This window comes from Protomyctophum parallelum (assembly GCF_964188405.1).
Source record: "Protomyctophum parallelum genome assembly, chromosome: 16".
NCBI classification, from domain to species: domain Eukaryota; kingdom Metazoa; phylum Chordata; class Actinopteri; order Myctophiformes; family Myctophidae; genus Protomyctophum; species Protomyctophum parallelum.
This window is the reverse complement of record NC_139711.1, coordinates 39,753,104-39,807,977: the sequence shown is the minus strand read 5'-3', so window position 1 is coordinate 39,807,977 and position 54,874 is coordinate 39,753,104. Positions and strand designations below refer to the sequence as shown.

General features: G+C 42.5%; 1 protein-coding gene and 1 pseudogene across 4 annotated transcripts; one reads left to right on the top strand and one right to left on the bottom strand.

The window, feature by feature from the left end:
• Positions 1 to 6,604: 6,604 nt before the first annotated feature.
• On the top strand, positions 6,605 to 39,191 carry mctp2b (multiple C2 domains, transmembrane 2b). 3 transcript variants are annotated; one of them, XM_083786013.1, is made up of 23 exons: positions 6,605 to 6,948; positions 7,373 to 7,467; positions 8,443 to 8,680; positions 16,685 to 16,814; positions 21,547 to 21,689; positions 22,844 to 22,920; positions 23,775 to 23,889; positions 24,150 to 24,188; positions 24,861 to 25,022; positions 26,152 to 26,282; positions 26,724 to 26,913; positions 27,743 to 27,836; positions 29,061 to 29,163; positions 29,643 to 29,745; positions 30,305 to 30,406; positions 30,683 to 30,757; positions 30,917 to 31,036; positions 32,494 to 32,607; positions 33,081 to 33,122; positions 36,872 to 36,981; positions 38,055 to 38,164; positions 38,276 to 38,373; positions 38,557 to 39,191. In XM_083786013.1, the coding sequence occupies exons 1-23, from the start codon at positions 6,742 to 6,744 to the stop codon at positions 38,701 to 38,703; spliced, it is 2,745 nt and encodes a 914-aa protein (XP_083642139.1). In that variant the 5' UTR covers positions 6,605 to 6,741; the 3' UTR covers positions 38,704 to 39,191. The 3 variants fall into 3 exon arrangements, with proteins under 3 accessions (XP_083642139.1, XP_083642138.1, XP_083642140.1); XM_083786012.1 differs by having other exon boundaries at positions 8,440 to 8,680; XM_083786014.1 differs by lacking the exon at positions 24,150 to 24,188 and having other exon boundaries at positions 8,440 to 8,680; positions 38,557 to 39,190.
• Positions 34,244 to 35,858, bottom strand: LOC310873557 (E3 ubiquitin-protein ligase TRIM21-like; annotated as a pseudogene). Its single transcript has one exon. The product of its transcript is annotated as an E3 ubiquitin-protein ligase TRIM21-like (transcript).
• Positions 39,192 to 54,874: the final 15,683 nt, after the last annotated feature.

Genomic DNA, 54,874 nt, shown 5'->3' with positions numbered 1-54,874 from the left:
GCCTTGTAATGTTGTACTAGTAATGTTCTTCTTTCATGCTAATACAAGTGTGTGTTTAGTGTTTACGTACGTCTGTATAGTTACATAAAGTTAGCTTAAGTTGTGGCAAATCTGCAAACAAATGCTTAAGGTGTCTAGTACTATCACAGAAAAATGTGTTCCAACCCAACTCCCTTGGGAAACTTTGTGACAACTGCTGAAAGTTGGGGTACCATTATCAACCAATATAAGGCATTTTTTTTTTTTTTACAAATGTCAAACATGAAAATAAAATAATAAAACAGGCTGTGTTCGGACAGGAGGTTATGTCCTAGAGAAGTGGAAAAACTACATTTGATCACATTAAATAGGAGTTCATGATGAACTCAAGACTAGACACTGCAAGGATGAGGAGGCGAAACAAAACCAACATTACATTAAAGTTATTTTCTTTAGCAGAAAATGTCGAACTATAGCTTTGGCCTTTGTTATTTGGGCGAGAAGAAGTTGAAGATTAATAGTTTGAGATGAAGAAATTGCCTAATCTGGATGGCCCGTCGATCAAATATACGCAGGAAAGTCCTTCGTCAGTTGTTGTAGTATTAGCAAATACAGCAACTACTATAGTGATGGGCAAATTAAGCTTAAATTATAAACCACTGAACCACTTGAACCAATCGTTTCACAAATGGTTCAAACTTCGAAGCTTAAGTGATAGTGACATCTGCCGGCGAAATGTTAGACTGCAGTCAAATATTAGGTTGGCCTTAGAGGCTTTTAGACAGGTGTTTGTATATATACACACAGACTGAATATCTTGTTCTTTATACAAATAAAGATTTATGTACATTGTGTCATTATATAAATAAAATATACAAAGACTGAATATCAAATAAAGATTGATGTGTATTGGCAGAGTGTGCTTGGGAAACAGGATGTGGTGGGCGAAAATGTACTTTTAATTTGTGTTTTTTCTATTAATTTGGTCATTAAGGTCCACAGAATGAGAGGCCTGCTCTGCCGGAAACATTGCGAAAAAGGTTGTGGCCATTTTTGTATACCACACCATACTGTAGACAACCAATAGGCTATAAGGCAACATTTCCCAAATGTCATCTTGCTTTAAGTAGCATGTGGCAATTGTGACATGTAAACTAGGGGTTTTTCATGATTCTGAATCTATTCCAAGCATTAGTTTTGCATGAAAAGCACTCCTTGGCCTAATTTCAGCCATAGCTACTTGCCAAAATGTGCCCAAATGTGCAGACCTCATCACTTTTGTGCTGACCTCATCACATTTGTGATGACGGCTATGGCCGTTTTTAGGCCAAGGAGTGTTTTTCGTGCCAAACAAATGCTTGGAATGGATTCAGAATCATGAAAACCCCCTAGTTTGACATGTCACAATTGTCACAAAGATAGACCAAATATACACCCAAACCTAAATTCTAGCACTATAGCCTCACAGGAAGCCACAAGCTAGTCATAAAACCTGCCACTGGCTAGTTGAGGAGCCATTTTGATTGATTGATTGAAATATTTATTAACAGTTTGTAGAATTTACAGTACATTTTAAGCACAAACTCAATACAAAGACTGTCAACTGTGAGTGGACGACCCAATTAAGCATTAAGCACACTTGTTTACAACAGGGTCCACATTGTTCAATTCATCATGGGGTGAATTAACCTTAGAGTATATCTCTAAGGAATTAACCCTAAAACCCAATAAAGCTAAATAAACCAAAATCCTAAACAATATGGTAAACAGTTTATCAGGGATAAACTGGAGAAAATCTAAGAGTGGTTAGATCAGGCTTCCTTCAAATACATGCTTGGTCCTTTAAATAGCAGCATAAATATATGCTAATTAATTATTGAATAATACAAAAGATACATGGAAAGGCCTACACATTTTTCATTATGCCTAGATATTTCATTTGGTCATACGTCTATTTTATCCCATTTATAAAAATGTATTTAGTTTTGGCGTGATAGGCCTATCACCTGAAGGCGGAGTTGAAGGGGTGCGCATTCTTGTACACGCAGCCAGGAAGGGACACACACACACACACACACACACACACACACACGCATCACATCACATCACAGTGCATTCATGTGCGTTTTGTAAACATTACAATGATGCTGGCCAGCGGTGGTTCCCCGTCACGGGCACGCGCGCACGCACTGGACTCTACTTTTATTATTTTAAGCAAAGTAAAGAAGAACATGCATGGGGCCAATTATGCCGATTTTTAACGCGTATCATCACTTTTTAACAGGAGGACCCAGCTCTACAGGTTGAAACTCTACCGAAGCAGGTAAGACTTAAAAAGGCCACACAAGTTTACAGAACACCTGGAGGACGTCTGTGTCGCTAGCCGAAAAATAGTCCCTGACAACAAGTATGGAATATGGAAGTATTCCATACACAAGTGGCTCTTTTCTTGTCGGCCAGCGACGCTGTCGGCGTGTTTCGTCGGTCGATCCTCAAAGCGACAATGAATGCAAAACATGCCGCGTTGAAATCCAGGAAATCACTTTCTCTGACACTGACAAAGTAAAATCTGCAGGTCTGCAGGATTTATACTACTAAACAAACAAACCAAAAAAGGAGTACGATTTCTTTTTTACACTAGTTGTAGTCTGTAGTACATGGCAGGTGTAAGGTTTAGACATTTTCCTATCTGTCAAAATCAATAAAATACATCTACGACTCTATACATCTACGAGTCTCCTTAGGCTTCATGTTAGCCTGGCAGGTACAGACAGTGCTATACAGGTCTGTCTGCCATGGCAGGTTTGCAACTAAGACGTTTATGTCCGGGTTGAGGTATAGGCTATAGGTTTAGGTTATAGTTTAGCCATATGGTTCACACGACACTCTTATGATATGACAGTCATGTTTCAGGGCTAGCCATGGTTCACATGACGCTCGTACTGTCATGATAATCATGACAGTCATGTTTCAGGGCTATGACAGTCATGATTCAGGGCTATGACAGTCATGTTTCAGGGCTATGATAGTCATGTTTCATGGCTATGACAGTCATGTTTCAGGGCTATGATGACAGTCATGTTTCAGGGCTATGATGACAGTCATGTTTCAGGGCTATGACAGTCATGTTTCAGGGCTATGATAGTCATGTTTCAGGGCTAGATAGCATATAGGCAGGCTGTTATTTAATAATAATAACTAGTGAAAGCCATGCCTCATCAGTCATCATGATTGATGGATGGATGGAAATGGACCTGCCCCAATGAAGGGACCAGGCCAGGTCACAGTGTCATTTTGTGCGTTGCCCATAGACTGTAAGCGTTGCCCCTACATGTTGTGTAAATTAGAAGTGCATTCTGGGAGTGTTCTGTCAACACTGACCTTATCTCTCCTGCAATACACTAGAGAGGGGAAATGTGTAGGAGTAGGCCTGTTTTGATCTGTTTACCTCCCCTGATATGTAAAGTAAAGGTTCTTTTTAACTGAGTGAGAGGCTGACAGGGAGACAGTAGGACAGCTGAGTGTATTATTTGATTGATTGAGTGAGTGATTGATTGATTATTTGGTTTATTTCGAAGTGTGTGTGTGTGTGCACACACAGAAGTAGCCTAGATCTATAAGTAATTTGCTCCCTCCAACCATTCTCCATTATAATTAACAATAACAATTACTTGCTGGTCTATTTATGAACAAATGTAAAATATCCAATGTTAAGAATGCACAGGAGAGAATTCTAGGAACAGTAGGCCTATCAAGATTTCTGCCTCTGCATCTATTTTACAAGTTTACAATGCAAGAAGGGTGTGTGTACCCATAAGAATTATGTTGTGCAAGCAGTAACATTCTTCACAAAGAATGGTAGGCCCTATTTTGACAAAGAAAACCTGACATGAGAAGGCCTGTGTTACTGTGTAGTGTACTGTATCTTCTCTACACATGTAGGCTACTCTGCATTGCAGTGGGTGTACATGCACATTTCATAAGGGAATGGGATGTTTATTAGAATGGCAATTCAAAAAAAAATACAAGGAAATACAGGAAAGTTCATGCATTGATAATTACAACTGTCATGAATTTTGATGTTCTAGTAGTCTTGTTTGAGTCCAATGAACAGTAACATACAGGGGTGGAGCGTCGACCATATATGGTGGCATGACGTGTCACGAGGCGTAACAGACTGACGACCATATACGGTGGCATGACGTGTCCTGAGGTGTGAAGGACTGACAGCTATGTATGTATGGTGGTGTGACGGATGGAACGATGGACGGAACGACAGACTAATTTTGCAGGTTTTCTACGGTCGCAATAAATGAACCATTTATTTGTACATTAACTGATCAAATCAGTCAGTCTATCAACTAAAGGTCCCCAGTATGGTAGTTTATGGGTCCAGAACGTCTATTTAGCAAATCATACACTGATATTATGCACTACTATGCAACGGTGGGCTATCAGAAATTATGTTAATCTCCAGGGGTGGCTGGGTCAGCCTGGGTGTGCTGCCTGGTATCAGTAATTTGGCAACCTCACAGAGGATATGCCTTTGTTCTCTTATCTGACCATCATGCAAGGCGTGCTTGGCCTCAAATTGAAAACATCAATCGGTTTCTCTCTAATGAAAGTCTACAACAGTTGTTTCTCCATTAGTGGACTCATAGTGGGTCCGGGCACAGACCCACTCTGGGAACTCAAAGGCCTTCATTTGTAAAGGCAAAGCACATGTAGGGGCACAGCTGTGGCTCAAGAGCAGGGTTGCCAACTCTGCTTATTTACTGCGACTTTGGGCTTGTTTTCTTTTCCAGAGTATCAGGAAAAAAATATGAGTCACTGGTTGCATTTTTTGCGTGGCTTGTTTTGAAAATCTAACAAGCCAACATTTCTTTGATAGGTTTGGGGGAGTATGAATCACATTGACTGATCGTCCTGGTATCTCTACTTGGCTAAACCCTGGCTAATGTATGTGAGCAATAGTATAATCATTTAATAAATGACCAAAACATGCATTATTATAGACATACATAATATGATAAAGGCATCACATATTTCTTATTAGGATTATATGGCCCTATTATAGGGCTTGTTTTGCCTTCTTTTTCGAGGGGAGATTGGGCTTTATTTCTCTCGCAAGAGTTGGCTTGTGTTTGGCTTGCTTTTGGAGGTGGGTTGGCTTATTTCTCTCACGAGAGTTGGCAACACTGCTCAGTCAGGAGGTAGAGAGTGGCCACTTGGGAAACGTGAGGTTCCCGGGTTGATCCCCGGCTGTGAGCCGATGAGCAGGTTGGTGCCTTTGGTATGGTTACTTTCTTTGGCCGTTGGCGTGTTTTTTCCCCACGCACACTACGCCTTTATTGACATGCCCAAAGACATCATGAGTAAAAAAAATCAGACCAGTCTCAAGCGAGTGGTGCAACAGCACCCCCTATTGATACTCTAAACATAGTGACAGTCCCATAGTCCCACCGGGACAAAGCTGTTCCTTGGAGTGGTTGCACCACTCAAAAAAAGGTTGCAAAGCTTTGGATGAAATGTCAGCCTGGTTTCCAGGCTGGAAACCACCAGGCTCGAAATGTAGTCTGAAGTATAAAGTAGCATAAAATGATAAATATACTTACTTTCCACTACTGCATCAATGGTACAGAAGTACTACATTCTATTAGTTTACATTTACAAGCACTGGTAAAGATGCAGATGATGCAATATAAAAAGAAATGCCTAAAGTTATAATTGAAAACCAAACAAGCAAGCACAAGTCTGGCTTTGGTGCTTTTCAGAATGAGTTTAAGGTGTGCGTGCGTTATGAGAAGCAGGGTGTAGCTGTGAAGGAGGATGCGTGCTCTACTTCCCTGAACAAATACAATGTTTAACAAAGGCTGTAGTTCTGTATGAAGGGTGGCATTATATTGTTACAATATAAACAATATAATGCCACCATACATACATACTGTACGTACTACATACATACATACATACATACATACATACATACATACATACATACATACATACATACATACATACATACGTGTGTGTGTGTACAGTACAGTATGTATAGTATGCATGTATGTGTGTGTGTGTGTGTGTGTGTGCATGCATGTATAAAATACATACATTAACCACATCATTTTGGCCATTTGAAAATAGCCGAGTTTGTAGTTTGTAGATCTGCCATCTTCAAAAGATTTTTATACATTTGAAAACGCTTTTTTATACTTTTACTCAAGTACGCTTTGAATTCCGGACTTTTAATCGTAACAGAGTATTTCTATATTATTGTAGTATTGATACTTACTAGGGATGCATGATATAATCAGTAGCATAATCGGAATCAGCCATATCGGCCATGAAAAATAAAAATGCCATATCGGAACGGTCTAAAGAATAATAAAATTGTGTCTAGTACCTCTAGTCTAGAACAAAAGCCAATTCAAATATGATGTAAAATCTTAGGTCAAAATAAACATTACATTTTCCTATGTTTAATTTGTGTTCAGTTGTGAAAACAGACACTTGGAAAAGAATAGGCTATTTATTGATTGATTGAATACTTTATTAACATGCTTTGGGCCAAGCTACTAGGGCCTAATATAGGCTTGTTTCCATTGTGGTCCTCTGTATAATATCGGAGATCGGATATCGGTCATAATAATGTCGTAATCGTGCACCCCTAAAACTTACCAATGCCAACTTTCCACGTCTTCTCTAGCTGTTAGCGATGAGCAGGCAGTAGCAGACAGACGGAGGACCCCCCCCCCAGACACCATGGACCCCGATAAGAAGCCTGGGCGTCTGGCCCAGCTTCGCCAGCGAGCCTGGCCGCTCCTCAGCAATCTCCGCAAGGGCAAATTCAACCCCTACAAGCATGCCGTGGACCCCGCGTACGAGGTGGACCAGCGAACGCTCAGCTCCTCCGCCCCCGATGTGAGACTATATGCCAGTCCACGAAACCCGCCGGTGTCTCAGGCCAAGGTTATGATTAGTTTTTTCCACTTTTTTAAAAACTGTTCTTAGCTGTAGTTAAATGTTTTACTTTGTTTTAGTTAGTTTTACTGTTGTACTGTTTTTTTATTGCAATGTGTGGTAGTCGGGGGCGAGATTGAAAAAGAAAAGCCAGAAAAATCTTAAAATAGCCAATCAAAAATGTCAAATTAAAAAAAGCTAAAAACACATTATGCTTATATGTATGAAATATTGACGAAAACTAAAGGACAATTTCTCTATGATGTCATAGATCGTTAAGTTATAGGTAGTTTTGTAAACACACAATACAGTTTCACATACACTAGTTATTGTTTCTTTGTAAAGCCTTGTTTTTATTCAGTTATGTAAACTGTGTTTTCAACTGTAGTTTTACTGTGTGTCGTTAGTTAACAATAATAACCTTGTTTCTCAGGCACACATCTCAACCACCGCATCCCCGCTCAGCAGGCCTCATCTGGGGCACGGCAGCAGCGACAGCAACCTGGGTGCTTCTGGAGACGGACGGAGGTAGGGCCAAAACTAGACATTTAATATTTGTTTTTAGTTCAATGTTTGTTTTAAAAACGCCGAAATGACAAAATGACGTTCTTGTCCCTAACACAAACATTAAATTCCATTAACAATAAAGAGAATTTAATGTTTGTTTTGTCACCGTTTGTTTTACATCACCATTACATCACCTAATCAACATCAGTTAGACTTTAATATATAAGCGCCCCTCACTTTTTAGTATCAATCAAATAATCTTGAATATCTTCTGTTTGATAATTTGTTTAATATTTTATATAAGCTAATCAGGTTTTCTTTTATAATCAACTACTGCAAATTAAGGTTCATTGTCTGATTAGCCTGTATGATTAATACGATTATTTGATTAATAATAATTGTAGGAGCCATGAATTGGACTATTGTAATAGTTTGGTCAATGAAATGAATGGGCCGTCACTGGTGTTAATGTGATTGATTGACGGGCATAGGGGCGGACCTGGTTCACTCAAGAAGGTGGCCTAGCTGTTCACCTGTTTGACACACAGTGAGAGAGAGGGGTGTGTGTGTTTTGTTGACCGCTTTATTTTGCTTCATTTAATTTACTTTGTTTACGTTGAAGCTGTGGTCATTTTGCTTTACGTTTGAGCACCGTTATGAGTTATTTACATTGCTTTAATAAAACCCTTAAAATGCATCATTTGGATCCAGCGAATTCCTTTTGTTTGCGGCGGAGCGCGTCTGACAAAATGGCCCATCGCCTCTCAGCGACTTTAAAGTTTATTTCTCATGTAGTCGCTCTACAATAATAAAAATAATAAAACCCAAAATGTTAGAATATGGAGATAAGAGGTTTCTACCCGACTGCAGTAGTATTAGCAACAACTAAAGTGACACAGAGGCGCGTTCCCAGATGGAAAGGTGTAACAACGTAAGTATAACAGGTCTAAATGGGTTCATAACTAGACGTTAACTGTTGACTGCTCCTCCTAGAAGGAAGCCACACGGTGTGGACAGTGTAGACGGGTCCTCCTCCTACTCCCAGGAGTCAGCCATCAGCAGTGGCAGCGAGGAGGAGCAGATGGAGGAGTTTTATGCCGGGGAGGAGGAGGACGAGGACAAGTGGCACAGCTACTGCACTGGCATGGAGGCGCAGCAGCAGGAGGTCCCAGCGTCCAGCAGAGGAGACCCTCCTCCCAACATGGAGATGTCCCACTCCCACCACACGTCACAGGTGAGGAGGAGGGGGAGGCTTTGTCATGTGTTTTGATGTTTTTTTTTTTTTACATTTAAAACATCACTCAACTCACGATACGATTCGTATCACGATATGATTTTTCACAATCTAAAAAAATATATATAATTTTTTTTTTTATATAATTTATCTTCCCCCCTGAGATGTTTTATTTAACTACATTGCAAAAGAAGTAGCATTACTTTTGACAGTGCAGAAACATAATTGCCTTCCTTGATGAGCATCAACGACCATAATCACCTGGGCACAGTCACAGACACACACAGCTCCCCTCTACAGTGCTCTACTACTGAAAGTGACTATCATTTCTCTCCAAAAGCACTTGAATATGATGGAATAGGACTAAAGCTCACATTTCACATCACACACTAGCCCCCCCCTAAAAAAAAACGGGGGGTTTCTTTTGTGTTGAAAATCGATTTATTTCAATGAATCAATTCATATCGTCAAGATTAATATCGATATATATCGATATACGATATATCGGTACATGCCTAGTAGAATATAGGCATTTATTTCATTTTGTATATTCTTACCTCTCTACTCTCACCTGTACCATCTGGCTTCCCCACGGGGATCAAAATCTTAAACCTTTAGAACAAAAAACAAAACAGGGTCTTCCAGTAATACAGCTGGCAAAGGTATCCTTTTCAAGTAGACTGCTTTGCATGTGCATATAGCTGAGTTTGGGTTCGTCCGGAGGTCGGAGCTTGTGGATGGACTATTTTCCTCTGAATGCCCTCCCCCTGCCAGAATAGGCATGTTGGGTGTGAGACTACTGTAGTCTCGTGTAGCCAGAAGGAAGCTGGCATTTCCGTTCACGATTTGTTAAATAAAATATCTTTGCATTTTATTTTCTGATTTCTATTTCTTGCTAAGCAGCAAGCTATATACTGTATGCTCATATGATTTAGATTTTAGGATACATTTGCGCGACTGTAAAGACGACAGGGAAGTGGGGAGGAGGCTTCACTTACGTTTGCTCATGATCAGAGCTTCGGTGCTCCAGACTGTATGACGGAAGCATTTGAAAATTGCGAGAGGTAACAGACTGGCAACGTGAGAATAGGGTGAGACCATTCAGCCACGTACACCACCACGTTGGTAGCTCTTGCTGAATTATTAGTAGGCCTATATTTACCTAGTTTGGTGCATGTATGCTCGTTGCAATACGTGTGCACATGTCCGTTTTCTCTTTTGTTGCATCTTGTCTTTATGAAACAGACAATAGGAAAGCTGAGAAGCCCCGAGGGGAAAACAGACAGACAGCCGGACAGTAGGAGAGCACACGGGGTGTCAGTGGACAGATGAAATTTGGTCCTATAGGACAGCTGGTCCAGTTGAGCCTGCATCTAGATTCTAGAAGCTGTTTTATTCTGATGAATGTTTGGCCACGGTGTCGAATGACATGTTTCCAAACATGTGTTGGGCGTGTCGACACTTTCAGGTATCTGACAAGGCTGTTGAGGCTAGCCTTATGTCATACTTTGTTGTATGCTGGTGTCGTGCAGTGAAATGAGCAGATCTACAAGCTCACGCCGTAGGTGTCACATGCCAGTATGTTGTAATGAGCAGATCTACAAGCTCACAATGTGTCACATACGTGAGACACCAGTATGTTGTAATGAGCTGATCTACAAGCTCACATTGTCGTGTCACATGTTGTTTGCTATTTTGTAAGCTATTTGACAAATCTTTGCAATTTCTGCGAATACTGACATGCCCTTAGCACAGTGGTTCCCAAACCTTTTAGGGCGAGACCTAAAAGAGAGATTAGACGTTTGTCCGGTACACAGACTAGGGAGAATAGCAAATCTACAAGTCCACACGGTTAGTCTGTCATCGATTGATAGGACAGCTACTACCGCTACAAGCACCTACTTACACGGCATCTAGCAGTGCTCTTAAAGTATCTGACCATTCTTGTAAATGAAAGCCATACTACACGGCGTATGAGACAGCTAGGTTAATCAGTCACCATAAGGCAGAAATAATGATAATCTCCCGGCAAGCCGGAATCAGTCAGCCAGTCAAAGCGTTGGCTAATATCAAATATTTGCAGTAGCATCCTTTGTCAATAGCCAATTGTACTTGGTACAATGTGGAGAGCAGTATGTTTATTTCTCTGTATAACTTCCACCCATCTATCTCCATTAGAGCAAGGAAATGTCATTTTGATAGAGCCACTGGTGTCGTATTACTACAGTATGTACTCTATACTGTGCATTACTACTGTATGTGCAAGAGAGAACACATGTTAGTGCTGCAACTATCCATTATTATCCAAGCAATCAGTCTGGGCGGCAGTGACTCAGGGGTGCTCGGTATAACAACCCAATGTGAACCGCAAGGTTCCCAGTTCGATTCCGGGCTCCCCCGAAGTGTCCCTAGAGCAACACGCTGAACCCCTAATTGCTCCCGATGTACAGGTTGGTGCCTTCTATGGTTTCCTCCACCATCAGTGTTTGAATGTGGATGTAATGCACAATCTAAAGCGCTTTGGATAAAAGTGCTATATAAATGCACCATTTAGTCTATCAACTCCTTTTTTTGATTCAAATAACCGAGATCATCATCATCCTCATTATCATCGTCATGCATCATGCTCTTTTGTGTTTACTTTTTTCTCTGAATAAAGGTTTAGCCAAATCATGCTAGAGAGACAGAAAGAGGAAGAGTCATTAGACTTTTGACAAAAGTTCCTCATGCGGTATTTGTCACAACTGTTCACACCTTTGCACATCTTTAGCAAGATAACACCCACAAACAACACTGTGACAGCTATTTGCAGTTGTGGTGGGGATGCTGGATGTCTGTCTGTCTGTCTGTCTGTCTGTCTGTCTGTCTGTCTGTCTGTCTGTCTGTCTGTCTGTGCTAAAATGAATAATGTTTATTTAGCATCTGTAAACATTTCACTAGAAGCACAATCAAGAAGATGTAATTATTAGGCAAAATGAGGAAGAGGGCAAGCGAACGTGGAAGTGTGTGTGTGTGTGTGTGTGGGAGGGTGGGGGCAGGCTGATTATGCTGCCATGTCTCCCTCCCCTGTAAACACAAGTAGCTCTATCAAAGTTTAATGTGCTTTCATATAGGCAGCTAAATAAAAAGTCAATCAAAATGTAGTTTACTCTGTCGCTACAACATGTGACAGGACCCATCAACAGGACTGGGTGTCCGAGTAAGTTGTAATATTACTTATTACTTATCTTACTGTGTACCTACCGTATACAGTGGTGGACAGTAAATAAAGTACTGTACTTCTTTGAGGTATTTGTACTTTACTTTATTTAGTATACTTTTACATCTACTCCACTACATGTCAGAGGAAGATATTGTACTTTTACGCCACTACAATTAATTGACAACTTGAGTTACTAGTTACTTTGTAGACTTTGATTATTATTATAAAACATACATTAACCGCTTCAGGCCTATATACATTTTGGCCATTTGAAAATAGACGATCTACAAGCTCACTTTTTCCACCACTGACCGTATGTATATTAACTAAGTCATCAACCTTAAATAATATAGTTAATCTTGCTATTTTGTTTAGTCTGAAATGCGTGCACATGTATGTTAGATCAGTGCGTAATATGTTTTTAGATCACAGAGTTGTGAAGTAGGGGGTCGTCAGAATTGGCCACGTGTGTGTGTGTGTGTGTGTGTGTGTGTGTGTGTGTGTGTGTGTGTGTGTGTGTGTGTGTGTGTGTGTGTGTGTGTGTGTGTGTGTGTGTGTGTGTGTGAAGTGAAGTGAAGTGATGAACATGTTGTTCATCACTTCATTATGAACATTATTTTATTTCAAATTTCAAAAAAATGAATCAATATTTTAATTAATAATTTAATTTAATTTATTATTATTTGGGCCTTGTCAAGTTTTCAGACCCGAGTAAAGAACTAAACTAACCTACAGTATATAATACTATTAAAAAGCAGAAGTGACCCAGTAACTTGAGCCGCGAAAAGCAATGCGAGAAAATGCAGGAATACGGTTGTGGTTTTCAAATTCAAACTAACTTCTGTCTGATTATTTAAAATAGTCAAAAGTTTGTTCCACACAGAATGTGTTTACAAGATATTTTGAATACATACGTATACATACATACATGCATACATACAGTACATACATATATAAACAAAACAATGGTTTTAACACAAATGGTCTCTTATCGGGAGGCCCCTGACACAACATATTTCAGATTAGATTGATTCTAGGCTTGTGGTTTAGTTTCTTGAGGCATACATACATTGTCTCTCTGCATCCTGTGTATATGTGATCTGCATTCTGTGTATGTGATTGATGTGTGTTTCCTGTCCTACTTGCTAAAGGAAATAGCATGCCATTCAGAGTTATATGAGATCATAATTTCCCCGATATAGTCTCAGCCTGTTATCTTTGAACACCTTTTAAACGTTGTTTGCCTTAGTGTGCTTGCCTTGTGTTACTTTACTTACCTTGTGGGAGTGCTGTGTTACAGTGTTGGAATCGTGTTACCTTTGTTTGATCCATGATCCCAGTTGACTTACTAGTTCCTGGTTTGGATTGGTTCTTAACCCATTCTGAGACCTGAGATCAGATTCAAAAAATGTCTTCTATGTCAGTCGCTCTTCGATCTTTCAAAAATAGCAGACCTACAAGCTCGTAGCGATATGAGCTTGTAGATCTGCTATTTTTCAATAGCTAAAGCACGACATGATGCTAACACCAAAATGGGTTCCCGCCCAAAATGGGTTAAGTTTGAAAATGGAAAGAATTCATAACACATCATCATTTTCCGACCGCGGTTGAGATCATGTGATTTCACAATGCCACGCCAGACTTTCTGGTCCTTCATTGCCATCCCCAGTTCCTGCTTACTGATGCATGTGTCCCTAGCGATGACATCAGGGAACGACAGTTTTCTAACCTCTGGTCTGCTTTGAGGCAGGACTCCAGAGAACAAGGGAAGATATAACCTCATTGTCAACTCTGTAGCAGTGGCCGGCAAACTGTGTTCTTCTGGATCGGACTAGTGAAGAAACACGGGGAAGGTTGCCGTATAATTGATTAGTCGATGGGTGGCTCTTCCAAGATACATTTTGTGCTCTCATTAGAAGTAAGTGCCATCCAACAGTTTCTCTAAGTGTCCATGTCTCGGAGCCATAGAGTAGAATCGGCTCGACAGTCGTCTAAACTGGGATGACCAGATTTTATGCATGTCATTGCAGGCTGACCAGGCCATACCCTTCCTAGTTTGAAAGTCCTTTTGGGAAGAAGATATATCATACTATAATTCAATCTGAATGAATGAATGAATGAATGAATGATAGAATGAATGAATGTCAGAAACACCACCGTATCTCCTCATTGCCTGCACCAATCGCTCCCACTTTTCACACAGGCATTGACCATAATAATATGGAGGTCTTAACGAAGCCATTTTTTCAATAAGATTAATAATGAATTTATTAGTGAATAAAAACCCGTTTATTTGTCCGTGGTCTATCTCCGACCGAGCCACACTATTAGCACACATCTCTCCATGCCAAAAAAAAATCTGCACGCTCCCAGAATCCGGCTAGGCTACATTTTACCGACGCAACTGTCATATTTACTGTACAGATATTGTTTTTACATCACCACACGATCCCACGGGACTCATCTCCCCGCAAATCACGTGTCACCAGTGAAATGCATGTTGGGACGGACACAGATTAATACTGGGACACAGTTTCCGGCGCAACATTCCCCTTGCATTCTCCAACGCACTTCCCCTTTTTCACACCGCCCCCAGGCAGGCATCAGACCTATGCATCAGACCCACATGAGGAAAACAACTCGGTCCCATAGTACAGCTACTCTTGCGTCAGTCGACATAACTTCTTCTTTGGGGAAGCATCGCGGCCGGGTTGCGTGGCACAGGCACCTGAAAGCTCCGACAGTTGGACGGAGGCATGTTAACGTGGACACACACACACACACACACACACACACACACACACACACACACACACTGTTTCGACACCACACTGTCCGCCCCCTCCTCAACCACCTCCTTCGCCGTGCATTACACATGAGCTACATGCACGCTCAAAGCCTGGACACTGACAACCACAGCTTACAGCCCTGCGCGCACCCAGCGTGGCTGCGTGACACACTGAACAGCACGATCACAACGGAATGCTTATCTGTCGGGGTCTCGGGGTGGCCAAATGGAGACGTTTGGGGAAGACAGATCCCGTGCCGTCGGAACAACACAATGACAAAATACATACAGACAGATGCAATGACAACGACACGTTCCTAAATCACACAAAACATCAAATTCTTATCCTGATTATATAAAGAACAAACTACAACTTGCTTTGAAGCCCAAAAAGCCAACCTCCGCGTTCACCGTTTAATAGCTTATATCTCCATGGGCAGCAGACGGTGAGCGGTTAGGGACCGTCTACAAAGTGCAACACCGAACTTGAAAATATTCAATAACTTCCATTTATAGGCAGAATATCACCACCATATTTACATCACACATCAATGGTGTACTTATGATTGTACTACAGCATTTAATTAGCCTATACTTTAGTGCCCAACCCAACTTCCCAAGACCATCTGTAAACAATTCCCCCCCTATCAGTAATGTGATCTATTACATCGCACACTGAACATGATTTGCTGTTCATATATTAAGAACGGGTAAGGACTAGTATGAACAACACAATGAAGCTTAATTTCCCACCAAATGCACACAGTGTTTCACAGTAAACTATCTATCTGGGACAGCAGTGATAGCGAGCCTACCTACTGTAGGCCTACTGCATGTCAACGACATACAGAAAATTAGGTAGATGCTAGAATGCTAGATTGATTTACTTGCATATTAATTGCGTATTAATTTCTTGTGCCGTTTGTGAAACTGTGTAAATATCTGAAAACCGCTTACTTGTATTGTAAATAAGATAGGAGAGACCCTAAGTCTGTGCCGTTTGTAAATAAGCTAAGAGAGACTGAGAGACCCTACGAGTATGCTGTTTGTGAAACAAGCTTTTAATATCTGGAACCCTTTACTTTCTTCTTTCCTGCCTTGATCTCCTTACCCCCCCTCCCCCCGCCCCCTTCTTCCCTTTCTTTGTGTTCTTGGAAAAATAACACGATGGGAAGTTGGGAACTATGCACTAAAATGACTTTCACCCACTTTTATACTTGTAAAACTGTGATGTGACAATAAAGCTGATTCAGATTCTGAATTAGTACACGGCTTGGTTGAATGCTTGGTTCTGATTGGTGTGTTATTTCTTGATAACGACCACTCCGCTCTAACCAGACCGCTGTCTAATCAAAGCCTCAGAGCACCTGGCTGCACTGCTTGGATCTTTTTTAATGCTCTATCAACACACCGGGCTGTATTTTGCGTGTCTTAAGTGCCAGGTCTTATTACCTAACTTGATTAAACTAAAGACCTGGAGGCGTGATCAATGCCATTTGGCTATTCTGAGTGGCCAAAGAGCATTGATCACGCCTCCAGGTCTTTAGTTTACTCAAGTTAGGGAATAAGACCTGGTACTTAAGACACGCAAAATACAGCCCACCATGTCATAATCACCCTGTCTGTGATTATAGTTATAGTCACCAATGTACACAGTTTTTAAATGTACAAATATTTATTTACATAATAGGTAGTTAACCCATTTTGACCTGAGATCAGATTCTAAAAATGTCTTCTACATCCTGACAGTTTTCTGAAAAAGCTATGTTTCTATGTCAGTGGTTCTTCGATTTTTCAAAAATAGCAGACCTACAAGCTCATAGATCTGCTATTTTTCAATAGCTAAAGCATAGCATAATGCTAACACCAAAAGGGGTTGCCGCCCCAAAATGGGTTAAACAACTAGTCGACTAGTAAACTAGGCAACTAGTCGACTAGTAAAACAGTGAATGCCCTACCACCTAGCCATTCATCATCCCTGGCTTATAGTCCATGATGTGTTGTTTCTTTACAGTGTGAAGCGGGAGGGGAGTCGCTGACTGGGTCGCGGAAGGAGGACGTGGTCAAGGACTCTCCCAGCAGGTCCTACCTCCTCAACGTCATCCTGAAGGAAGGCAGGAATCTGGTCATCAGAGACCGCTGTGGTAAGCAACGGGTTCCCACGTCTCACTGACCGCTGTGGTAAGCAACGGGTTCCCCCCACGTCTCACTGTTGGAGATGTTGTAGAAAGAAATCAGAATCAGAATCAGAATCATTTGAAGTATTTTATTTGTCACTAAAAACTGTTCACACATCTGGAGTAAGTGAACACGCAAACAATATCGCTGGGACAGCTATTTGGTGTCACATGCATGCACGAACGCACAGACGTAGTATATACTAGTATATTCCGTAAGTACAGTATATACTGTACAAGACAAGTAAATGATTCTCTCAACAGTTATCCCGTTCTCTAGTGCAGTGGTTCTCAAAGTGGGGTCCGGACGGGTGACCCCCAGGGTTGCTTGGTGGGTTCCAGGGGTCCCCAGCTAAATTATTGATAGTTAGGAACAATATGGACCCATTTGGGCCTGACGTCGAAATAAAAAAAAACGTTCGCTCTGAAAGAATATATACCTATTCAAAGATTTGGGCCGCATTTTAAAAGTATAACAGAATGCTTGAAACACCAAAAGGGGTTCCTGCCCCAAAATGGGTTAAACGGTACAGCCACGGACCACCGTTTGATGAGATTTAGCCTCTCAGACCCAAAACTTAGAATATTTTGTTGTCGTTGATAAGAGTTTGTCCACAATTCCATCCTGTATTGATGTTGGTAGGTATCATAGGAGAGACAACATGCAGACGTTAATTAAAATAACATTTCTTCTACATTCTCTAATTAAGTAATTAAGTAAATATAGCAATGCAGATGCATTTAACTCTTGAGAGCGTAAAATGTAACCAAATGGACTCGTTTCATTTTCCAGTCTCAATGGTTAAAGATCTATAATAATTAATTGCATATTTATAATAATGAATTGCATTCTATAGCGCTTTTCCAAGTGCTCAAAGCACTTTACAATGGTTCATTCATACATACATTGGGAGGTGAAGCGGTGAACAGTCGACGCCAGCGTCCTCACTTCCCACATTCACACACACCAATGGTGGCAAGCTCACACCGACCAACTCATTGGAGGCAATGTAGGGTTCAGTGTCTTGCCCAAGGACACTTCGACATGTGGACAGGAGGAGCCGGGACTCGAACCGCCGACCCAGGGATCATTGGACGACCTGATCTACCTCCTGAGCCACAGCCACCCCTAAAAGGGTCCATTTGGTTACCAACATTTAGTTGGGGACCACCTGGAATCCCCTCAAGGACCACTGGTGGTCCCTGGACCACTATTTGAGAAACACACCAGTGGTACAGCAACGTGCTCAAAGCCTTGCTGGGCTCAAGGCTCAGCAAGACTTTTATCCCTGAAGCTGTCAGAGCTTCTGTCAAGGACAAGGACAGCAAAGCAAAACAAAACCGCATTCAGTCTTTAAATATACAGCCTTGTAGATTTGTGTTTACTTGCACTAAAGTGGATCAGTTTGGGGATTTACTACGAGCCAAGGTTTCCTCCCAATAGTGACGATAATAAGCCTAACCACACATTTAAAAAATAATAATACTAGAAGTTTTACTCTGCCTTTCTTACTTGTACTGTACCGGTCTTTCTTACCTATTGTACTGCAACTGTGAGTGAGGAGTTACATTAACACAAGAGTTGTCCCGATCCGATCACGTGATCGGAAATCTGGGCCGATCACATGATTTTCAAAAGATCGTCCGACCCGTTCCTCTGCTGAGCAGAGCCATAGAGTTAGGGCTGAACTGATTCAAGATTTATTTTGCTATGCATGGATATTTACATCCACATCCACATGCAGCTCCACTTCTAAGTCTGCCTGCAGCCTCTGTCTGTGTGTTTGTGTGTGTCCCTGGTGTGTGCACATCTAACACAGACATGTTGTTGATGTAAGATCCCTAGATCCCTTTAGAAAGTTTACAACTTCAATTCCACTGGAGTTTGGAGCTATAGCAATAGCAGTTACCAGCATGTAGAAGTAGCATGCGGTAGTTTTTTGATCGGATTGGGAAACATGTCTCAAAATCAAATGATAGGAATCGGATCGCGAGCAAAACAAGTGATCAGGACATCCCTAATTAACATTGACGATTGTACAGTGGAGTCTGGGTTTCCAGTAGGGATGTAGTGATGAGACATTTTGGCCAACATCGATATCCGATATGATTAATTGCTGGCATGGCCGATAACCGATATAACTAATGTCGATATGATCTAATTCTGTATTAAGAAAATATAAAAATGTTGTCGAGGCTTATAAACACTGCATTTGAAAAAAGCAATGCCTCTTTTTTCCAAAACTAGGGATGCAACGTTATTGAAATGTTGTCCCATGTCTCAACATAAACAGCTTGAATGTAGTATTTTTATTTTAAAAATATTCCAACTTGTTGACTCTTTTGAAAGCTTCTCCAGAAAACATTGATAGAATATTCAGCCTTCTTCATAACAAAGGGCATTTTCAGGCTTTTTTTTTTTTTTAAAGTGCACTGCACTTGCAATACGAAACACTTTATTTAGGCAACGTTTCTGTCAGACCTTCTTCAGGCTCATGCTGAATAATAGGCAGCCCTATTATTCAGCCCTGCCTACGCACCCGTCTCAGAGGGTGTGCATAAGACTTTGTTGCCTCACATAAAAATCTGATATAAACTGAGTTGAACTATTTTACCGATACGTACTGTATGACCAATATATCGGTTTAACCCATTCTGACCGCGCACCCATTTTGGTGTCGGCATCATGTTATGCTTTAGCTATTTAAAAATAGCAGATCTACAAGCTCATATCGCGCCACCGAGTGGCGCGATACGAGCTTGTAGGTCTGCTATTTTTAAAAAATCAAAGAGCGACTGACATTTTTAGAATCTGATCTCAGGTCAGAATGGGTTCATCAGACCAGTGTGTGTCCGGCGGAAACCTCGTATGAATCTGATCTCAGGTCAGAATGGGTTAAGGCCAATATCGGCCGATACCGATGTGTTTGCCGATTGATCTCCCATCACTAGTGTCCAATATATAGTTTAGTTCAGTGATGGTCAACCTTTTGAATTACCAGAACAGGGACAGGTTCTTCATGGAGTTAAAACATGCCTTGTACAGTGATTTGACGGTGAATACACACCCATACCCTGCCTCAATGTTGTGGAATGTGTCTGTGTGTAGATGGCATGGTGATTAATTATACACAAACAGACACAATCAGAGTCAGGCCCAGGGTGGATCTATAAACACCGTCACCCCTCTGTCTGAGGTGAGCGGCATTCCATGCCGTCAGCACAGCGGATCCCGACCTGTCTGAGGCACGCCCAGCATCAAACGTCCTGAGGTCCCAGACTCTCCCAGAAAGAGAGAGTCATCATTTCTTTTACTTAGGCCTTTGAATTCCTTTCGGAACATAGGCCATTGATGAGTCGTTTCCACCCTCGTCTGTCATCATTTCACCATGATGTAAACAAGTGGCTCTATCGTGTGCTTCATCGACACCCACTAATACAGGGGTTCTCAACCCGTGGGTCACGACCCCTCGGGGGTCAAATGATGTTGGGAGGTCCCCAAATTATTTCAACCTTCCCCCTTTTTGTCCCCTTTTGTTTTTGCAAGTGAATGGCTGGAAAATGGAAATGAAGAGTTTACATTATAGAGTACACATGGAGTACATGCATACACTTTCCTTAATGATTATATCTGGTTTGAGTATTTATTTATGATATAATGTCTCTCTTATCAAGGTTATTTTTGCAGTCAGTTTGTATTGGGGGTGGTCCCGATACATGGCCAAAGCATTTCCGGGGGTCCCCAGCTGAAAACGTTGAGAACCCCTGACCTAATACACAGCAGCGGTTCTCAAACATTTTCATGTTGAGGAATCCCAAATTGATATTACGTAGCTAAAATAGCCGATTCACAAGCTTGCATCGGATTCAAACCTATAGTTATTAAAGTGGATTATGTTTAGTTAATTTTTTTTTTTAAGATTCCAAATGGTCAGAACAAGTATATTACAGTAATACAGCTCTTATCATCATAGATCATACATCACCTCATTCCGGCCAATCATAATTTGCGTCCTCACTTTTGTCTTCAATGTTTGTGACACTCAAAACTATCAATTGTCAATGGCATTCAATGTTTGTGTTTACACAAACCCTCAAAGCTGGACATAGGAGGGGCTAGTGCCTTATCAAAAATAAAGGCTAACACATTTGGAAGATAGATTTCATATGCACCCAAAATACCAGGCTTCCATCTAGTGGTGAATGAGCTGAATTGCTAGACCTAGAAGTCAGTTTAGCTCATTCATATGGTATGTATCATTTAAAAAGAAACTGCACAAAAATGGGACTAGAGGAGAAGAGATCCAGTAGAACTAAAAGACAAGTAAAGTGATTTTATGTGTGTTTGCGCTCGGGTGTTGCCCTCTGAAAATAGATCTACAAGCTTAAAACGTGCCTCGCTGTGAAGCGGTGTGAGCTTGCAGATCGTCTATTTTGAGCATGCAACCAAGTGCACAATCGGGCATTATGATGCCATCAAATACCTGCCAAAATACATTTTTGGCGACAAAATCAACTGTAGATTTAATAGACTAAAATGACATGATATTTAGCCGACTAAAACTAGACTCAAACTAAAACATTTCAGATGACTAAAATATTACTAAAACTTAATGGAAAATACTAAATAAAAATGTGCTGTCAATATCAACACTGCCTCTGATTAATGTAAATATTAAAATACTGTTTCCATTCGCAGGGACCAGCGACCCTTATGTGAAGTTCAAACTGGACGGCAAGACCTTCTACAAGAGCAAAGTGGTTTATAAAAACCTCAACCCCACCTGGAGCGAGTCCTTCTGTCAGCCCGTCAGTGATCTGGACAAGACAATCCACATCAAGGTGAGCTACGGTCAGAGACTGCTCACATGGTTCTTGTCCAGTTGTTTTCAACCTTTTTCATATCAAAGTCCATTATTTATTCTGCATTTGAGCCACGGACCACCATTTGATGAGATTCAGCATCTCAGGCAAAAAACTTTAATAGGATATTTTGTTATTGTTGGATAAGATTTTGACAACAATTCCACGCTGTATTGTTGTTGGAGAGATAAAAGGCAAAGGATCAAAAATAACAATTCTTCAACATTCTCTAATTGTGTAGACTTCTTGTAAATTGAGTAATGAATCAATCACAGCTCTCCACCTACTGATTACGTGTGGTGATACTACGTAAGTTCATTGGTCGGGTTCTGAGAACAAATAGGCTGGAGTTAGGAATCATTCTTAGCTTGGTTTATAGAGCACCGAAGTCTGACGTCACTTTCAGTAGAGGGCGTCTGTCCCCAGGTTCATGTATTTGTTTAGTTGCATTGAAATCCCCATTGAGGCGATTTGAGATCGCCTCATATAACAACTGTGTTTGAAAAATGAACATGTCACCCCGGCCGCTTCACTCATATGGATATGAAGAATCAACTGACTGAGAGAAAACGCTAATGTTACTGCTACTGAATTAGTTAGATTTTCGCTAGAATCAGACTGTATCATATATGAGTGACTGACTGTTGCAAACGATACAGAGACACCTCCCTGACAATAACGCCGAGACAGCTTGTTTATTTTTGGACCACAACGCTTATAGTAGACGATATTAAGATCACCCCATGTTATTCTCCATAGAGAAATTACTTCCGTGAACCAGGGGAATGGTCGGGATGAGCGAGTTACGTCAGGACTTCGGTGCTCTATTAAAGCAAGGAAGCAAGTCTGCATGGGTTAGGACAAATGTTACTGTATGTCCAACGTTGGGCAGAGAGAGGCTTCAATCCATTTCAATTAGGCTCACACAAACACCTCCTTCCGAACAGAATACCAGATTCTCACATGCCATAGTAACTAGATTGAGCACAAGTCATACACCCATTCCGTGTACACCTCTGTGCTGCTTACGGAACTTGCCTATCGGGCACGCAGGCGTGCCATTAATGACGGTAAGGCGCGCCGCACCCTCTCGTTTAATATTGCTTAATTCATTCTGCTTGTTATCCATGCAGGTGTATGACCGTGACATAACGTCCGATGACTTCATGGGCTCCAGCAGACTCCTACTGAGTGATCTGCAGATAGACAAGTAAGTCGTTGCAATGACCTCATCGTCGCACACATTTCTGTCCAATGCACCCGTCCACACTCGCGCAGCTCGCACACGCACGTCCGCACGGCCGTCTCCATATATGAAGATCACAACACTGACCTCATCAAACCCTGGATAGCCAGACATCGAGAACACTGTATCATCACCTAGATCTGCATATATGGAGCCGGGCCAGCAACTCTACATCTGACCTCAAATCCTTAGATCTCCATATATGGAGCTGACCTGTTCTGACATTCCATATGTTGATCCTTCCCCACCCGTCCTTCCTCTTCAATGTCTCCCTTTTGACTGTTACCTGTCCATTCAAACTCTAGACGGGCCCACCCCAATGTTATTGGCGCAGCCACGCCCAGCAGCCGGCAAAAACTCAACAGAGTTCTCAACAGGCCCTCATCAAACCCTGTACACTCAAGACACTGACCCCGCTGCCACCCATAGATCTCCATACAGTATATGGACCTGTTCTAACATTCCATAAGTTGATCTGACCTCATCAAACCCTGTACACTCAAGCCACACTCCATATATGGCCATACCTCATCATCAAACCCTGTACGCTCAAGACATTTCCCCCGCTGTGACCCCTATATCTCCATATATAGAGCTGACCTGTTCTGATATTCCATATGTTGATCTGACCTCATCAAACCCTGTGCACTCAAGACACGCTCCATATATGGCCAGTATTCATTCCATATGTTGATCTGACCCCCCATGCCAAAGCACCAGCGCTCGCCCAGCAGTCTGCCGTCTCCCAGGCGGATGCGTGCACGCCCTCAGGGCGTCTTACTGGTAATAATAATAATAATAATATCTTTTTTCTCCAGGGTGACTGAGCTGTCTCTCCACCTAGAAGATGTCAACAGTCTAGAAGACGACATGGGAGTCATTCTGTTGGACGCGTGTCTGTCTATGAGAGACGGAGACGGCACGAGTGACTCGGTAATACAATCTGTGCTTGGGAACCTCCTCAAAGCATAGGTTTAAATAAATATGCTGCTCAGGCATTTAAATGCAGCCAATTATACTTGCACCAAAAGAAGTTGAGCAACAGCAAAGAATGCAACTTTCCTTGCATAAAGGCAAGGAAAGTACTTTAATATTTGTTTTATTTATCCAATCAATTGTTGCATTTTCTCCCTGTTGTCCTACAGTACTAACCAAGCTGTTGTTCTCTTTTACACCTAACCTGCATGCTACAGCCATTGAAATGGCCTCAGACACCAAAGAGAAATTTTAGGGTAAGGTATAATAACTGATATCTTTAAATCGTTAATTCAGTAAATTCATGGTGGATTAGACCAGTACAGTGGTTCCCAGGCTTTTTTGGACATCTGACAAAAGCTGCACGTTCAGATTTTGTGCTTCTGGGGATGAGAATCATTTTCAGCCAGATTTTGATACATTTTGGCCCCCAAGTGGGGCCCGGACCTCAGGTTGGGAACCACTGGATTAGACAGACTCAACGTACTGTATGTATGATGATCACGCGACATACTAAATCCTACACAGCTTGTAACCACGCCCCGTTTCTGTGGCCAATGTGGAACTGCCTCTCGCCTACAACAACTGCAAACCTTTGTTTTGGCCAATAAGGTATCGTTTTTGACCGCGACCGAAGCGTGCCGTCTCAAGCGACGCCGCGACTGCCACTCAAAGTGGCTATACTGGCCAATCACAGAGCATCCTTGCACAAGCTGGATTTAGTATGACGCGATGATGACACACATGAGTCCATTTCACTCCCAATCAGTTTCAACTCTTAGGGCCATACTGATGACAATAGGGCCCTCAAAGTTTAGATCTCTAATGAGCCTCTCCTCTCCTCTCCTCTCCTCTCCTCTCCTCTCCTCTCCTCTCCTCTCCTCTCCTCTCCTCTCCTCTCCTCTCCTCTCCTCTCCTCTCCTCTCCAGTCTGGAGTCTCTCAGAACACCAGGAGTCTGTCGGAACAGAAGAGCCAGCTGTGGAGCCGCGTGGTGCGCGTCACCCTGATCGAGGGGCGGAGCTTGCCAGTGGAGGGACAGGGAGACGTCTACGTAAGCCTGAGACTGGGAGAGCAGAGGCACAAGAGCAAGGTACGGCTCCAGGCACCAGACACCCACCCGTAATGCTTCTAATAGATATACGCTTTCTAGAGCAAGGTACACCCACCCGTAATGCTTCTAAGAGATAGTGGCTTTCTAGAGCAAGGTACACCCACCCGTAATGCTTCTAATAGATAGAGGCTTTCTAGAGCAAGGTACACCCACCCGTAATGCTTCTAATAGATAGAGGCTCTCTAGAGCAAGGTACATACACCCATAATGATTCTAATAGATAGAGGCTCTCTAGAGCAAGGTACACCCACCCCTTAATGCTTCTAATAGAGGCACTAGAGCAATGAATCTGATAGTTAGGTCAAGAGCCAGTTAAGATAGATTGATAGATTCTTTATTTTTGTGTCATGCACCCAAGGCGCCCAGCCCACATGGACTTATATGACACACCATACAAAGAAACTTTTTTTTTTTTTTTTTTACACCAACAAAACATTCTGCCTTTTTCCCCACGCTTTTCTAAAGCATTACCTTTCCTAAAGCATGAGGTTTAGTCCGACAACGTGACCAGACGTCTCCGCGTTTCCCAATCGCAACCAATTAGGCTCCAGCATTCATGCATTAGGTCGTTAAGATCGTTTTGATAAGTTAAATATTTTACTCAAAATCCCACAGTTTTACACATGTAACGGCCAAGCTACACCAGGCTTTTCTCGTGCGTTTACTCTAAACGCGGGGACCGTGCGTGCGTAAGCCAAATGCCCTGGCTACATCGATCTGTCAGACGTGCGGCAGATTTGTGCGGGACCTTCCGGGAGGATATATAGATACGCGCGCATGGGAGCATACGCACGTAAAAAAATTAGAACCGATCCTATTTTTAGAGCACGCGTAGGATGGCCCGCGGTATCCGTGCGTCTGGTGTAGCTGGTATCATTGACATATATTGGTCCTATCCAAACGCACTGTACGCGCGCAGTAAACGCATACGCACGCGCGCAAAATTCCCTGGTGTAGCTTGGCCGTAAACCTGTGATGTGACAATAAAGTTTTGATGTGAGATATGCTGTATAATCAATTCAAAGAGTGTTGCTTTTAGAAGAGTGCAATAGTGACCTACAGTACTTCTCAACATTCCATTTGAGACCCTCTCTGTCTCCCTCCGCAGAACATCGATAAAATGGCGAATCCGCAGTGGAGAGAGTGCTTTGACTTCAACCAGTTTAACGACGACACATACTTCAAACTGGAATTGGAGGTGGTTTCCAAGGAGGGTCGTAAATGCGAAAGCTACGGAATGTGAGTCGCGACACATCGCAGCGATTATTCTTAAAAAGATACATGAAACACTTCAGCTCTATAGATTTCGGCCATTTGAAAATAGCCGATCTACAAGCTCACAATGCATCACAATAGGACGCACTGTCAGTCTGCTATTTTCGAAATATTTTTAGACATTTGATAACTTGAAATGGGACATTCTGCATCGTGAGTACTTCCTACTTTTGGTACTTTAAGTACATTTTGATACTTTTGTACTTTTACTCGAAGATTATTTTTACTTCTGACTCGCAACAAAGTAATTTTTTTTGTGTGGTATTGATACTTTGAGAACTTTTTCCTATCACTGCTTATAAACCTTCAATGGCTTTATGGTCTTGCGGAACCCTTTACATGTGTATGCCTGTATTGTGTCCGTTTTCTGTGTTAATGCGTGTGTGTGTGTGTGTGTGTGTGTAGGTGTGAGGTGGACCTCTCCAAGCTCCCGGTGAATCAACCCCAGGTGTTCAAATCAAAGCTGGGTTGTTATGGCCCAGGTGAGCTGGTCTTCCTGATCACACTGAGCGAGTGCAGTGGCGTCTCCATCTCTGACCTCTGTTCCCCAACCCTGGACCAGCCACACGGGGAAGAAGCCCTGCTGGACAAATATGTAAGTGCCTGGTACCGCGGACATCACCCTATTCCATATGCATATGCAGTGGTGGGATAAGCACTAAAACATTTTACCTAACCCATTCTGGGCGGGAACCCCTTTTGGTGTTTTAACTAAGCGTTATGTTATACTTTAGCTATTGAAAAATAGCAGATCTACAAGCTCATAGCGCGCCACCGAGTGGCGCACTACGAGCTTGTAGGTCTGCTATTTTTGAAAATTTCCGACGTCAGGCCTAAATGAGTTAACTAGGTGTGCCATGCACATTTTTTGCATTTTTTTTGCCATGGCAGAAAACAATTGGGAAACACTGACTGTAGAGTAGCCCGAGTTAAGTTTTATTCGTTTTATTGGGCGATTTTGATTTTGACTTTTAAGACATACATGGTTTTCGGCGGCTACTTTGTGACAGGTCTCACGTTTGGATCACGTGCAAGTCTTTCCAATTCTATGGACAATGGCGGTGCGCACCGAGCTGCAGTATTTTTCTTCCTTGTTGTCACTGGCCACTGGCCACAATCTCTGTAAAGCGCCTTGGATAAAGGCGCTATATAAATGCACCATTTACTACGGCCATCATGAAATATTTTCCGACATTAAGACATGCGATCACGCTATTTTAAGGCACACATTCGTGCAAGGGAACGATATACTCTATCGGGTGATTCTTAATTAGTATTAGTATTAGTAGTAATTAGTAGTAATTAATCTGGCAATAAATATGTCTGTGTATGTATGTGTTTGTCTCACAGAGTATAATGTTTGTGTATGTATGTGTTTGTCTCACAGAGTATAACGTCTGTGTATGTATGTGTTTGTCTCACAGAGTATAAAGAGGTCCTTCAGGAACCTGCGTGACGTGGGGTTCCTCCAGGTCAAAGTGATCCGAGCTACTGACGTGATGGCAGCTGATTTAAATGGTACGTTTAAGCTCATACGCAGAGTTTAAAAGTAAACTTGTGGGTCACGGACCAGTTTGTATGGGTCTCGAGTAAAAATCCCATTTTCTTTAACCACATGAATTCATTTTAAATAATTGTATACATTTTAAAACAAACAAACAAATCTAAGAAAGTCCATAAATAAAATGTAACATTAATTCAGAAGTAGTGCAAATAGCCGATCTACAAGCTCGAAAACGTGGTGCGGAGTGAAATGTTGTGCGCTTGTAGATCTGCTATTTTCACTAGTTTGGGTCCTCCTGGGCAAAGGAGACTTTTGGGTCTCGACCTGAAAAATCGAGATGTTTAAACGAGCAAGACAAGAGGCGATCAATAAATAAATCTAATCACCCATGCTGGTCTAAAAGTGTATAGATACCTGCCAACCAGCGCTGTCCAGGTAAACAAAATTACACTTTCAAAGTCACAGTACACATATTAACCAGTTAACAGTTTCTTCAATATTATTTTCCAAAAGTAAAAAGTTCAATTGCTCAGTCTGGTAGAAAAGTACTGTATTTGAAGGCCATAGTAAAAGATACTTGTTCTGTTCAGAATTTGTCGTCTCCCATCTTTCCACAAAATAATACAAAATGTTTGATAGTGGGCTCGATATGAACCTGGCTCGATAAGCCTGATCGATAAGGTGCTCGTTATCAATACAAAATTTACGAGCTCCATCCCTAGCTATAAGTAGCATGTGACGGGACAAACTAGGGGGTTTTCATGATTCTGAATCCATTGCAAGCATTAGTTTTGCACAAGAAACGGCCAGCTTGTAGATCTGCTATTTTCAAACGATTCTTATACATTGGAAAACGTAAAATGGAACATTCTGCATAATGTGTAGGCTATACTTTTACTTTTGTACTGCAAGTACATTTTGACGACAATGCTTTTGCATTTTCACTCAAGTACATTTTAAATTCCAGACTTTTACTTGTAACTTAAGTAAAACATTTGAGTACTTTTTCCACCACAGATTTTTAACCCATTCTGGACGGGAACCCCTTTTGGTGTTTTAACTAAGCATTATGTTATACTTTAGCTATTGAAAAATAGCAGATCTACAAGCTCATAGCGCGCCACCGAGTGGCGCGCTACGAGCTTGTAGGTCTGCTATTTTAGAAAAATCGTGAAAATGTGGCTCAAATCTTTGAATATTTATTCTTTCAGTAGATAATTTGTCATGTTGTTTTGCAGGAAAGAGTGATCCGTACTGCGTGTTGCAGCTGGGAAACGACCGGCTGCAGACCCACATCGTCTACAAGACCCTGAACCCAGAATGGAACAAAGTCTTCACATTGTCAGTGTTCCAAACATACTTTTCTATAGCACAAAAAATATCATACTCTTGAAGTCCAGGGATTTGTTACAAGACTTTCTTTATTACTTCATTACTTGAGTATAAGTACTTGGCTACTTTCCACCAGTGGACTTAGGCCCGACTCACACCTTTCGATCTAGCATACAACATTGATGCATGCTAGATGTATACAAAGGGTGTGATACATCTTGCCCCAATGCATTTCCAATGGAAGTCACATGGTTTGACACAACATTTGTGTTGTACGGCTTTCGGCTGTGTTTCGACTGCCCCCCCCCCCCCCCCACCCCCTCATACAACACAAATGTTGTGTCAAACCATGTGACTCCCATTGGAAATGCATTGTGAGCTTGCATCAGTCAATAAGTCTCATACAACAAGCATGCATCAGTCTGTTGTGCACGTGTGAGTCAGGCCTTATTATATGTGCCGTCCTGTGTCTCTGCCCTCCTCTACAGTCCGGTCAAAGACATGCATGAGGTCCTGGAGGTGACCCTGTTTGATGACGACGGAGATAAACCACCAGACTTCCTGGGAAAAGCAGCCATTCCTCTGCTGTCGGTATGATATTTACAATGGGTGTAACGATACATTCTAACAGCGATACGATACGAATACCGGAAGACTCGACCCAGTGCTTGCCCGTTTTTCCTCCCGGAATTGTCACCAGTGAGGGGGATAACTTTGTAATATGCTATTGGCTGTTTGTATTCTTTTTGGAAAAATATAAAAAGATACCTCTGTAGAAAGGCTATATTATTTTACTTATATTGACCCTATAAACAATTTAGTATTATTTAGTATATGTAAGGTTTTGCACACTCAAATGGTACCTCGTCAGATAATCCCCACATATCCTACAACAACTTCTGTGAACAGACTTCAATGTAGTAGATTTTCATAAATTATATTTGTACTTAGGCTGTCTGCTGTCATGGAAGTTTATAGTTAGAGAAATTCAAAGTCCAGCCGTCTGCTGTCCAGCCTCTCCCACCCCTCACATTGGGGACAATTCTGGGAGGAAAACAGAAACGGGGCGAGTCTTCTTGTTACCTACGATGCGTATATCACGATACAGGGTTGATGTATTGTCTGTGTAAAAAGCCCGTCCTCTCTCCAGATCCGTAACGGGCAGGAGATTGCTTTCTCGTTGAAAAAAGAGGATTTGGAAGGCTGGACGAAAGGGACCATCTCTTTGGAGCTCGACGTCATATCTAACCCTGTGAGTGCACCCTGATGAGACAGATAGGTTAAAATAATGTTTTTATTGGGCATTATCGGCAAAAATAAATGTTTAAAAATCTCAAATGTACAAAACGTTTAAATGTGAGTAAATAAAAAAATAGCTCCTATTTTGACTATTTGCTGGACGACGAAGTATACAGATATCGTCGAGCTCAAAGCAGATCAACAAGATATCAACATAACTGTCTTTTTGTCCACATCCTTTTTCTGTCATTTAATTAATAGTCTTTCGTTCTCCTCCTCCCCCATTCAGGTCAGAGCGAGTGTCAGAACATTTCAGCCCAGAGAGAAAAGATTCCTAGAAGACAATGCCAAGTTTTCCAAAAAGGTTTGAAACAGGAACATGTGTTGCAATAAATAATTGTGATAATTGCTAATGATATGACGAGAACACATGTCACATTTAATAGACACCCTGAATGGAAGTCATAAGGGATAGGATCTCTTCCCTAGCCCATCTGGTTACAGATAAATGTGTATATTTCAGATGCTGGCGAGGAATGTTTTGCGAGTGCGTACCCTGTACAGAGCCATCAGGTCCACCTTGCAGTACATAAAGAGCTGCTTCCAGTGGGAGAGCACACAGAGAAGCCTGATTGCATTCGTGGTGAGTACTTTATCAATACATTCCTGCTGAGTACTTTATCAATACATTCGTGGTGAGTACTTTATCAATACATTCCTGCTGAGTACTTTATCAATACATTCCTGCTGAGTACTTTATCAATACATTCCTGGTGAGTACTTTATCAATACAACGGAGCACAATGGAATATAATCTAGACTGAGCACTGGTTCCCAAACAAGGGAAGGTTGAGTCGTGGACCGATTTTGATGGGTCCCTTTATTGTTTGGTTTTCCTACATTTAGTTTTTAGTTATTTCTAAAAACATTTAAAAAAAAAAAAACATTCCCCCCAAAAAAGCAAAATCTTTCATGAATTCAAAAACATTCAGTAATTTCATGAAAAAAAAAAACTAAGGTCGTATGTAGGGGTGGAGGATGCTATCCTCCACCAGTCTACCTCATTCATCGGGCCTCCACATACCTGGACAAGGAAAGTGGCGCTGTGAGGATACTAGTATTCTTTGATTTCTCAAGCGCCTTTAACACCCCCTTCTGAAAGACAAACTGACCAGTATGCACCCACACCTTGTGGCCTGGATCATGGACTACCTCACTGACAGACCACAATATGTCAGGTTGAGGGACTGTACATCTGACACCGTGACCTGCAGCACAGGAGTCCCCCAGAGGACTGTGCTGGCCCCCCTTCTCTTCACCCTCTACACGGCAGAGTTTAGAGTAGACACTGCACAGAGATGTGCCACCTGCAGAAATTCTCAGACGACATCGCCAGACGACCCATAAAGAAATGAAATTTACGCTGAGGATGTTGCTCTGTTGTTTGTTCTCTTGCGTGGTATCACAATCAAATAAATAAGCCAATTAGAAAATAAACTGAAGACATTATGACAGCGAAAACGTGTCAAGCCATTATATTAAGACCTGGAACGCATCTGTGTCACCTTAGATTTTAACCACTTTAACCATTATTTTAAACTTTAAGCTATATATGAGATTGTAGATCTGCTATTATTGAAAAATCTGGAAAATGTGTCACAAATCTGTGAATATATATATATATATTCTTTCACAGTGAACGTTTTTAACTCAAATCTTTGCTTCTGGGGGACCCCTGGAACATGAGGGTCGGCGGCCAAATACATTTGGGAGTCCTTGACATGAAAACGTTTTTCAGAAAACAGTCAGGATTTAGAAGACATTGTAGAATCTGGTCTCAGGTCTTAATCCATTCTGGGCGGGAACCCTTTTTGGTGTTAGCATCATGTCATGCTTTAGCTATTGAAAAATAGCAGATCTACAAGCTCATAGCGCGCCACCGAGTGGCGCGCTACGAGCTTGTAGGTCTGCTATTTTTGAAAAATCGAAGAACCACTGACATAGAAACATAGCTTTTTCAGAAAACTGTCAGGATGTAGAAGACATTTGTATAGAATCTGGTCTCAGGTCTTAATAAAGTGTTTGTCATTGTCTGTCCAGTTGTTTGTGGTGACGGTGTGGCACTGGGAGGTCTACATGCTGCCTCTGTTCCTCGTTGGTCTCATCACCTGGAACTATGCACGCATCAGCGCTGGACGAGCCAGCCATGACCCGGTATGCACGCACGCACGCACGCACGCACGCACGCACGCACGCACGCACGCACGCACGCACGCACGCACGCACGCACGCACGCACAAGGACGTCTACATTTTAGGACAGTGATTTACGACGACACTATGTATGGCACATTAAGGACAGTGGTTCTCAACCTTTTTACGGTATTTTCAAGGACCCCCATAACTCTGACAGTGTACCTTACTGGTCCATTTGGTTATAGACGCAATGGTCATTTGGGGCTATGGCTCTTTATGCGTTTGTCAGCTCATTTTGTATGTCCGTAGCAAAAATAGAATTTTGACAAAAATGTCCAACACAAGCCACCATGGTGATGAGCGATGGCCCCTTTTTAACCCTGAAGCCAAAAGAGCTCACAACGCTTGTGAGCTTATAGATAGATATAGATGGGTTTTTTTTGCCAAAGCAGTTCAATTAGCGAACTAACGTTGATGTTTGTGTTGTTTTAGGACAACATGGAGGTGGGTGAAGAAGAGGAGGACGATGAGAAGGTTTGTGACTAAATAATAATTGAGCTGGATCTGTTGTTGGCAATCACAAGAGACATGGAGAAATGTGGTGGACGACCAGTGGTGTCTAATGTATAGACACTATTGACATACTGTATATTTGTCCATTTCGTATGACTATTCAAGGGTTAGATACAATACATGCACACAATGCTATTTATATTTATTTTATTTTATTTATTTATTTTCAAAATAGTCTTAAGTCTTAATCTGAGTATAAGATTTAAGTCATATAAAATAGTTTATAAAATAGGTAATTTGCTAATATGATTTAAATGACAGGAGTGATGATCAGTGGAGCTGATTGCCTGTCGGGCACTGGCCTACTTGGAACGATGCAAGTTGGAAATGAATGCCCCACCCAGTTATTATGTCTGTGTCCCTTTTATGAGCATAACTATTTACACGCACCTAGACAGGGCCAATAAGGCAATTATGGAAAGCACACCATTCTTTTTGTAAATAATTACTTTATTGAATTAACAAATGACAATATTTCCATCTTGACAGATCTTCGTCAGTATATGGATTCTTTGTCAGGCAAGCCCACATTTGGAGTCTATGCAGATGTCAAAGCATCATTGTGATGTCAGAACAGGCCAGCTCCATATATGGAGATATAGGGGTAATCAGGCCCAGAGCCCGGGCAGAGGCTTCTGTGCTGGTTCTGGACAACCGGCTATCTGACAGACTCGACACCGTGTGCACACTGCACTGCACTCCCTGTGGGGGTGTGGAATGCGTTTGTTGAATTTGAAGTTGGTGGGGCGAGCGGTCTTCCAGTTACGTGGATATATAGGTGCATATATAGATAGATTATTAGGATGAGCATTAAATCATGTCTAAATGGAAGGAGTTTCTCAATTAGTATAAAGTATTGAGAAATGGAAATACTCTAGTAAAAGTACCTCAAAATTGCACTTATTATTATCATTATTATAATACTTATACTTTCCACCGCTGCCTGTTAGGACCAACAGTTAAATGGCTGAATTTGAAATGAAAGTTAAAGATAAACAAAATGTAAATTATCCCTTCCATATACACATTTGTTGTCTTTGATGAAAACTATATTTTCATTTAAAACTGAAGATTCAATGAGTCTAATCGGTGTTTATGACAGGAGAGATGATCAGCAGAGCAGAGTTTTTACCATCGTCATTATGGTGAAGACTGAAGAATGGATAGAGTGTCTCAGTGAAGGTGCAGCCAGTGAAAGAGTAGAGATGAACTCTGGACTCCACGTCATAAAATGAGACGACACCCTCCTCGTGATCCACAAACACTCCCACTTTCTGGACCTCTCGTTTGACAGGGAGGAGGACGGGAGGAGCATCAGCAGCCAAGTACTCATTTCCATTCATCAACCTTACAGTCCAGTAACCATTGTTGGGTGTCGCTAATACCCAACAGCGGTTGATGGACTCTCTGGCCACTCCTAAAAACCAGTTACTCTTCCCTTTAACTCGAACCTCGTAGTAAAACCTTCCTGAGGAGAAGCTTTGTTTTCCCAAGACAGAGGGATATCGAGAGAATCTCTTTTTGCTCTCTGGGAGATTCTTCTTTACATCTCCACCACAACTCACTTGCGTTCCGTCCTCAGACAGGATAAGACAGGGATTTACTGTATCAGGGTCCAGAGTTACATCCACCGCATACTGCTGAATCATCCTCAGCTCAGCATCACACAGCTTCTCCATCTGTTGACTGAGTGTCTTCTCCAGCTGAGCCACAGCTGTCCTCACAGTCCCCACATATGAACGCTGATGGACATTGACCTTTGTCCAGTCCTTGGTGGGTGGAGGGGTGTTGGTGGATGTGACATTCTGGAGGAGGTGGAGGTGGTCTTCAGTGTGTGAGAGCTGCTTCAACTCAGAGCTTATCTTCTTTAACTCTGTGATTTCCTGTTCCAGCTCTTTGATGAAGCCACCAGCCTGTTTCTCTGTTGTTTTCTGCTTCTCTTCAATAACATGAACGACCTCAGCCTGTCTCGTCTTCACACATCGGATCAGTGTCTGCTATTTCTCTGTCTGCATCCTTCCTGCTGAGCTGTACTGAGTTTTTGACCTCCTGAATCTTCACTTGTCTCATCTGCATCATCTGCTGAACTTCAGCCTCTGTCTTTCCCAGCTCAGCCTTCTTGTCTTCGTATGCCTCTTCCAGAGATACAATTTGATGTGACTTGTGGTCTGACTCGGTGCAAAACTGACAAACACACATGTGGTCAGTCTTACAGAAAACCTCCAGAGGTCGGTCGTGTTTCTTACACAGAATGTCTTCCAGGTTCTTCACAGGGTCGATTAGTTTGTGTCGTTTTAACCGCGTGACTCTGTGGTGAGGCTCCAGGTGAGTGTCACAGTAGGAGGTCAGACACACCAGGCAGGACTTGACGGCCTTGAGCTCGGTACAGACGTCACAGGAGACTTCATCTGGTTCAGCAGGTTCCTGGTTTGAGTTGGAATTCTTTATCAGCTTCCTTGACCTCCTGAACTGATCGACCATCTCAGAGAAGACTTTATTAACGGAGAACTTTGGTCTCTTGTCAAAGGTCTCGTTGCATAGCGGACACTGACACACACCGCTAGTGTCCCAGTAACGTGTGATGCAGGAGTTGCAGTAGTTGTGTCCACATGGAGTGCTGATTGGATCCGTGAACACATCCAGACAGATGGAACACAGGAACTGCTCTTCAGACAGGAGACTGCTGGCAGATGCCATTTCTATACACTGAAAATAAAAAGAATATTGAATGCTACTAATCACAGCTTAATAGTTTGTTTTGTCATGTTTATTTCAAATATGCCATTCAAAATAAATAAAAACAAACAATTCTTTGCATTTCCCAGTTACAATAGTTTATTAGAATAGAGCTCAATAATGTTGGCACATACTGTGTGGGAAGCCGTTCAACTGAACAATATACTACAGGATTTCCAGGAAAACGAAACTAAGGGAAGATCGTGTCTGCAGGATACAGTTTAATTTTAACTTTTGTTCTCTGTTACAGAATTATGAATCCTTATCTCATGTACTCACCTGTCTTCACGTTCTCGATATTTCAGCAAAAGTCCTGTTGAACTGAAGATTGTTTTAAGATAAAGCGTGTGTCTCTGTGTGTGTCTGCACTGCCACCAACTTGAACACTTGAACACTTGAACTTTCACTTTACTGTAGATTGCATCACTGACTGAGAGGCTGCTCTGTTGCTGCTGTTAACTCTTCACAGCCTCCACTCTGTACTTCTTCTGTTATGGTTTAGACTAGTGCAGCGATATCCAAATACTTTAATGATAATATAACATGAATATGAAAAACAATATCATGGTATTTACACGCATGCACGGGCATGCACGTGCACATATATATATATATATATATATATATATATATCTATGGCCACACACACACGCACACACTTCATACTCTGTGACACGTGTACGACAGTACCTTGACTTTATAAAGTAGTCATGTGTCAGGAATCAGGGCCGTTTGATAACTGATTAAATAACGCATTAGACTAAGACGAGGGAAGTGCACAGAGAGAGAGAGAGAGAGAGAGAGATAACCCAAACAGGGCAGGCGGGGCCCTAAGCAACTGAGCCGTTTCTAAAAATGGAAAACAGCGAGGCTGTTATATCGATATAAAACGCCAGGTATACTCGTCCTGAGCACCAAGCGTTTTTATTTGACCCCTCATTGACCCTATGAATGCGTGCCAACATGTGTTGTAGGAATCAGAAAGGAGGAGTTTGATGGAGAAGATCCACATGGTTCAGGAGACGGTGCTCACTGTTCAGAACCTGCTGGATGGGATCGCTTGCTTTGGAGAGAGGATCAAGAAGTAGGAACCAAAATAATAATTATCATTAATATTATTATTGTTATTAATATATGCACAGCATGTTTTCCATTATTATTCGATTGTGTTCCTTTTCAGTGATTGATTGGTGATTCGGATTTTCTTTTTTTTTTAGACATATGGTAGGAAAGCTATTCAGTATTTTAGCCGTGACATGAGCGACCCCTCCAGAGATACTTCCGGGTCCAACTTTTGTGTCGCTTTTGTGTCCCCATATACTGTGTCCCTCCGTCGGACTAAATCTGAGACGAAAACAACCACGAAAGTCTCATTTTACACCTTTCCTTACAACAACAAAGCTACTGGTCCCTTCCAAATCTGGCTGTGACAGGCCGTCTGCCCCACACCTGAATACTATCGCCATTTTATTTCACTGTGTCAACTAAATCCTCATTAACAAACTAGATTCAACATACCGGTACTCAACCCTGCACACATTCCAAATATGCCCCCGAAATATTGCACTGAGCAAATGGACTGTTAGCACCTTCAATAATAATGATAATAATAGTCTTTTATTGTCTCCACATCATATATTTTCTTTGTCATGGACACTTGTACAGAACATTAATAATTCTACTCTAGTTGGAAGCATTATTTTAACCGTCAATGGCTTCCTTTCTGAAAAATAACGTCATTGTGAAAAGATTCACGTGTTTAGATATTCTATTTACAATGCCACTTGGACCCGGACGTAACGTAGGACTACAAAATGACGTCGGACTTAAATACAGAATAGGGCACACAAGGCCCTACGATACATGGTTTACAGTAGACAAGACGACGTAGTGTCGAAGTGTCCTTGAGCAACACGCTAAACCCCTAATTTCTCCCAGTGTGCAGGTTGGTGCCTTGCATGGTTTCCTCTGCCGTCGGTGTGTGAATGTACAGTATGTGTGAATGTACAGTAGGCCTATGTGTGAATGGATGAATGTAATGCACCAATCTATGTAAAGTGCATTGGATAAAGGTCGCTATATAAATGTATTACCATTTAGGGAAACGACTCGTGCATGTGGAATTATCACTGATTTCTCTCTGTTCTGATTGGTCAGCACCTTCAACTGGTCCGTTCCGTTCCTGTCTCAGCTGGCTCTCCTGGTGCTGGTGGTGGCGACCATCATTACATATTTCATCCCTTTCCGCTACATTGTCTTAATATGGGGTGAGTGTCACAGAAAGAAAAATGTATTTGTCAGTGCGTTCTGAAACTTTGTTTCTATGTTAGAATTAATTTCGTAACCTTCTGCTGGTGCTCACAAAAATGTCTTTACAGGTATCAACAAGTTCACCGAAAAACTGCGGAATCCCTACGCCATAGAAAACAACAAGGTGACAGGTTTCCTGTCACGTGTCCCTTCAGACGTTCAAAAGGTAGCACCACGCACACTTGTACATTTTGAGGCCAATACTTTGGTACTGGTACATTTTGAATTCCAGACTTTTACTTGTAACAGACTAGAGTACTTCTACATTGCAGTATTGATACTTTTACTTACGTAAAAAAAACAATGTGAGTACCTTTTTCCACCACTGATCATGTGTATGTATCTACAGATGCAGTACCGTGATCTCAAAGCTGCCAGTCCAGTCAGAAAGAACAAGATTTTCTATCACAGGAAGAGATCCTCCTGGAATCTAAACACAACCCAACAGTCGTCCTCCTCCTCGCCTCAGCCAGGAGACTACCAGCTCACACCCTGATGCCGAAGCTCCACTGCAGCCATCATGTCGGCCTCAACGCAGGGAATGTTCCCTTTTTAATCAACGAGGGGTGGTCCACTGCTGACCGTTCCGTTTGGACGGCGTCACCCATTCGCCCTGGTTCGTTATTTTTGACGCCGTCCAAATGCAATTCAGATTCAAACGCACTCAGTGGAGCCCTGGCATGACCCCGATGAAAACTGTCAGTCTTCCAGTCAGGCACGTTGTGCACACATAGACATAAGGGTATGGGGCTTGATCCCTTGCCCTTTTTACATGTCTGTAAGAAAAACTGCCCTCTCCATACCATGAATGCAGCATTTAGTCTACTATGGTGAAAGAAATGCAAATGCCCCCCTTTCCTTTCCATGCCATACCCGAAGGCAGCATTCAAGAGAAAGGCCTTTTTTCCGAACGCTCCTGAACTTGAACGCAGCATTTTGCGTTGAAAGAATCTGGCCTCAGCACGACACGTTGTGAGCTTGTAGATCCTCTATAACATTAACGTCTAACGGCTCACAGGCTTGGCGTAAAACCGAGGCTCCTCAGAGTGGTTCTAGGATGACACAATGAACTCCTGAGCCCCCCGCTGGAGATGTTATGTTCAACCAAACATCTATGATAGGAGGTGCCGACTCAGCTAGACCCATGACTTCTTAATTACCCTGTTTTTCATTCTTATCATCCACACACAGGTGTTCATCTAAACTCAACTTAGATAGAATGTACTGTAGGGATTTAGCGGACATTCTTTACAGACTTTGTTTTGGGATGGGGGGGGGGGGGTACCTACGCTAGGACACACGGGGGAAACATGCAAACTTTACACAGAAAGGCCCTTTTGCCCATCCCACCTAGGGTATGGGGCGCAGAGAGAACACACCTCCAGCACCCAGAGTCCCTGGCGCAAATCGAACCCGGGACCTTCTAGCTGTGAGGCGACAGACTGTGCCATAGTGCCCCCTACAGACGTCTTTAACTTGTTAAAAATGACATAAAGGGTAAATGGTCTAAGTGCTACAAAGTCACAAGAATACCATAGCATCTGTTAAATAACATTCTTAGCTTTTGTGGTAAAGCAAACAGAGTATATACTACATATATAATATATATATTTTTTTTACATTGTTAAACTATATACACTGTGAGCAAGTTGTCTGGTATAGCCAGAGGATCAGAGATCTCCATCTGATGGTAAATAAGGTGTATATAGGCTTGAACGAAACCAGCTCTAACAAACCTAAGCCCACTGCTTTGAAAACCAAAATGCACAGGTCAGCGTTGGTAAAAAAGTCCCTTCGCTCGTGTTGCGTGCCGATTGGCTGTAGACACAGGAATTTAACTTTGGGAATGTAACCAAATGGACCCACTCGTTCACCCAAGACGGCTTGGTTCAATATATTTAACATAATTCCTGCTACTATATATAATTTATGAGCACCAACATTTGTTCACTTTTCTTTCTTTTTTTTCACCATTACTGAGTCCTGGCGGTCAGTTCAGTTGGAACTGGATGAACAAAATCAAACAGCCAAAACATTTCCAGGGATCAACAGTGATTGGCTGTGAGGAGGGGGGGGGGGGGAGGACGGACGCAAAGGTCACACCCTGAGGATTGGGGAAGGTCTTGGTGGCAGAATATCAATGGACACAAGTGATATGGGATGATATGTAACATCCTGGGCCACATTTGAGTCTAGGACATCATACTGTAAGTAAACTACAGTATGCATGTTTATAAGGTAGTTATCATTCATTCAAAGATATGCAACCATTTTATGTATGTACACTGTATATATACCTGTATTACTGAAACATTGAATCCATATTCTTTTAAAGTGTTTCTGTAAATCAGTGCCTTACTTTGTCGTACAAGAGTGTCTCACAAAAGTAGAGGAAAATAGAGTATCTACAAGCTCCCACTATTGCATCGTGACACGTTGTGAGCTTGTAGATCAAGCTAAAAGATAAACAATCTTCATCTGGTCAAACTCTTGACCAGATTAAGAGCCTTGGATCGAAACGTCGTCAATAAAGTATAACTTTTGGAGCAGATGAGTGCGGGTTCTTTTCTCTTTTTCTGATGTCACTTTTGAACCCAGCACCTCTACTAAGTGATGTGCGTATTGTATTAGTTTCTGTATACTTTAATAGACAGAAATGTAAACAGCAACAGTACAGTCAACAGTACAGTCAAACACTTCGAGGATAGCACCAATATAACTTCACATAAACATACTTTCAACCATCACTCAGGTAAAGGTTATGGCAGTATGACAAATGTAACAGCTATATATATATATATATATATATATATACATACACACATACACACACACACACACACACACACACACACACACCGTATTGTCCCGAATATAGACAACCCTCATTTTGTGGAAAAATAACATTGAATGTCAAATGGTCTAGTCCCCGACTATAATACGACATCACAACACGTGTGTGTGTGTGTGTGTGTGTGTGTGCATGCATGCGATTTACTACAATTTTTCAGAATCCTCCTTTATGTTTTTTTCTTCTGGTGTGACGTGTAACATCAGACATTGTAGCGTAGCTTTTCCCACACTGGCCACAGCAGTAAGGCTTCTCTCCAGTGTGGAGTCTGCGACGATGATCCTTTAATGAGTACGATCGAAGAAAACTCGTTCCACATTGTTCACAGCTGTAAGGCTTCTCTCCACTATGGATGAGCTGATGATACTTTAATGACCTTGATTCATGAAAACTCTTCCCACATTCTTCACATCTGTAAGGCGTCTCCAGTATGTTTCAGCTGATGTGTCTTCAGAAGATCCATTCGGTGGAAGCTTTTATTACACAGGATACAGAAGTAAGGCTTCGCGCCTCCACTATGGATGAGCTGATGAGACTTTAATCTCCTTGATTCACGAAAACCCTCACCACATTCTTCACAGCTGTAAGGCTTCTCTCCAGTATGGATGAGCTGATGAATCTTTAATCTCCTTAATTCAGTAAAACTCTTCCCACATTGTTCACAGCTGTAAGGTTTCTCTCCAGTATGGATGAGCTTATGTCTCTTCAGATGAGTCATTTGGATGAAGCTTTCATTACACAGGTCACAGCAGTAAGGTTTCTCTCCAGCATGTTTTTGCTGGTGTGTTAAGACTTAAGACTAGCAATTTGACTGAAGCTTTTAGAACACTGGTCAGAGTTATAACAATTCGCTCCGGAATGAATTTCCTTGTGTCTATTCAGACTACTAATTTGGGTGATGCTTTTATCACACTGGTCACAATGATAAGGTTTCTCTCCAGTATGGATGTGCTGATGATACTTTAATGTTTGTTTACCCTTAAAACTCTTCCCACATTGTTCACAGCAGTAAGGCTTCTCTCCAGTATGGATGAGCTGATGAGACTTTAATGATTGTGTTTGTTCACAGCTGTAATGCTTCTCAGTGTGAATCATCTGGTGTCTTTGTAGGTGTTGCTTTGTTTTTAAGTTTTTGCTACACTGGTCACAGGTATGCTTTTGTTTCGCTGGGGACGGGCCAGAACAGGTATCTGAGATAGAAAACAATAACATACAGTATTAATCACAAGTATTTAAAACATGTCTGGACCAATAACAAATTAAGCTCTTAGCGTAAAACGCCAAAACAATGTCATCACATGCACCACATCACATACACAACACACAGCCCTGGAGGGAGAGAGGTGCTTGCCTTCTGGTTTGTGCTCCACTATGTATTTTCTGCTTGTGCTCTAGCGTAGCCTACATTAAAGGGAAACTAGGTAAGTAGGTAGGTTTTTTATTTTTATTATTATTATGCTGGTGTGTTTCCTTGCAGAAATACATCCGTCTGGATGTATTTTGGTTTTGTTTGATTGTTTATGTTGACATTTCCACTGTTTACTGTATATTGACATTCATCTGGGGACGTGTTTTTCTGTGAGGGGAGGAGAGGAGGGGGAGGGGGAGTGTGTTTGTACACATACAGACTTGTGTGCGGTATGTACTGGGAGCTGATGGTAGGTGTAGCGTTCCACCTCAGCATTGCATCTCCCAGAGGTCTAGTGCATTGTAACGGATAGAATCCCACGTTCTCAGCTGATATACCGACAATAAGCCTCTCTGACAGCACCTCCAATAATATTTAAGCCCTTTCAAAAACGAATTAAAGATAAATACTGTATGATGATTTCCCCCTCAATATTTCAGTTTTCTTTAGAATGACAGTATCCTGCTCCTCCTTACCTGAGGCAGAGCATCCAGGGAATTCTTCCTTATTGCTTTCCTCTTCCAACATCGGGAGGATCCTTTGATGTTGTTCTCTGTCCATGGCTTGAGTTGGAGAGTTATTATTATTATTAAATGTATCACATTGGAGAGAAAAACATAACATGATAAGTAACACATTGAGGATAGAGTGGCATTCCGTATGTGGCTTCCGCTTGCGGTTAGAGTTAGGGGCAGATTTAGTAATGTGGCGAAGTTGGAATGGAGATGGGTCGGAATAGCAGGCTTCGGAATGTGCTGTTATTCACATTTAGCGAGTGGACATGTTTGACTGACTATTCACCTTCATGTATGAACACATCTGAAATGGACAGTCTCCTGTTGTGTATGCGATTGATTGATTGAATACTTTATTAACAGTTGGCATGGACAAGCACAGTACAATACAATTGCTCAGCCGCTCCTCTGCTGTGGAATGCCCTGAACATCTGAGGAGAGCACTTGAGCTCTTTTAAAACGGAACAAAAAACCTTTCTTTTTAACAATCCATTTGCCTAGAGATGGACTTTAAAGCCTTTTCTACAGTTGTTGTAAATTGGTGTGTCATAAAGAGAATAACAGAAATAATACTTTAACAATGTTTATTCAGGCCTGGTGAGATTTTTACAAATGTTTTGTTTCTGCTCTTCTTAGACCAACTGACCAACAAGTCCAGCCCAAACATTCCAATGACAGTGATGGTGTCCTATGTCAACACGTGTTTCTGCCAAACTGGAGACTAGAACAGGGCTCTCAAAGTGGGCGCCGTGGCACCTTAGGGTGCCTACCGTGCCTTGACACAAGTCCGGGGTGCCTATCAGAATACTTCGATAATATTCCACTTACTTCGTAAAATGGAACCAAGTTAAACTGTTCTTGGTGCGTTCTTTTTCAGCTTTAGCTATTGAAAAATAGCAGATCTACAAGCTCATAGCGCGCCACTGGCGCGCTACGAGCTTGTAGGTCTGCTATTTTTTTTAAATCGAAGAGCGACTGACATAGACATTTTTAGAATCTGATCTCAGGTCAGAATGAAAACTGCCAGGATGTAGAAGACATTTTTAGAATCTGATCTCAGGTCAGAATGAAAACTGTCAGGATGTAGAAGACATTTTTTTTAATCTGATCTCAGGTCAGAATGAAAACTGCCAGGATGTAGAAGACATTTTTAGAATCTGATCTCAGGTCAGAATGAAAACTGTCAGGATGTAGAAGACATTTTTAGAATCTGATCTCAGGTCAGAATGGGTTAAAAGGATCTAAATGGAGCTAACATTGAGTGTATGCGCCATGCGGGCATTCTTCTCAATTTGAATCTCGCTGCCCCGTACAACTACGAACACTCAAGCACCCAATAAACGCTGTGTGGTGTGTGTGTGTGGTTCACCTATAGCTCTCTCATTGAAACCAAACATAATACCACTTCACTTTCAGCCAAATAGGGATCCCCCCCCCACACACCCCTTGCCCGCAAGGGAGACAGATAACTTAGATTGAGATTGATTTGTGTTAAGAGCAGCATAACAAAAATAACAAGATGATGTTCAAAGTGTATTATGGACGGTTGATCAAACCCTGATTCTTATTTTCCATTCATGCCTCATGCAATTTCAACTATTTATTTAACATTCTTTATCATTCCATTTTTTTTAGGGTGGGGTATTTATATGTGTGGTTGTATGGTCTTCTTCTGTCGTACTGTATGTCCTTATAGACTGTACTGTATGTCCTTATAGACTGTACTGTATGTCCTTAGACCTTCAGCTCCGTTGCAGCAAGCCGCTCCAGTACGTGTGTCATCGTCTATAGGGCGGTCAATTAAGCCACGATCCCCATTCGATGGCCGGTATTTGGGGCAGCAGGTGTCTGTAGTGGATCCCCACATGCGCAGTGGACACTGTCTGTGAGACCCCCACAGTGGACACTGTCTGTGAGACCCCCACAGTGGACACTGTCTGTGAGACCCCCACAGTGGACACTGTCTGTGAGACCCCACAGTGGACACTGTCTGTGAGACCCCACAGTGGACACTGTCTGTGAGACCCCCACAGTGGACACTGTCTGTGAGACCCCACAGTGGACACTGTCTGTGAGACCCCCACAGTGGACACTGTCTGTGAGACCCCCACAGTGGACACTGTCTGTGAGACCCCACAGTGGACACTGTCTGTGAGACCCCACAGTGGACACTGTCTGTGAGACCCCACAGTGGACACTGTCTGTGAGACCCCACAGTGGACACTGTCTGTGAGACCCCACAGTGGACACTGTCTGTGAGACATGAGATGAATTGAACAATGTGGACCCTGTTGTAAACAAGTGTAATGCTTAATTGGGTCGTCCACTCACAGTTGACAGTCTTTGTATTGAGTTTGTGCTTAAAATGTACTGTAAATTCTACAAACTGCTAATAAATATTTCAATCAATCAATCAAACCCCATATATATATATATATGAATATGAATCTACTGTGCTGTGCCACACTATGATATATTAAGAGTACAATAACATTCCATTGTGAATAAAAACGTATTAACCACAGTGTAATGCTAAAGGTTTCATCACAGGGCTGTCTGCTTCATGTAATATAATTAAACGTGTTGTTGGTGACAGTTATATGGGTCACGTAATTGTGACGTCAGCCACTTCCGGATTCTACTCCAGGAAGTTCCACGTCATATATCGCGGTTAAATCTCGCGGGCGTGGCCTCACACCGGAAGGAAGTGACGGCACCCTCAAATACGGAAGAGATGCGTGGAGGAGAGTTTGGTCAGTGTTTGTTTGGAAGTGCCACGTCACGCACCGTGTCCTCGGAGTCTTCGAAGCAGGTATGTTATTTAATACTTAACGCTGTTGTTGTTTTTGTGTTCAAACGTCTATCACATATGAAATTACTTGTTATGATGTTTATATATGATGTTTCTACAAAATTGTAAAACAGTGTTTCAGTAGCTGAATGGGGCTACCGTCGACGGTTTATAAACACCGGGCCTGAGTTAAATTCCCCGTCGAGGACCGAGAGTGTTTTTCTACCAAACAAACACAATTGTTTTTGCATCTAGTCGATGTCCACGGACCACCATGTTACATTTATAGACACAATGGTGGTCAGTGGCTCAGATACTGAATGGACCTCGACTAGATGCAAAAACTTTTGTAAGAAGAAAACACACTCTCAGTCCTGGACGGGGAGTAGAACCCTGGCCCTAATGTTACATTACCGTCGACAGTACCCACTCGACTACTGAAACACGGGTTTGAACAGTAGTATTTACATATATAAACACAACAAGTAACTTCAAAAGTGAACACGTTTGAGCCACCCCACCATTTCACATTAATAGACTCTCACAATGGTGGTCAGTGGCTCAAATGGGTCTGAGAGACTAAATGGCCTCAAATGGTGGTCCGTGGCTCAAATGCTGAATAAATAATCGACTAGAGGTGAATATAGTATTGTTTGGTATGTAAAAGGACAAACATTCTGTGAAAATTGGTGGGAAACGATTTCAGGCACTCATGTTAACAAAGCTCAATCACTAACCACTATGGCTATGTAGCCCTCCAAGCAGAACCCAAATGCTACTGAAGTTTCTGACATTTGTTCGACCCAGTGCATTGGGTCCTGTTCCACGTCGTCCATGCCACCTGATTAAAACATTTACTGGCTCATGTTTACATGTTTACCGCCTCCCCGCGCTCTTTGACGATATTCTTCAGTATGAGGCTTTCTGAATATGTAAAGTATAAGTACCCATACATGCCGCTGCGAATATCTCCTGTGGCGCGGAAGCCGTTTAGTATTTTTAATATATGTTTGCCCGATTTGGAAGCTTGGATTCTTCTTTTCCTTCCTTGTTTATTGACACCTCATTGTACCGCCTATCTGGCTAGCTAGTGGCGCTATAGCTATGACACAGCAGATCAGAGGCAGGGACGTAGCCTCACAAGCCAACCGCACACCGGGAGGCGGTACAATAAACGGTAAACAAACAAGAAGAAATAAAGCGACCAAATCGGTCAAACAAAGATTAAAAATACTTAACGGCTTCCGCGCCACAGGAGATATTCGCAGCTGGATGTATAGCTACTTAAAGTTACCGAATTCAGAATAACTCAAGGAAAATAATGGCGTCACATGCCGCGGGTCCTATTTTAGAGAGAATCTCCACTTCCGTATATAGGAATTTCCATACGAAAATACAGTAGTGAGCAGGGACCCAACGTAAAGCTCAACAAAATATCAGAAAAGTTTTACGTAGGGTCCCGAAAGGGGCTAATGGCTATGCTACAATCAGCATTATATGATCAAAGGATCAAAAGTAGCAATCTTCTACATTCTCTAATTTTGTAGTTTTTTGGAAATTAAGCAGATGCTTAACAACAATTGAACTATTGAGAGTGTAAAGATCTACTATTGGGGTCCATTTGGTTACCTAAATTAAATTGCTCTGTATTGTGACAGTAATCATTGCTATAGTGTGTTCAGTAACAGTGTTAAATAGCTCTATAGTGTGACAGTAATCATTGCTATAGTGTGTGTTCAGTAACGGTGTTAAATGGATATTGTGACAGTAATCATTGCTATATTGTGTTAAATAGCTCTATATTGTGACAGTAATCATTGCTATAGTGTTTGTTCAGTAACAGAGGTCTCCCGGTCTCTCCAGCTTTTTGTTAAACAGAAAAAGCATTTTCTGAAACTGCAATTTTATCCAATCAGGAACGCAGTCAGGATACAGATTAAACAAGTGGAATTGTAATGACTGTAACAGACATAATTAGAACTGGAACATTATAAGCTCATAAATAGCTACTTTCTCCTGATTGGCTGAAAATGTGTCGCCTACCTGATTATTTTTTTAATATTGTCACCTTATTAAACTAATTGCATTCAAGGTTTTCAGGAAACACAAAAAACTGTGCCAAATGTAGAATAGGCCTATATTATATTTCTTAATTATTTCAATTCCAAAAAATATGAAAAAATATGACTATTGACATACAAATAAAGGTGTATGTCAATCATGTAACATGTAAGGATAAAATGACTTAGGCCAATATCTGAACATGCCATTTTAACTTAGGCAATTATAAACGTTATTTAGGCCAAATTACTTCTGCAGTAAGTGACTTAGGCAAAATGTTTTATTCCAATTATTTTTAATAGACCATGGTTTAGGGTCAGCCTCAGAGTGTTTAAAATAATATCAGAGCAAAAAGACATTTGACACTGAATGGGAGTGAATTTCGAGTGAATGGGACTGAAAGCGAGGTACTGTTACTATGGGAGTGATTGGGAGTTAATGGGACTGAATGGGAGGTACTGTTACTATGGGACTGATACTATGGGAGTGACAGTCCCACTCACTCCCATTCAGTCCCATTCACTCTGAATGGGAGTGAGTGGGAGTGACAGTCCCATAGTAACAGTACCTCCCATTCACTCCCTTTCACTCTGAATGGGAGTGACAGTCCCATCGTAACAGTACCTCTCATTCACTCCCATTCACTCCGATTCAGTCCCATTCACTCCCCCATTCACTTTTATTCACTCCCATTCAGTCACATAGTAACAGTACACCCCATTCACTCCCAATTCAGTCCCATTCACTCCCATCGTATCGTCCCATATTAACAGTACCTCCCATTCAGTCCCATTCACTCCCATTCACTCCCATAGTATCAGTCCCATAGTAACAATACCTCCCATTCAGTCCCATTCACTCCCATAGTATCAGTCCCATAGTAACAGTACCTCCCATTCACTCCCATTCAGTCCCATGCACTCCCATAGTATCAGTCCCATAGTAACAGTACCACCCATTCACTCCCATTCAGTCCCATGCACTCCCACAGTATCAGTCCCATAGTAACAGTACCTCCCTTTCACTCCCATTCACTCCCATAGTATCAGTCCCATAGTAACAATACCTCCCATGCACTCCCATTCAGTCCCATTCACTCCCATAGTATCAGTCCCATAGTAACAGTACCTCCCATTCACTCCCATTCAGTCCCATGCACTCCCATAGTATCAGTCCCATAGTAACAGTACCACCCATTCAGTCCCATGCACTCCCACAGTATCAGTCCCATAGTAACAGTACCTCCCTTTCACTCCCATTCAGTCCCATTCACTCCCATTCTATCAGTCCCATGGTAACAGTACCTCCCATTCACTCCCATTCACTCCCATTTTGAAAGGTGTGTTAAAATGGCCTAAGTCACATTTTTATTATGACTTAGGCAAAATAATATGGCCTAAGTCTCCCTCTTGACATAGGCCATTGTTTGAATAGGGTGTAACGGAAGGCCTTTTACATTAGGGCTTGGGCGATTTTACCAGAGGTGGCCAGCATCACCAGGTGGTGATTTAGGCCAAAAGATTACTTGGGCCATTAGTTTAATAAGGTGACGATATGATATATATGATATGGTACTTTATTGTCAGTTCACACTGAAATTTATCTTGCAACACAGCAGCCAAGTATGCAGAACACATATACACGCATTTGACATAACACAAACAACAACACAATTGACATACATAAAGACATGAAGACAAGAGCAATATCCACCGCTTAGATCATCCTGTGGCTACTACAACTCCTGATTAAACCCTTTTCTATTTATTAAAGAGCTGGAGAGACATGGAATATTCCTGTTACTGAACACTTAACACTGTAACTGAACACACACTATAGCAATTATTACTGTCACAATAACTTTGTAATGCTACTGATGTTATGTTAGACTATATTTACATCAATACGTCTGGGTCCCCACCTACTCGCTCAGGGTTGACGTGTCACACCTGCAGTGATAGGAGGGGCACCAACATGTGGTGTTTTGATTGGTTAATGGGGGCACTCCCATAGTGTAAAAGTGTATGTTTTGTGTACACATGACCTGATGAAGATCAAATGGATCGAAACGTCAGTATTTCAATAAAGAACGTCTTTCTTATACCCGTGGTGTGCGGGCTCCATCCAATGCCTACACCAGTTGTGATGCAACAGAGTTTGCTTTGACCGTTGTGAATTATGGGTGGTGTGGTCTTTGCCAAGACGGTGGATTGTGGCCTATGCCTTCCTGATGTTATTTGTCATGTTGGTGTTCTCTATATCTTTTCGTCCTGGGCATGACGTTAAACTGTTCCGTTCGAGAGGACTGGCGACCCTCGAATGTCGAATGTATAGTTGGGTTTTTGATGGGTTGGGTTTCAGGTGGTTGTATTGTAGTAGCTTGACATTTCTTGGAGGGCACTTTCAAGGACAGACTCAATCTTCTGGAAGTCTGCTTGTTGGGTTGTAATGCAGAGGTCGTCGGCGTAGATGAAACGCTGGCATTAGGCATTGGGTAGTGGCTGGTCGTTTGTGTAGATATTGAAAAGGAGGGTGGCGAGCACGCTACCTTGTGGGAGGCCGTTCTTTTGGGCTTTCCATTTACTCCTCTGGTCATTTAACTGGACATAGAAGCGCCTGTTTTTGAGGAGGCTTTTCCTGACCATTGTGCAGTGTTGGACAGTGTCGTAGGCAGCAGAGAGATCTCTGAATGCTGCTCCAGTCATTTGTTTTCCCTCAAACCCATCCTCAATGTGTTGGGTGAGGTTGAGCAATGTCCAGCACAGGAGCGGCCGGGACGGAAACCAGCTTGGTCTTTAGTCAGCTTGGCATCTATGAGTGGCAACGAGGTGTTGGAGTAGCAGCCTCTCATAGAGCTTGTGATGCAGAGGAGGGAAATGGGTCGGTAGCTCTTTGGGGATAATGGGTCTTTGCCAGGTTTAGGGATTGCAACCATTTTGGCCTTTTTCCAGACAGAAGGGATGGTTGTCTGTGCTATGCATGTGTTCAGCATCCCCACAAGCCAGGTCTTTGCGTTAGGTCCCAGGTGCTGTATAATTTCTGCCAGTATGTCATCAATCCCTGCTGCTTTTCCGGGTTTCAACTTTCCCATTGCCGTTTCAAGTTCTTCTAGGTCGAAGGGTTTGGTTTGAGGGCTGGCTGATTGTGGTTGGTCTGATACCACTGTGCGATAGTATTCTCCTGTGGGTCGGTGGCGGTGTTGGTCACAACTGGTGGCCAACAGTCGTAACCAACACCGCCACCGACCCACATAGAATACCATCGCACAGTGGTATCAGACCAACCACAATCAGCCAGCCCTCAAACCAAACCCTTCGACCTAGAAGAACTCGAAACTGCAATGGGAAAGTTGAAACCCGGAAAAGCAGCAGGGATTGATGACATACTGGCAGAAATGATACAGCACCTGTGACCTAACGCAAAGACCTGGCTTGTGGGGATGCTGAACACATGTATAGCACAGAAAACCATCCCTTCTGTCTGGAAAAAGGCCAAAGTGGTTGCAATCCCTAAACCTGGCAAAGACCCATTATCCCTGAAGAGCTACCGACCCATTTCCCTCCTATATCACCTACAAGCTCTATGAGAGGCAGTAACATTTCTGAACAGACTATATTTACATCAATATGTCTGGGTCCCCACCTACTCGCTCAGGGTTGACGTGTCACACCTGCAGTGATGGGAGGGGCACCAACATGTGGTGTTTTGATTGGTTAATGGGGGCACTCCCTTAGTATAAAAGTGTATGTTTTGTGTACACATGACCTGATGAAGATCAAATGGATCGAAACGTCAGTATTTCATTAAAGAACGTCTTTCTTATACCTGTGGTGTGCGGGCTCCATCCAATGCCTACACCAGTTGTGATGCAACAGAGTTTGCTTTGACCGTTGTGAATTATGGGTGGTGTGGTCTTTGCCAAGACGGTGGATTGTGGCCTATGCCTTCCTGCTGTTATTTGTCATGTTGGTGTTCTCTATATCTTTTCGTCCTGGGCATGACGTTAAACTGTTCCGTTCGAGAGGACTGGCGACCCTCGAATGTCGAATGTATAGTTGGGTTTTTGATGGGTTGGGTTTCAGGTGGTTGTATTGTAGTAGCTTGACATTTCTTGGAGGGCACTTTCAAGGACAGACTCAATCTTCTGGAAGTCTGCTTGTTGGGTTGTAATGCAGAGGTCGTCGGCGTAGATGAAACGCTGGCATTAAGCATTGGGTAGTGGCTGGTCGTTTGTGTAGATATTGAAAAGGAGGGTGGCGAGCACGCTACCTTGTGGGAGGCCGTTCTTTTGGGCTTTCCATTTACTCCTCTGGTCATTTAACTGGACATAGAAGCGCCTGTTTTTGAGGAGGCTTTTCCTGACCATTGTGCAGTGTTGGACAGTGTCGTAGGCAGCAGAGAGATCTCTGAATGCTGCTCCAGTCATTTGTTTTCCCTCAAACCCATCCTCAATGTGTTGGGTGAGGTTGAGCAATGTCCAGCACAGGAGCGGCCGGGACGGAAACCAGCTTGGTCTTTAGTCAGCTTGGCATCTATGAGTGGCAACGAGGTGTTGGAGTAGAAGCCTCTCATAGAGCTTGTGATGCAGAGGAGGGAAATGGGTCGGTAGCTCTTTGGGGATAATGGGTCTTTGCCAGGTTTAGGGATTGCAACCATTTTGGCCTTTTTCCAGACAGAAGGGATGGTTGTCTGTGCTATGCATGTGTTCAGCATCCCCACAAGCCAGGTCTTTGCGTTAGGTCCCAGGTGCTGTATAATTTCTGCCAGTATGTCATCAATCCCTGCTGCTTTTCCGGGTTTCAACTTTCCCATTGCAGTTTCAAGTTCTTCTAGGTCGAAGGGTTTGGTTTGAGGGCTGGCTGATTGTGGTTGGTCTGATACCACTGTGCGATAGTATTCTCCTGTGGGTCGGTGGCGGTGTTGGTCACAACTGGTGGCCAACAGTCGTAACCAACACCGCCACCGACCCACATAGAATACCATCGCACAGTGGTATCAGACCAACCACAATCAGCCAGCCCTCAAACCAAACCCTTCGACCTAGAAGAACTCGAAACTGCAATGGGAAAGTTGAAACCCGGAAAAGCAGCAGGGATTGATGACATACTGGCAGAAATGATACAGCACCTGTGACCTAACGCAAAGACCTGGCTTGTGGGGATGCTGAACACATGTATAGCACAGAAAACCATCCCTTCTGTCTGGAAAAAGGCCAAAGTGGTTGCAATCCCTAAACCTGGCAAAGACCCATTATCCCTGAAGAGCTACCGACCCATTTCCCTCCTATATCACCTACAAGCTCTATGAGAGGCAGTAACATTTCTGAACAGACTATATTTACATCAATATGTCTGGGTCCCCACCTACTCGCTCAGGGTTGACGTGTCACACCTGCAGTGATGGGAGGGGCACCAACATGTGGTGTTTTGATTGGTTAATGGGGGCACTCCCTTAGTATAAAAGTGTATGTTTTGTGTACACATGACCTGATGAAGATCAAATGGATCGAAACGTCAGTATTTCAATAAAGAACGTCTTTCTTATACCTGTGGTGTGCGGGCTCCATCCAATGCCTACACCAGTTGTGATGCAACAGAGTTTGCTTTGACCGTTGTGAATTATGGGTGGTGTGGTCTTTGCCAAGACGGTGGATTGTGGCCTATGCCTTCCTGCTGTTATTTGTCATGTTGGTGTTCTCTATATCTTTTCGTCCTGGGCATGACGTTAAACTGTTCCGTTCGAGAGGACTGGCGACCCTTGAATGTCGAATGTATAGTTGGGTTTTTGATGGGTTGGGTTTCAGGTGGTTGTATTGTAGTAGCTTGACATTTCTTGGAGGGCACTTTCAAGGACAGACTCAATCTTCTGGAAGTCTGCTTGTTGGGTTGTAATGCAGAGGTCGTCGGCGTAGATGAAACGCTGGCATTAGGCATTGGGTAGTGGCTGGTCATTTGTGTAGATATTGAAAAGGAGGGTGGCGAGCACGCTACCTTGTGGGAGGCCGTTCTTTTGGGCTTTCCATTTACTCCTCTGGTCATTTAACTGGACATAGAAGCGCCTGTTTTTGAGGAGGCTTTTCCTGACCATTGTGCAGTGTTGGACAGTGTCGTAGGCAGCAGAGAGATCTCTGAATGCTGCTCCAGTCATTTGTTTTCCCTCAAACCCATCCTCAATGTGTTGGGTGAGGTTGAGCAATGTCCAGCACAGGGGCGGCCGGGACGGAAATCAGCTTGGTCTTTAGTCAGCTTGGCATCTATGAGTGGCAACGAGGTGTTGGAGTAGCAGCCTCTCATAGAGCTTGTGATGCAGAGGAGGGAAATGGGTCGGTAGCTCTTTGGGGATAATGGGTCTTTGCCAGGTTTAGGGATTGCAACCATTTTGGCCTTTTTCCAGACAGAAGGGATGGTTGTCTGTGCTATGCATGTGTTCAGCATCCCCACAAGCCAGGTCTTTGCGTTAGGTCCCAGGTGCTGTATAATTTCTGCCAGTATGTCATCAATCCCTGCTGCTTTTCCGGGTTTCAACTTTCCCATTGCAGTTTCGAGTTCTTCTAGGTCGAAGGGTTTGGTTTGAGGGCTGGCTGATTGTGGTTGGTCTGATACCACTGTGCGATAGTATTCTCCTGTTGGTCGGTGGCGGTGTTGGTCACAACTGGTGGCCAACAGTCGTAACCAACACCGCCACCGACCCACATAGAATACCATCGCACAGTGGTATCAGACCAACCACAATCAGCCAGCCCTCAAACCAAACCCTTCGACCTAGAAGAACTCGAAACTGCAATGGGAAAGTTGAAACCCGGACAAGCAGCAGGGATTGATGACATACTGGCAGAAATTATACAGCACCTGTGACCTAACGCAAAGACCTGGCTTGTGGGGATGCTGAACACATGTATAGCACAGAAAACCATCCCTTCTGTCTGGAAAAAGGCCAAAGTGGTTGCAATCCCTAAACCTGGCAAAGACCCATTATCCCTGAAGAGCTACCGACCCATTTCCCTCCTACATCACCTACAAGCTCTATGAGAGGCAGTAACAT

Excerpts from the sequence above, each read along its gene's own strand:
- mctp2b (XM_083786012.1), top strand. The coding sequence starts at position 6,742 with ATGGACCCCGATAAGAAGCCTGGGCGTCTGGCCCAGCTTCGCCAGCGA. Across the intron at positions 8,681-16,684 it reads ACTCCCACCACACGTCACAG|TGTGAAGCGGGAGGGGAGTC; the intron begins GTGAGGAGGAGG and ends GTTTCTTTACAG. Across the intron at positions 36,982-38,054 it reads TTTGGAGAGAGGATCAAGAA|CACCTTCAACTGGTCCGTTC; the intron begins GTAGGAACCAAA and ends CTGATTGGTCAG.